Below are 69,362 nucleotides of genomic sequence, written 5' to 3'. Positions count from 1 at the left end.
TACCATATATGGGTGGAGGGTTGTATGTCATTTATTTGGATCGGTAGGCAAGACAATTCAATAGTTTGGGTTCACAACTAATTGAATGTAATTACTATAGTTCATACCAAATACATCAAGCATGGTATGTTTTGTTTTCCAAGTTTTCGAAAACCTGAACAAAAAGTCCTTTTCAGCTCACCACTTATTTGCACAAGACTTACCACATATGTGTAACAGGTGTTGTACCATTATTTTGGGACAAAAGGCAAGGCAATTCATTTGTTTGGATTCATAAGCACTTCAATGTAATTACAATAGACATCTATATTTTTCTATATTTAAAATCTCTATAAAAATTAATTTTTGTACTATATAACTTAAATTTTTTTTTTGTACTTCCTATAAATATTTTTTTATAAATAAATCTAAACTTTTTACATATTCATATTACCTCATTTTTAACTTTACAATAATTTTATTTTTAAATATTTAATTTCATTTTTCTAACTAATTACACATGAAATTTTATTACATACATTTTTTTAATCAAATAAATATTACATCTCTCAAATTTAATTTTACATAAAACACATGTAATATATTATTATCATAATTACCACATATATTTAAATTATCTTATTTAATACTTTTACTCTTCAAATTGTTTACTCCTAACTTATTTATAAAAAGTAAATCGAATATATCTTTTTAGTTTCAAATTCACCTCACAAATAACAAAATTTTAAATTTATAATAAACTACTTACTACTTTTGGTTTTAAAATTTTGATAAGCAAAATGATTTTTAATTTTTTTTTAACTTTTCAAAATTAGGGGGAAAAAAACTCTGCCTAGAATTCGTCTCCCAGAGAGCCGAATTCTGACAAGAGATACGAAAAAATAATAAAATACGAAAAAATAATAAAAGATTACGTTTCATTTTGAAACGAATTTGTACTGTGTACAATAAAATGGTTTATTTGACTAAATAATATTTCAAGATGTATATTGAACTTAAAAAATTTAAAAAGTGGTCCAGTTTAAAAAAAACTCCCATGTTTCAAGAGGTCTATTTAACTTAATAAATTCAAAAAGTGGTCCAGTTTAAAAAATATTCCCATTTTACGGCTATGGTCAATTGATAGGAATAAGCTATCTTATTAGGTTTTATAAGTTAAGATATTTTGATTAAAAAAAATACCAAATTCAATATAATAAATAAATAAATAAATAATAGGATAAAAAGGTTAAAAAAAATATTGTAATAGCAATGCATTATACTATTAATCATATATCACTAATTATAATCACATCCGTGATTAACTGGTATAGTTGTGAGCTTTTTGAGCTGATAATTGGGAAGAAGATGATAATGGAAACTTAGAAAAGAAATGAAGATTGTATTAATTGCTGATGAGTGATGAAGGTAAACCAAAATGTGCTTAATATACTTGAACTGAAGATTACATTAATGAGCAATGAAGCAAGGTTTTGATCATCTATGACAAACACATCTATAGTGATAGGGGCTATTGATTGGATCATTCCCCTCCACAGGAACTTGCTCAGCTCTGCACTTGTACTTGCATCCTTTACATTCATTGTAAGTGCAAGTTGGTGCTGTTGATCCAATCATGGGTCTCCATGATTTCATCATTCTCCATGCCTCATTGCCACCCTATATATATCATTCCACATGTTCAATCCAAGGAAATAATCAAAAAAGAAACCTTTCTTATTCAGTTTGATCATAATTAACCTTTATTCTTTGATCTCTTTGAGGCTGTGAGGACTCCAACAACACCCTAGCTTCTGTTTCACTGACTGCAGCAACAATGGTGAGAAATTTGATGAAACACAGAAAATATTGAGCTTCGATTTCTCCAAAAAGGTTGAATGCCAATGATACCCTTTTGAATTAGCTATAACTAAACAGAAATTCTTGACAATAACATGCAACAGAAAGCATGTTTCAGCATTTTAAGAGAAAAAGACATTACAACAAACAGATAACGGACAAAAACATAGGAAGAGATTGGTGCAGAGAGAGAGTATAATTGAGTATATATAAGCAAGTGGATGGATTAGGAGATGAAGAAGAAGAAGAAGAATGCATTTGCATAATGAGTATGACCTTGTATTTGTTGAGCAGCAAATGTGAAGGCCAAGAGTATGAAGAAGAGTTTAGCTAGTTTAGTGATTTCTTCCATTTTTGTGTTTGTTTGTTGGAAAACTTTGAAGAGGGTGCAAGCATATATGGAGAGATAATGAGAGAGAGAGAGAGAAAAGTGGGGTTAATAGCAATAAATAAAGAAATAGGGTAAAACCTGCAACGTGACAGAGGAAAATGATGAAGAGAAAGCATAACCGACAGATAGACCATAGTGACCAACTCCTGGGGAATTCTAGAGTCAACTACAATTACTATATTGCCCATGGAATAATTACATTTCCCTTTTAACATGTGAAAAATTGAGTTATTATTTTACTCATATAATTATTTTTCTGCACTTTGATTAGATACACTGGGTTAATTTATAGTATATAAATAGGAGTATATTTTATTTCATGCAAATTTATAAGATTAATTTTAGATTTTGAAATTTAAGATGTTATTAGAGGTTTTTGAAATTTAATTTGATTTATTGTAACTTTTATATTATTGAATTTTTGTTGGATTATTTATAATTTCTAGTTTATGTGTCAATATGAGAAATGTATGTTAGAGAAAATCTCACATAATAAACTAATTTATAGTATATAAATAAATATAAAATTATTTTATAAGTTAATTTTCAAGAATTAAATTGTTATAAAAGATGGTGAAAACACCAACCAATTAGTTTCTAAGTGGTGAACGATCATTATCATTAAAAACTATTCACAATATTTTGTAAGTTCCAAAATACAATATTTTTTTAAAATGCTTTATAAAAATTCAAAACTAGCAACCTAGCTCTGAAGATTAAATAACCCAAAATAAGAGAAGCGAGTAAGAGAAGAAAAATGGGTGAAAGTGTGTTGAATAAAGCATAACACGAATGCAGGAAATAAGAGTTTGAGAAACATGGATCCATTTTCCCGTCACTCTTATCAGATTTCTTCTTTTTCTTTTATAATTCTCTCTTTTAGAATATAAATTAGACTTAAAAGTCAGCTCCTTAAGAATTAAAAAAAAATATATTTAATCGATACATATGTAGATAGATAACTTTTTTTTTCTTTGAATTTTAAGTGTTAATTTAATTATATATTTTAATAATAAAGAATACCATAATAAAGAGTGATATGATCTGTATTTAAATCCCTTCTATCACAAAGTTTTCTTTGGAAACAATTCCATTATAGTATAAGTTTACTCTTTATTTTTTAATTAACCTCTGAAGAGTAAATTTTATAAAATCCATGCACAGAAGCATTTGCAAAGAATATTTTGGGATGTAGTCACAATATTCACAAATCATATGGCTTTCAGTGTTATACTTGAATTTTGGTCAACGTGGTGTTGTCATCTAAATCAATAAATTATGAACCTTCCGTTTTCCATAAACCGACACACAATAAGTAACCGCACAAAATACGAGCTACGGAAGATGCTGCTTCTGAATTTTGTTTCTTCCATTTCTAATCATGTTTTCATTTTTTAAATTTATTATAATAACGGTTGTTTTAAGATATAATACTTTTATTTTTGTAATCCATTTTAATTTTGTTATACCAGCACCTAAATGGCAAAGTTTTTGGAAATTCATGTATTAAACTTATAATACTGATATGACCTTTCAAGAAATACATTTTTATTACATATAAATTTAAAACTTAGCTCACATAAGATCCTCTCATTATATGGTGCTATCATTGTTGATAACTTCTGTTTGTTTTAGTTTGTCCAACAACATAGTTTGTCTTCGTTTTAACTATCAAAAAATAGGTTAAGTTAAGAGTTAACCTACGTAAAAGTTGCAAGTTAATACGTCTACTTTTCCTTGCCGACGGGAAATAACCAGTATAAATTAAAAAGTTCTTTGTAATTTTTAAAGATATAATTAATACTTGGGTTGGGTTTTTTATTTAGATTATTTATTATTTATTTATTTATATATCTAATTTTTTATTCAATTGAATTTTTATTTTTCGTTTTTCAAATAGAACTAATGTTGTCTCTTTCAGTTAAATCAACTTATGTGTTAGAGTCTAAGTAATTTTCTATTTCTCGAACTCCTATGATTTTTTATTTTTTTTTCCCCTCTCTGCCTCCCACCACCTTCCACATCCCCTATCCCCTTTCTCCTTTCTCCCTCTCTTCTCCACTGTCCACCTTTCACCACCAATTTTCCCTTTCTTCCTCTCTCTTCTCCACAACTTTTTCTCCCTTTCCCCTTTCTCTCTCCCTTAGGGTTTCAATGATTCATGAGTTAGTTGACATTGCATCAGTTATTACCTATTTGAAATTTGGATTCGTGAGAGATGCACACAAGGTGTTTGAGGAACTGTTTTTGTGGTACTTTGGAGGAAGGAGCAAGATGGAATGGTTCCTTGTAAACGGTAGAGGAAGGTGGTGGAAGGTGGAGGAAGATGGATAAAAGTGGAGGATAAAAACAAAAATGGAACTAGAAAAAGAGTCAGAGAAACTTTCATAGATAAAAGATAACCTAAATTTTGACATGTGTTACTTTATTACCATGTTAAACTGATTTAAAGGAATAGATGACATTGACTCAATTTTCTTTTTAAACAATAAGGACTCAACATGACTTTTAAAAAAATATAGAGATATAAGTAAAGCATTCCATAAGGTGTCGTCATGTGTACATGACTAAGCGTGTGGGACAATCAATCAAATGCCTGACAATGTATGGCCATGGTATGCAACCGATTTCTTTTTTAAATCATTGCAATTCATTCATATTTTGATAACTAGGTTATACTAAAATAGAAAAGTAATGTTTGTGTTGTGAAATTAGTTAGAATTAATAATTCGATGTAGAGCGCTTGACGATAATTGGGAGATTGTTGGACACTGACTTCACAAAGACTAAATTCGATGTAGAGCGCTTGACGATAATTGGACTATGTTGGGCATTGATGTGGAAAGTTTTGCCCTATTCCTTCTTGTTTCCTTAAAGTAGATGTAACTTTGGATGTTTGGGATCATGAAATACAGTCCTTGGAGAGTTTGGAGAGTTGTTAGGGTTTATGGGAACTATTCTTATATTTTCTTCTATCTCCATCTTCTTCCTTTATTTTTTCTTTTGTATTAGGTTTTCCATGACAATTAAGAGCTAAAATCATTTTTTTGGTAGACGTAAATCATTGAACTTTTATGTATCTTGCATTGATGTGATACATATATATATATATATATATATATATATATATATATATATATATATATATATATATATATATATATATAGGTGGGTGGGTGGGTGCCTTTCCATTAAATTTTAGTGTTTCTTCTTTCTTTGCTTAAAACTTTTTGTTGTTTGATCACCCATTATTTGATATGTGATTCATTCGGTGTTGAAAAATATCTTTTCAAATCTAGAACTGGAACAATATAGCTAATGAAGCTTGTATCTAGGAAGAGAACTTGACTCATTAGTTGTCTTAAACCCTAATTTCTAAAGCAAGTTTTTTTGTTGGAAGCTCAAGAAATTAACTCTTAAGAAGAAAACCTAGGCTTATTCTACTAAGGGATTAAAGTTTGAGTAAACTTGTGGGTTACATTAGCATTTTAATGGAGAGCAGTTAAGTGATTAAGTACATAAAAGTGAGGTCAGTGAAATCTAATCCTAAAAATAACATTCCATTTCATTTATAACCTTTTCCACCTTCTAAGCATGATAAACTTCCAAAGTTGCTTTTAATTTTTTTATGCACAGTTTTACTTTGTTGCAATAACACATATTATGGAAATATTCTTAAGTCTAGATAAGTTATTAATTGTAAAGTTGGATAGTATTGCACAAGCCCCTTGAAAAAATGATACTTAGTATTAGTGTTTACTATTTGTACAACTTGGTATACTTGTTAAGGAGTTAACACATTCAAAATTAAAAAAAGGCAGAAATTGTTAGAAGAAAACAAAAAGAAATATTGCATACTAACATATACAATAAACCTTTAATATTGCATCACAAAAGGATCAAAACAAAGTAACCCAATTGCAATCATTTGCAAATGAACAATGCTTGGAGTAAGGAAAGTGAGTCAAAAACACAAAAATAGTGATAGATTTAAAATTTTCAATTAAAAATGAAAAGAAAAACACAAAAAAATGAAAAAATAATGCGAGGATTGGCTACCAAAAAATGTAGGTTTTCACGGAGAGAAAATCATTGAAGGTCTTAGGGCCTTGGGATCTAAGGTTGCTACAACGTGTTAACAATTGGTCTAACAACAATGGCAGAGTGCGAACGGTGGTAAGGCGCAACATCATCAGGGTTTGAATGTTCGAGACACATTGGAATGGAGGAGGGGAACGAAAGTAGTGCACGATTAGGTTAAACACAAATGGAGGATGCACGAATAAAAAAAAAACTTTTTATTACTTATAGTGAAAATGAAACAAATAATGAAACACCGAGAATGAAAGTTGTTCACAATACCACCAACTTTAGAGTAGAATGGAGATGGAAGAAATGAAGAGCAAAACGAGATGGAAGAAAAATTTTTAATAAGAACAAAGAAGACATAAATGAAAAGTCACGTGGAGGGAATGGAATAAGGAGGTATTGGATCATTTGTGTCATATAACTGATTTAATATAAACCTAAAAAATTAAATTAAAAAAAGTGTGTCATAAATATTATATTACATCAGTTACTTTCAATTACTAATGTTATTCATACTAAATTATATTGCTTCTTCTTATAATCAATGTAACAAATCCTCAATATCACAAATTGCCACTACATACCATGTTATATTGATTTTAAAATGAACGGGGTAATATCTTTATGTTAAAGGTCCAATTTGCACTAGTGATATATGTGATGCTATGCAAATTATTGTTTGATTTGTGTATTAAGTATTGACACCCATGTTGTAATAGAGAACTCCTAATTTCATTAATGGTTTCACATAGACTAAGATACGAGGTGGTGAAAAGTTGAGAGGGAGTTCTTACACATCCTGACATGTGTAGACATGCAACATAGGTTGTGATGAACTTACCTTGATAAATTATTTTTGGGTTTATGATGACTGTTTCTCAAAAACTATTTTCCAGCAAGTGTACCGGTATGTAGTAATATCAAAAACTTTCCGTAACCATAGGAATTTAGCAAGTATATTGGTAATTTGATTTTTGGAACTTTGGTTTGTGATAGAGAGTGCACCTAAAAATAGATAGTAGTAATTAGATAGATTTAGTGGATTAGGGGCTATGAATTGATTTCATATCTCATCTTCTTCTACTACACCACTACCATCCTGTTTACTTACTTTACAAATCATTTAATGTCCAAGGAGTACTCTTTCTATATAGATCTAGGTTCATCCCTAATACACTAGAGCCTAAGGACTTTAAACCCTGTGTGATTCCTCAACTCTTGGTAGAATGAATCATTGTTTTAATGTGCAAGACTCGTTGAATGAATCTGTGCAATGTGTAGGATTCTTTCATCCAGCATTCCCTTTGGCTACTTAAATAAATGCTAGTACAAGTATGATTTTGAGTGGACCACAGTTTGAGACAATTTCCCAACTCAATCTAAACCAGTTAAATAGATGAGTGATCAAGTCATCATTACGCATAAATCAAACCACAAACAATTGAATGAAAGCAAAGATAAATACCTAAGAAGTAGAAGTGAATAGAATCATAATTGATTACATCAAATATGCACAAGAGGTAGTTCAAATACTCATAGAATATTACAATGTAATTCCAACAACATCTACACATAAGATTTACACTAAGAGCACCTCCTTCGTGCCTCACAAACCCCATTCTATCCTACTGCTACATTTTTGGGTCTCCATTCAATGCTTTTAATGAGAAAGGTCTTTATTTATAGAAATTTTTGGGCAGTGCTCAGCCTAACTTTTGGAGCTTAACCATGCACCTCCTTAAGTGCTAAGCACATTTTCTTGTGGCTCAATCATGCACCACCTTAAGTGCTAAGCACATTCTCTTGTAGCTCAATCATGCACCGCTTTAAGTTTGAGCACATTCTCTTGTGGCTAAGCCATGCACCAACTTAAGTGTTGAGCACATCCTTGTGGCTCAACCATGCACCGCCTTAAGTGTTGAGCAAAATTTTGTTGTGGCTCAGTTTCAAAAGTCATATTCTAGATCCTTTCTTGACCGTCTTACTGAAGCTCAGCCATGAACTTTAGGGCTCAGCTGCATCATTTTTAATTCTTCGAGAAATTGTTGCAAAATCATAAGAAAAAAAAACCATCAATTTCTTATTTTTCTTCTTTTTAGTACCTTATTCTATAATTATAAGTTAAAATAGGTTGTTTACTTACAAAATATGATCAATGAAAGCATGATAAGTGTTAAGTTTATATGAAAATTTTGCGTATTCTAGACACTTATCAATTTGCTTGTAAATTTAGGTCTTCGTTTAGATTGAATGTTAATCTCTGGTATCACGTACTTAATTGATATCCTCCTTAAATCCATGTGTGATATATATGATTATTGTATGTTTGTATTTGATTGAAATTGAAATGTGTTAACAAAGTTGTTACCTTTATATCATTATCCTATGTTAAAAATTCATTTTCAATAGCTTACTTTTGCATTTGTTTTTGAGTAGTGAGATGCGATGACTTTATTATACACGAGTAGATATATGTACATCTCTGCAGAAGCAATATTTGGATAAGAATAAAAAAATTATTTTGAATTTTGTTTATAACTATTTGTATTTATATATAATTTGTATATTTTTAAATTGTATTACAAAATATTATACATTTTGTTCAAATGCTTTATTAGATTATGTTATATATTTGTTTTGTTTTATGCAATCACTAGTGTATTTTAGAGTTTTTACAGCGCTATATATGCCTCGGTTAATGCGGAACCGCTGCATAAAAGCACGCGGTGGCAGTTTTGTAATTAAATTGAACTTTTATGCCTCGGTTGTCATAATAACCGAGGCATATAGAGCTAAAAAAAATTTGATTCAACGCTTTGACCACTAATTTAATTTATTTATTTTTTTCACTGATGCAATATGCCTCGGTTCTCTCTTAACCGAGGCAGTAGAGACACTTAATTATTTTGACCACTGCGTTGACCCCTAATTTGAATTTTTTATTTTTTTTACTGAAGGAATATGCCTCGGTTCTGTAATAACCGAGGCAGTAGTGGCACTATATGCCTCGGTTCGGCGCCTACCCGAGGCAGTAAGTGTAGAATATGCCTCAGTTTCGAATAACCGAGGCAGTATCCCTTCGTAGGGTTAAAAAACCCCAATTCCTTCATTGTTCTGCGATTTCATCTTCTCCGTTGTTCTGCGAGTTCGTCTTCTCCGGCCAACCTTCAGTTCTCCGACGACCAGCACCACCGTCACGCACAACTCCCATCGTCTGGCACACCTCCGACGCTCCAGCGCAGCTCTGCGCCACCGTCCCGACGCTCCAGCACCGCGGATTCTTCTTCTTCGACCAACCACCACCGCACTGCTCCGCCCTTCTCCGACGACCAGCGCAGCTCTGCGCCACCGTCCCGCACACCTCCGACGTAGAGCTCCCACCATCCCGCACACCTCCGACGTTCCAGGGCATCGTTTCGTCGCAGCACCGCACCGCCGCGGCTTCTTCTTCTTCTTCTTCTTTGACCAACCACCACCGTCGCTGCACCTTTGAGGAGTCGTGCACTGCCACCGGAGCCGCAGCGTGTTTGTTCTTCAAGCAACCATCACCAACGGCTACTGCAATTCTGTTCAGTTTGCCTCCACCGCCACTGCACGCAGCTCGAGGAGGTTCTTCCGGTGCCGTTGCCATTGCCTCCATTCAATCCACCGCTCCTTGGTATGTTTATTTTTACGATTTGGATTATTTTTGGATCCGCTGGATTTAATTTTTTTGGATTGCTTGTATGTTTTTATATTTTCAATCTTGAATTTGAGATTATTAAAAATATGGAAGAAATTTTGGATTGTTTGTACTAGAAGATAATTTGGATCCTAGGAGTTAGTATGTATCAATTTCATGAGAATTTATTTTAAACTTTTGACAGTGTTGACGTAGTATCCCTGTTGTCCGACTGTGGGTACAATTGATTCTCCTCCGTTGCTACTCACGTCTCACACTCTAGGTTCTTAATTTTATTATGAGCTTATAATTGTTTAGTATATTGTTTATTTAGTATGTTTTTTATTTATATTTTAAAGTAAATCAATTTATTTTGTTTGATCTCAAATTGTCGTTGCATGGAGTTAGCCATAGTTTCCCGTTTGAGATTGAATACGAAAATTATTTACTTGTCTCCAAGTATTTTTTTTAAAGAATGTGTATTTTTTTTAAAAGGAGACAATACTAATAATTTAAATGTATTCAATCTTGAATTGTCCGGTTGGACAGTTTAGGAAGATTAATCACTTCTTAATAGTTTATTAGTGCATGTCTATTTTAATATACATATCTCAATATTCATGAATATTTGTCAATTGTGTTTTGTATTGATCTTTGGGTGCATATTTGACTGTGGTTAATAATCACTTTCATTTCGTGTAACCTGAAGACCAATGCGAAATGCTGGCGAAATTTCGTAAAATTTAAGATATGTGTTTTAAAATTAATATGTACCAATAAACTAGAAGAAGTGAATCTTCTTGAATGGGATAGGGTCACACCTTAAATACAAAAGCGAGGTGATCATTCATTTAAAGATTACTGAAATTGTTCACACAATTTCAGTATATAAACGTATGGATCGAGACTGGATTTACTTGCCACGCATCAGTGTTGAGTATGAGAAAGGAGTAGAAGAATTTATACAATTTGCGCAACGTTATGAAGGTAGAAGTGATGATGAAATGAAGTTTAGATGTCCTTGTGTGAATTGTTTGAATGCGAGAAAGTTGAATGCAACTGCAATTAGGGAACATCTTATTTGCGATGGTTTCCTTCCAAGTTATACAATATGGACATGGCATGGCGAATTAATAGACTTTCCAACTGTCTCCCGAACTGAAAATTTTGTGGATTCCATCGTGGAAGATCAACATGAAGAAGACAAATTAGAGGACATGATTCGTGATGTTGGCGCTGAAGCTTTTGCCCAAGCGCACGTGTATGAGACAATCTCTACTGATTCAGAGACTCCGTTGTATGTTGGTTCAACTAAGTTTACAAGGTTGTCAACGGTGTTAAGATTGATGAATTTGAAGGCGACTAATGGGTGGACCGATAAGAGTTTCACAGAATTATTAGTGTTGTTGAATGAAATGCTTCCAGATGGAAATACACTACCCACTCGCAACTATGATGCCAAAAAAATTCTTTGTCCGATGGGTATGGAGTATAAACGGATACATGCATGTCCTAATGATTGCATACTCTATAGGAAAGAATTTGAAGGATTGAAAAAGTGTCCGAAGTGTGGCTTATCACGGTACAAGGAGAAAATCAACAATGAAGATAAAGGTGAGTTAGAAAAGGATGGACACGCTTTGAAAGTAGTATGGTACCTTCCAATCGTACCTAGACTTAAGCGTTTGTTTGCGAATCCAAAAGACGCTAAAAACCTTCGATGGCATGCAGATGAGAGAAGATGTGACGGCCTGCTTCGTCATCCAGCTGATTCAATGCAATGGAAAAATATTGATCACGAGTTCCCCCAATTCGGTGAAGAATGTAGAAATATTCGCTTTGGTTTAGCTACTGATGGAATGAATCCATTTGGTAATTTAAGTACCAACCACAGCTGCTGGCCCGTTATATTATTTATTTACAACTTGTCTCCTGGACTTTGCATGAAGAGAAAGTACATGATGTTGTCTATGATGATATCCGGTCCAAGACAGCCTGGAAATGACATAGATGTTTATCTCAGTCCACTAGTTTAAGACTTGAAGATGTTGTGGGAGGATGGGGTTGAAACATTTGATGCTTTTACTTCTAAGACTTTCATGATGCGTGCAATGTTATTTTGCACAATTAATGATTTTCCAGCTTACGGTAATTTGTCAGGATATAGTGTCAAGGGTCATAAAGCATGTCCTATATGTGAAGAAAACACTGCAGCTCATCAATTGAAATACGGAAGGAAAACAGTATATATGCGCCATCGAAGATTTTTGCAATCGAATCATCCTTATCGAAGGTTAAAAAAATCATTTAATGGACATCAAGAGAATGATGATGCACCAATTCCATTGAATGGCTTTCAAATTCATGAAAAAGTTAATAAAATACATCATGTATTTGGGAAAACCTCTAAGAAATCATCTACAACGAGCCCTTGGAAGAAAAAATCAATATTTTTTGATCTTCCATATTGGTCGAAGTTAGAGGTTAGACACTGCATAGATGTAATGCATGTGGAGAAGAATGTGTGTGATAGCTTGATTGGTACACTACTTAACATTCAAGGAAAGACAAAAGATGGAGTAAATGCTCGGTTGGATATGCTTGAAATGAATATTCGCAAAGACTTGGCACCAAGGGAGGCTGGTAAGCGTACTTATTTGCCTCCCACATGTTACACCATGTCTAGACAAGAAAAGATAAGTTTTTGCCTTTGTCTTAAAAGTGTCAAGGTACCACAAGGATACTCTTCAAATATTAAGAGTTTAGTGTCAATGCAGGATTTGAAGCTTGTTGGCCTGAAGTCTCATGATTGTCACGTCTTAATGCAACAATTGTTACCGGTGGCTATTCGTGGAATTTTGCCAAAAAATGTTTGACAAACTATAACTCGTTTGTGTTCATTTTTCTCTTCAATTTGTAGTAAAGTCATCGATCCTTTAAAGTTAGATGACCTTCAAAGTGAGATTGTTATCATCTTGTGTCAGCTGGAGATGTTTTTCCCTCCATCCTTTTTTGATGTTATGGTACATTTGCTTGTTCATTTGGTAAGAGAAATCAAGTTCTATGGGCCAGTATACTTAAGATGGATGTATCCTATTGAACGCTATATGAAGATTTTGAAAGGGTACGTGAAAAATCAATATCGTCCAGAAGCTTCAATGATTGAAAGGTATATAGCAGAAGAAAGTATTGAGTTTTGTTCAGATTACATGACAAAAGCAAATCCGATAGGAGTTCCTCCTAGATCATGGTTGAACAAGTGTTCTATAAGTAACAACATCCGGGGTGTGAATGTGGTAACCAAATCTCGCGCAGAACTATTGCAAGCACATCTATACATATTGAACAACACTGATGAGGTGATCCCTTACTTATCTGCACACAAAGCCATTGTAAAGAAACAACATCCAAGACAATCAGAGAAATGGCAGTTGATGGAGCATAACAAAACGTTCATGCCTTGGTTTAAATCTGAGGTTTTGAAAGATTCACAATCTTCTGAGACTTTGATGTGGCTAGCAAATGGATTGAAATTTGATGTCGTAACTTCTACATGTTATGAAATTAATAATTGCACATTCTACACAAAGTCTTTGGATGATAAAAGCACAGTACAAAATAGTGGAGTGAGTCTTGAAGCTGAGTCGCTGCAATTTTCCACATATAAAGATCAAAATCCGGTAATTGGGTCAATGACGTACTATGGTGTAATAGAAGAGATATGGGAGGTTGACTATACTGTGTTCACTATTCCACTCTTCAAATGTAAGTGGATTGATAATAAGAGTGGTGTCAAAATTGATGAATCGGGTATGACTCTAGTTGATTTTCGAAAGGTGGGTTATCGAGACGAGCCTTTTATCATGGCACATCAACCATCTCAAGTTTTTTATGTAAAAGATCCTGCAACTGAACATTGGTTTGTTGCTCTTCATGGCAAGAAACAAATTGATGTTAATGAAGAGAATTTGAGTAACCTTCATATTGCTGACACTCATCCATTTAAAACAGCGATAAATTTTGATGAGGCCCCAGTTATTGACGATGTACAAGCAATTCGGGAAGATCACGATGAGGGAATATACATATGACCAATCCATAACTTTATGTATGAATCTGAATTGTTAATATAAATTTACGTGTTTTGTGAAATAATATGTTATTTGTTATTAATCTTTTGTATTTTTTTCTTTTAACAACAGATATATGGCTGACCATCAGACTTCATCATCATCATCGGAGGATGAATTGCCTAAAAAGAGAACCACCAGAGGAGCCACTAGATTGAGGAAGCTCATGTTGAGAAAAGCTAAAGGTAAGAAGACTCATGTCATTATTGACGTCATCACTGGTCAAGCTTCAGGTCGTAATGGAGACCTCTTTAGAAGCTATTTAGGAGTACTGGCACGTGAAAGAATATCCATCCTTACTCCTAGTTTCGATCATGTGTCTGAAGTTCAACGGAACATGATATGGCAGGATCTAACGGTAAATTATGTCACGTAATTTTTTTAATTTATATTTTTATTATATTGGTAAAACACTTATTGATGTTCATTTTCTTTATTGCAGACGACATTTGATATTCCAAATGTGTCGACACTTAAACATAGATGTCTGGCAGTAGTCGCCGAAGATTTTCATGGTTTTAAGACAAAACTAACGTCTAGGTATGTCTATGGATCTAAAAAGAATGAAGATTCACGTGAGCTATACACTTCAATTGATGAAGACACTTGGCGTCAGTTTGTTGAGTCTCGTACATCTGAGTGATGGAAGGTTAGTTTACTTGAATTCAAAAATTTGTTGAAATTGTCTACAAGTTGAACTAATTCATAAAATAAATTATATGTTACAAGAAATAAGGACAAAAGCCCAAGCAATAAGTAAAAAAAATAAAAACCCACACATATTGTCTCGTGGTGGGTATAGAAAGCTTGAAGAAAAGATATTGAAGGAAAAAGAAAAATCTAGGCCCCCACCTTCTGAAGATGATTGTCTTGCGCCTCCTTCACCACCATCTCGTCATCAAAAGTGGAAGTTAGCCCGCCTACGATCATCGGGCACCTACACTTCCGAAACTGCACGAGAAATCTCTGAAAAAATTGTAAGAGTTAACTTTACTAAAACATTAATATCATTTTATACCGAGTTTCTCTTAATTTTCTTGTGTTATATTGTAGGACTCCTTGGTTGAGCAGAGCTCCCAAGGTACTTTCATTCCAGAAGGTCGTCATGATATTCTTGCTACTGCAATTGGACGACCTGAGCACCCCGGACGTGTGCGTGCTGCTGGATCAGGAGTCAGCATTCGTCAATTTTTTGGTGGCTCCTCTAGTCAATCTTCATGGACACATAGTGCTGAGTATGAAGAAAAACTGACTCAACGGTTGACAGAACAAATCACTGAAAGGGTTATGCGTCAATTCGAGCAACATTTTGGTGGTCATGGCAACCCTCCGCAACTAATTCCCCAAGCAGAACCTTTTGTGCCCCCAACAGGTAGAAGCAAAAAGGGGAGTTGCTCGGGTCCAGCTGTACCAGGGGATGATGCAGACAACACTCATCGATGTGAACTATATGTTCTGCATGGTACAGGGAAGACACTATTTGCTCGTGGAACAAAATTTGAGGCAGCCACTATTCTTCATGGTATGGAGCTGGCGGATGATGAGGTTAAGGTCACTGTAGAGGAAGTTATTATACCAGATGCTTTAGTTCCTGTGCCAACAGATGAGGTATATACTGTGGCACAGGCATTTCAGTCTTTCCTCGCCTGGCCTAAAGATTTAGTTGGTTCTATTTCTGACCCTTCGGTATGGATCCCCAAACTCACCTTATAGTACTTTGCATTTTAAGTTTACATGTTATTTATGTTCACAATCAAATTATTTTTTCCATGTACTAATAGCCGCATGAAGTGGAAAGTCCTGAACCTATGAAGATTCCAATATCTTTGGACGATCCTCTTGGTGCATTACACCAGCTTGCTGACATCATTAGTGATAAGCCGATGGTAGTTCCATGGGATTCTGATGTATTTGGGAGAGATAGTGACATCCCAATGTACCTGCATAAGCAAGATGTCTTAGAGCTTGCGTCGGGTACAGAAGAACTGAATATTACCCTTATTCAGTTATGGATGATGTAAGCATCTAAACTATTCATTATGTTTAATTAATTTATATAGTAACTTATATTAAATAAATGTTTTTGTCCAGGTATATATTTAGTGTCAGTAACAATATGGGGTTGAGTGATGTATATGGGTTCATAGACCCCCAACTCACTCATGCAGGCAATAAATTTGATGACATTCAAGCATACGTCACTGAATGCTTTGGACAAGGGAAGAAAATATATTTTGTCCCTTATATTTCTGGGTAAGTGTAGTTTGTTGACTTCTAATTATAATATATTATTTTAAGGTACAACAACGATTTTTTTTTTATTGCAGGCGTCATTGGCAACTAGTTGTAATTTCCATGAAGGACAACATTGCTGTGTGGCTTTGTTCCTTGCACAGGCCTCCTCCTAACCATCTGAGACAAGTTATAGATTGGTAAGAACCTTAATTTTATGAACTTTCTTTCTTATATAATTGTATGTTAACACCTTACCTTTTTCATAGTTCAATCGCTGGACATAGCATGTTGTTAGGGAAATCAACTGCTATGACAAAAAGGCTAGCATGGTTGAGCCTCAAGGTTTGCTATTTTGGTCTATAGTATTATAATTATTCAATTTCTTTTCTTCATCAATTACTTATATATGTGCATTCATTGTAGTGTAATTTACAAACCGGCTCATATGAGTGCGGTTACTATGTAATGCAATGGATATCAACCATTGTACGTGCTCGTATCACAAGTGGTTGGGAAACGGTAATTGTTTCACTATATGAAATACTTATATGCAATTTTGGCTTAGTTTATATACTAATTTAAATTATTCTCTTGTGTGCAGAGATTTGGTACCAGTACATCAATCCCCGTCAAGTCCATCAAATATTTAAGGATAGCTTTGGCAAAGTATATTATTCAAATGTACAATAGTACTTAGTATATTTGTTTATGGAAGCACATGATATTGTAATGAGTGCTACAATATGAATAGTATTTAAGTATTGTAATGAGTCCATCAATTATAATATGATATTGTTTCTGGCTGGGTTTGTATTTCTGGTTCAAAATTTGCAGGTTAAATGTGCTAGATTTGAATGAAATAGGACCAGAATTTAAAAAAGAAAAATAGCTTTATGCCTCGGTTGTAACCAAAACCGAGGCAGAACATCATTCGAATTTTTAATTTTTTTTTTAAATGGCCATATGCCTCGGTTAGACCAGAACCGAGGCAGTAAATGTCACTTTCTGTCGCGGTCAAAACAGACCCGAGGCAGAAAGTATATTAAAATTTTTTTTTTTTGAATTTCTGGTACGCATTAGGCCTCGGTTGGGCGGAAACCGAGGCAGTAAATATTTTATATGCCTCGGGTTGTAACCGAGGCATAAACTACTGGCTTTTTACCTCGGTCGTATATGCAGCGGTTGCGGACCCGAAGCCAAAAGCTGAAAATAACCGCTGTCATTTCCCTTCCCTGCACTAGTGAATATTACAACAGTCAACTTTTAAGTTCATATAAAAAAACTGTGAAACTAATCTAAACAAAATAAAAGATAAGTTGGTGTGATTTAAAATTGATCTTATATAATTTTAACCACAAAACATTAAATGCTAATTATTTAAATATCATCATTACAATGATCTCAACACATACAAAGAAAGTAAGAAAGTCTAAAGATATTAAAACTAATACTTGAAGATTATTTTACAAGTACATGCCAAAAGACATAACTTAACACGCTATTTTGTAGCACACGACTTTCAAACCTAGTAAGTTAAAAGTACACAAAAAACAAAGAAAGAACACACAAAACATGAAAAATTAATTATGAGATACCACGAACTAATGCGTGACAATTACAAAGACAATGTTGATGTCAATTTAATGGATATGACCTAATTGACTCATTTTAACAAAAGATAGGACTTAATTGAACAAAAAAGAAAAGTACCAAATTGAATAATTGAAACTAAGATAAAATGAGAATTTTATTATAAGTTTCTAGAAATCTAAGACAAGTACACTCAAACAAGTACACATAGAAAGACACAAGTGAGCACATAGTTTTGTAGCACACCACTTTTAAATGTGATAAATTAAAAACATACCGATAGAAATAGAATAGAAAAACACCGAGAAAAAAAATTGATTATGAAATATTCAAATTGCACATTAATTATTACAAGTTCTAAATATTAAAAAGAATATAACTAATTGTTGTGGTTAAAATAATCTAAATGAAATTATATTCTTTTAACAGTTTAATGTAAAAGAAAAATAAAAATGCAAATAAAAATTATTCATTTTATATAGTTAGTGATTTTAAAACTGACATTTATAAAATATAATTGATAATAGATATTAAATAAGATTCAAAGTAATATATTATTATTACAAAAAAATCATTAAATCTTATCTGTTTAAAAATAAAAAATAATTAATCACTATAACAATTACTTTATATATCAATATATAAACTAAATTTGTATATAAAACAATATACAAAATTATAATTAGTTTGGATTTATATATAATTTGTATATGTTTAAAATTTATTAAAAAATATTATATATTTTGTTCAAGTCGTTTATTAGATTATGTTATATATTTTGTTTTATTTTATGCAAGTATTACAACGGTCAAGTTTTAAATTCATATAAAAAATTATCTTGTCAGATTGTCAAACTAATCCAAACCAAATAAAAAATAAGTTGGTGAGTTAAAATTATATAAGATAATTTTAATCACAAAATATTAAATGATCTTAACACATACAAAAAGAAGTCAATAAATTTAAAAATATTTACACTAATACTTAAAGATTATCTTACAAGTATGGATAAAAAGACACAAGTTAGCATACTGTTTTGTAGCATACGACTTCTAAACATCGTAGTTAAAAGTACAAAACAAAGTAAAAAACATGAAAAACTAATTATGAGATATTCAAATTTAACACTAATTGTAAAAGATTCAAAATATTATAATAATATAAATAATTATTGCAGTTAAAATAAACAAACGGAAATTATATTTCTTTAACGGTTTGATTTAAGAAAACACAAAAATCTAATTAAAAATTATTCATTTTATAGTGACTGGTTTTATTACTAAAATTTTTCGTATTACATGATTTACTTTATAAAATTAATAATATTACAATATTACCACCTACTAATACAATATTATATATATTTAAAAAATTAACAATAAATAAGATACAAAATAAAATACTATCACATGTCTTCGTGCAATATTTAAAATTTAATATCAAAATGCATTTATCTAATTATTTATATTTTCTTTGTGCAAGTATTTCTTACCAATATAGATTTGCATTTATCAACTTTTAAATTAACATATGATTTTTTATTGTTAAACTAATCCAAATCGAATAAAAAAATAATTTGGTGTAATTTAAAATTGATTATATATATAATTTTAACTTTAAATTATTAAATACTAATTGTTTTAGTACCACCATAAAAATAATCTCAATCCATACAAAAGAGTATAAGAGAAAGTCTACAGATATGTACACTAAAACTTGAACATTCTCCAATCACTTTTAGACTAAAATCCTCGTTTCATCTTAACTGTTAATATCATTGAGAACATGGGAGATTTTTAAAAATTCTCATACGTATTTATTAAATTTAAAGTAAATATCAATGTGCAATTAACCTTTAAAAAACTAAGCAAGATTTTAAATTAATAAAACACGAAACAAAGCATACCAAGTTTTTCTTCTTTTTTTCTAAGATTAACTGCATATTAAAATTATTTTTTTCTCACATAAATACACATAAAAATTACTAAAAACTAAGTGTTTAATTATCTGAATCATTATCCGAGTTAAAAAATAATAATACTAGAATTAAAAGTTTTGAAATTCTATTTGTTACTAAAAATAAAATAAATCAATAGTTATGATACTTAAACAAACCATTGATTCAAATTAAAATGATTTAACACCTACAATGAATGTATACTAAATTCTGCATCATTTATTATTCTTATCATTTTAGTTCCTAAAAATAAAATTAAAAAAAAAACAGCATTTTATTTAGTTTTGAATTCCCTTTTCTTTCTCTAAACTCTTCAAACCATGTGAAGCTTACACATCAATTAAACAAGGTGTCAACTTCATCTAGACATGCATGTTGTTGTCTAAATCATCTTATTGAGAAAAGAAAAAAAAAAAAAAACATCTTCAAACTCAATTCTAGAGACATCTTGTTTATACAATGGACACACATGTTTATGAGTAACACATCACTCACTCTTGTTCCATCACTGAGGCTTCATCGTCAACATATAAGGTGTTTCAGATCAATGTCAATAGGCATGAATGATAGATTTGCACGTCCTGAACAGAAGAAAACAAAGAAATATATATTCAAAAAGTGACAAAAGAAGCTATGTTTCAAGAAAAAAAAGAAAGCAAATTAGTATTTAGAAAATAAAAAATCAAAGACCTTGAATGGATTTGTCTCTGTCTTCTTCCTTGGCTCCATTGTTTGAGACATGTTGGGTTCCACCATTTATCAGTCCTTTGTTGGATGCTTCGTTGTCATTCACATTGGAATCAATGTATGGAATGTTGAGATCAAAATCTAAAGGAAACATTGAAAAGTTTGTATGTACTGAACACTTTAAAAAAATTATATTAAAAACATGATAAATATTTACATGTGTTTTCTTCTTAGGAAGGAAAATTTAATTTTTCAAGAAAAAAAATTTAGTAGCTTTTTTTTATCTTTTATTGATAGTTTTTTTTTTTTTTAACTTGGTTACATATTGCATGTCTTTAATTTTATTTATTTGTAATTTTTTTAAAATTTATGGCGAAAATGTTGTTTAGCAATATCTGATATTTTTTAAGGTTTGTGTGCATCTCTCTTCTTGTATATCCATCTTCTTCCTTTATTATTTTTTTTACTATTGGGAGTATATATATATATATATATATATATATATATATATATATATATATATATATATATATATATATATATATTCCATTAAATTTTAGTATTTCTTGTTTCTTTGCTTATTGTTTTTTTTGGTGTGATTACTCATTACTTGATATGTGATTCATTAGGTGTTGAAAAATATCTTTTGAAATCTAGAACTAGAACAAAATGCCTGTTGAAGCTTGTATCTTGGAATGAAACTTGACTCATTAGTTGTCTTAAACCCTAGTTGCTAAAACATTTTTTTTGGGAGCTCAAGGAATTAACTCTTAATAAGGAAACCTAGGCTCATTCTACTAAGGGATTCATGTTTGAGTAAACTTGTGGGTTGGCATTGGCATTTGAATAGAGAGGAATTAAATGATTAAGTACATGATAGTGAGGTCGATGAAACCTAATATCAACAATAACATTCCATTTCATTTCAAGTTTTCCATCTTCTAAGGTGATAAACTTCCAAAGGTGTTTTTAATTGTTTATGCATAATTTTACTTCTTATACATAACATAAATTTTGGAAATATTCTTTAGTCTATTAATTGTAAAGTTGGTTAGTATTACACAAGTCCCTTGGAAAAATGATATTCATTCTTAATGTTTACTACTTGTACGACTTGATATATTTGTCAAGGAGTTAAGACCTGCAAAATTAAAAACAAAATCAAACATTATAAGAAAACAAAAAAAATATATATTGCACATTAACAAATACAATAAGCCCTTAATTTAACATCACAAAAGGATCAAAATAGAGTCCGCAATTGCAATCACGTGCAAACAAAGAAACAATACTTAGAGTAAGAAAAATGAGTAAAAAATAGGAAAATAGTTGATAGATTAAAAATTTTCATTTAGAAATGAAAAGAACAACAAAAAAATGAAAAAATCATGCATGGATTGGCTACCCAAAAATGTAGGTTTTCCTAGAGAGAAAATCATTGAAGGTCTTAAGGCATAGGGATCTAGGGTTGCTATGATGCGCTAACAATGGGTCCAACAACAATGCCAAAGTGCGAATAATCGCAGGGCACAACATCGTCGAGGGATGAATGGAGGAGACACATTCGAAAGGAGGAGGGTATGAAAGTAGTGTAGTGGGACGATTGAGGCCAAACACGAACAGAGGATGCACAAACAAAAATACCTTTCTATTACCCATAGTGAAAGTGAAATAAATAATGAAACACCAAGAACGGTAATGGTTCGTAGTAGCACCAGCTTCAAAGAAGAATGGAGATGGAAGAAATGAAGATCACAACATAGATTGAAGAAAACTTTGCAATGAGAACAAAGATAACATAAATGATGGGTCACACAGATGAAATGGAATGAGGAGTTATTAGATCAGTTGTGTCATATAACCGATTTAATATCAACCTAAAAATATTAAATTAGAAATGTGTCATAGATATTATATTACATTGGTTACTTTCAATAACTAGTGTTATTCATAGAAAATTATGTTGGTTTTTTTTATAATCGATGTAATATGTGCCTCAATATTACAAAATTGCCATTGTATACCATTTTATGTCAATTTCAAAATAAACGGGATAATATCTTGATGTTAAAAGTTCAATTTGCATTAGTGATATATGTACTGATATGTGAATTATTGTTTGATTTGTGTATTAAGTATTGACAACTATGTTGTAACAAAGATATTCTAACTTCACTGATGGTTCCACATAAGATATGAGGTGGTGAGAAGCTGAATGGGAGTTCTTACACATCGTGACATGTGTAGATATACAACATGAGTTGTGATGAACTTATCGTGATAAATTATTTTTGGGTTCGCTTATAAATTTAGGTTTTGGATTGGATCAAATGGTAATATCTTATACCATATACTTAATAAGAATCTTCCTTAAATCTATATGTGGTACATATGACTATTGTATATTTGTATTTGATTTAAATTGAAATGTTTATGGATTGCTAATGAAGTTGTTACCTTTATATCGTTATCTTATATTAAAAATTTATTTTCAATAACTTACCTTTGGATTTGTTCTTGGTTTATGACATGCGATGATTTTACTGTATATGAGTAGATATATGTACATATGTAGGAGCAACAACCGAATGAGAATAAAAATTTTATTTTGACTTTTCTTTATAAATATTTGTATTTTTGTATAATTTGTTTATGTTTAAATTGTATTTCAAAATATTCTATATTTTGTTCAAATACTTTATTAGATTATGTTACAAGCGTCAACTTTTAAATTCACATAAAAAATTATCTTTTTACACCGTCAAACTAATTCAAATCAAATAAAAAATAAGTTAATGTAATTTAAAATTTAGTTTTGTTTAATTAAGTTTTATAATTTCTTTTACAAAATTCAATTAGATATTTTTGTCAGGTAGATGTTAATACGGTCTTTATATATATACAAATGTCACTTTGTGTGTTTTTTTCAAATTTTTGTTTAAATTTCTTTTTTGCCATGTGTCAAGTGCTTACCAATGTTACATGAAAAGGTTAATGACATGTGTCAGTGTCACAAATTAAAGTTAGTTCCACATGATAGTATTTTGAATTTAGTTCAGTTCTTATATTTGAAATTTTGATTCAATTGAGTTCTATTTTTTTTTTTAAATAGATCAAATTTGTCCCCTTTAGAATGTAGGGATAGACCTTTTATGTGACGTGAGGGGCTATGGCCCCCGATACTTTTAAAATTTTTAAAATTTATATATTGAATTTTTATTTATTTTATTTTGAAATTATATGTAGTATTTATGGAAAACTAATGGAAATAAAATTAAGTATTTTTTACTTTCTTTTATGATGTTAATAAATAAAATATAAAATCAAATATTATAAAGAATAAAAATATTTATTAAGATTCTTTTTTCACATTGTCTTTTGAGTCTTTTAGATATTATACTTATCTTTGAGTCTCACATGTTTTCTATCTTTTTATTTTTGAAGAAAAAAAAAAGTTAAACACAAACTCATTATTTTACTCTCATATTTTATGTTCTCTTCCATTCTTAAAGAAAAAAAAAAACTCTTTTTTGTCTCACTTGATAGTCAAATATTAGTTTAATAATTAACATTTTTTTTTCATCTCATGAGCCTTTATATTTTCATTTTTTATCAATATAGAGGAAAAAGTAACATTGTAAGGCCCACTTAATTTCTGCCCTAAATGTTTAAGGGCCTAACCTATTCTATTGGGCCTAAGGCCAACCCATAGGGTGCCCAAAACCCTTTTCCAGACCTATACCTCTCATTCTGCCCCCATTTCGCAAGACAACCCTTTTCTCCTTACACACTCTTCTGATCTTTTCAGAGCTCTGCTAGGGTTTGAGCCAGTTTCCTCTACGGGCCGGAAGCCTTCTTCAAGTAAGTCGAACATCCCTTTTCTTCCTTTTTCGTCGTGTGTGCACCTGTATAGTATAAGGTTTATCCTTATAACCCCATTGTCATCCTTGTATGCATTTTTCAGCTCCTTTATCAGTTCTTAGAGCTGTAGCGCTCTTTCTTGAGGCACTGTTGCTTTTGCTAGCGTATTCCAAGTAAGGAAAGCTAGGGTTTTTCGTATTCTCTGTATATCTGCCTATTCTCGGCTTTGCCTCGTGTTTATATGACTTGTGTGCTATTGTGGTTGCATGGAATACCTTGAAATGTTGTTTTGTATGTGATGTTTGTTTGATGCATGTTGGAACAGTGGCAAGAACTGGTATTTTCGTCTAAGCGAGTTCATCTCGCCTAGGCAAGAATAGTAGAACCTTACCCCAGTTTCTGTTCGAGCTCTCGCTTAGGCGGAGAGCTTTCATTTTGAGCAATGAGTCATCTCGCTCAGGCGAGAGGGTCTTGCCTAAGCGAGAACTCGTGAAACGTGCAGGGCTATCTGTTGGCAGTCTCGCCTCAGCGAGAGCCTGTAGCTCAAGCGAAAGACCCCTTTCGTCTGAGCGAGGGCCCATGGCTTGAGCAAGACTGGTGTAGGAACTTGCTCTATGGCTATTCTCTTCCATATTTTCGGTTGTTGGTTGTATGATTGATTAGATTACCCTATTTAAACCATTAAGTATATGAATATGCATGTGTTATCTGATTGTATAGGACTGAAATTGATGAGCTTGGTATGAATAAGTGCATGAATCATGATTGGTTGATTGGTTGATTTGTTGATTGGTTGGATATTGGCATGAGATTGGTATGCTTGATAAATCTATGGGTGGTTGGTGAGACATAGCTATGGTATGAAAATTTACGTAATTCCATGAAACTCTTGGTGAGACTTCATGGTGGTGTTGGATGTGATGGACGTAATTCCATGAATCTCTTGGTGAGATCTCATGGTGGTGTCGTATGTGATGGACATAATTCCATGAACCTCTTGGTAAGGTTTCATGATGGTGTCGTAGTGTATATAATTAGGTAAGGATTCAAGTAAGGATTGCATCGAAACTCTAAAGAGTCAATTAGTCTCACGTAGAGCGGACTGTCTCAAGTGGTGAGAGTAGTAGGAGGCTCTAGTCTTTGGCAGGATAATGGCCTTAGATGCTTGAAGGCTAACATTGTGCGTGGTAAGGTGAAACCCATTGGCAATGGCTCTGTAGAGTAGTAGAGGTCACCACAAGTGCAAGCATCCAATGAATCTGACCGATTATATGTATACAGATAAATTGAGTCTTAGAGTATTGTTGTTTGCTATCACATGCTTGATTGATTGATGTGTTCTTGACTTTTAAATTTTATGCTTAATTGTATGATAAAACCTTTTTACTCTAACTTACCCTTCTTGCTTGTGTCTGTCTTCTTGTGTGGTTTTTCCTTTTTGCAATGATCATCAATTCTTTGGTGTGAGCAGATATGAAAACCCCTGGTGGTCGTAGTGACAATGGAGATGCTGCAGCCTAGATGGTCATGGGTTGATGTTGGACTCATGTTTTGAAAGACCTTTGTTATATTGTAATCTCTTGCTATGAGCAAGCTTTTGGTCATCCGTTGAAACTTTTATATTTTGTTCTAGCATTGTGCATGGCTCTGTTTTCTCGTTGGTAGATTTGGATGACTGTAAAATCCTTATACTTTAAGTCTCATGCCCTTTGGATATTATAATTTATGTGATGTTTTATTTAATTAGATTTATCTATTAAATGGGACATTACAAACATACTATGTGTTTTTTCATAATCAATTTTCAATTGTGCTTTATTATATCATAGAGGGTTTTTTTTAGTAATTATGTCTTTGAATTTTTGATTAGATTATGACAAACTATTTTTGAGTTATATTTTTTTTAAAAAAAGGTATATGGATGAAGAATGAAAGAATAAATTATATTTTAAAAGTAATAAAAGGGAAGTTGCCCATGAAGGTGAAAACAAAATAAATTCAAATTTTTTACATAATCTTAAACATCATACTAATAATCAAATTATTTAATTACAAGAGTCATTTCTTAAGGTTCAAAACATTACAAGTGATGAATTTGATATTAATTATTTTGAACGTGGTAGAAGAAAACGTCCTCACTATGAGAATACAACTTTATAAATGTTGAGTATATTATTTTAGCTCCCCCAACATTCTTAAGCAAGATCTGCCATTGCTAGAATGAGATCAAATTAGTAATTAAGTCTAATTACAACTTATATATACATGTTAAAATATTATTTTAGAATTTATATATCAAATCGCTTCACCTAAACATTGAAATTTATTTTATTTGTTAATTTAAATTTAAAAAAAAAATACCTATTTTAAACTTATAATGTTTTCAAAATATTAAAAATGTATAGTGAAACATGTAATTTTAAATTTTAATATTTTAAATAATTTCAATTTGTATTTTCCTTTGTCTAAAAAACTGTATTTAAAATAATTTAAAGAACTGCCCTTGTTTAAAAAATTGTATTTGAAATAATTTTAAAAAACTGTATTTTCCTTTGTTTAAAAAACTGTATTTCAAATATTAAAATTAAAAAAAAGTGTTACTTTACATTAACATTTGTAATAATAAAAAAATTATAAATTTAAAATAATTTTTTTTTCTATTGAAAATAAAAATATAAAAAATAAAATTAATTTTAATATTTATGTGAAGTGATTTGATTTATAATTCTAAAAAAATTAACACGTATATATAAGTTGTATGTAGACTTAATAACTAATTTGATTCCATTTTGGAGATGGACAACATTATTTCATTTTAAAAAAAAATATTAGAGTCAATTGAGTCAAAATTTCAAGTATAAGGACTCAATTGAATTCAAGGCACTACCACCTGGAACTAACATTGACACGTGACAGATATTAACTTTGACACGTGTCACCACCAACACTATCATGTGGCACAAACGTGGTGACATAGCATGGCAAGGACCTAACATGTGACAAAAGAAAAACTTAAAAACACAATCGAAAAAATAATGTCAATTTGACAGAAATGACCTGATTGACTCGCTTTAACAACAAAATGGAGTTAATTGAATAAAAATGGACCAAATTGAATGATTAAAACAAAAGTTAGGACAAAATGATAATTTTAGCCAAAATTTTATAAGTTTCTAGAAATCGCGAATAGGTACACGCAGAAAGACACAATGAAGCACACAGTTTTCTAGCATACAGCTTTTAAATGTGGTAAGTTAAAAGCACACAAAAACACGAGAAATTGATTATGAGATTTTCAAATCGAACATTAATCATAAAAATTTATAAATATTAAAAGAATTTAAATAAATGTTGTGGTTAAAATAATCTAACGGAAATTATATTCTTTCAACGGTTTAATGTAAAAGAAAAAACAAAAATGTTAATGAAAACTATTCATTTTATAGTTAGTGGTTTTAAAACTATGACTTTTATAAAATATAATTGATAATAGATATTAAATAAGATTCAAATTAAAATACTATTATTACAAGAAAATCATTAAATATCATCCAATTTTAAAGACAAAAAATAGTTAACCAATGGTTAATTTAGATATCAATTTATAAACTAAAAATTATTGGTATATAAAGTAGTCTCTATCATGAATACAAAATTATAATTAGTTTGTAAAGTAGAGTCTCAATTAATACGTAACATTAGTTAGCAAAATTTTAATTACTAAAAAATTAGTGTCTAAAATTAGTCTCTAAATTTTAATAATAATAATTCCATAATAAACTTTTAATAAAACAAAGTATGTTACAAATCCTTTATGAAAAACTATTCATACATTATACATTAGTAATTCTATAATATTAATTAGTATAAGCAAAAAGAGAAACTATCTTTTAAGTTTTTTTTTTCATCTTTAAAGAATGTCAGTTTTGTTTCAAGTGTTTTTGGTGGAATGAGTTTTTTCTCTTGTTAATTATTAATTAGATCTTACAATGAACCTATAATTTAACTTGATATGTCTAACACATATTCATGATCAATATTTTAAAATATTTGACTGATACTTATCAATGAAATTATAATCTATATAACAATACAATAGTATTACTTTTGTGATGAAAATAATTTATAATATTTTATGTTATTTAGTATATATGTATTTAATTTGGATTCACACTATAACAATTATATATTTATCATGTTTTTAAAAATTATTGTATATTTGTCAATATACATATATTATGTATCATATTCTATTATTTACAAAATAAAAATATCACTGCATCGGATACGACACGTATCCATGTATCGTATTCCTACATCATATATTATATCACATGTTAATTAATAAAATGAATAAGTAGTTGACTTATTTTAATGAAGTATTAATATATTTTGTTTTCAATACAATAAAATAAACTATGCAATAAGTTTAATATTATTGATTTTTGTTTGAAATCGGTTAACGGTTAATATAATTGAAAACATGTGAGATTTTTAAAAATTGTCATATATATTTATTAAATTTAAAGTAAATATTAATGTGCAATTAACCTTTAAAAACTAATCAAGATTTTAAATTTACACTACTAAAAATTCTTATATTACATGAGAATCTTCTCGCAAATTTGTTAAAAAAGTTTGCAAGAAAATATTTTTTCTACTATTTTTTTTAAAAATTTTAATTGACATGTTATTCTTTCGTGGGTAATTATTTCTTACAAAATTATAAAATTCGTAAGTATTTCCTACAAAATTTGTTGCGAAAAGTGTTTTATACAAACTATTTTTGCAAAAAAATTGGTATCAATTTTCTACAATTTTTTTTCATAACAAAATCTATAAGTATTTCTTAAAAACAAATTCATAACAAAATTGGCAGAAAATATAAATTTTTTTAGTAGTGTTATAAAATACGAAACAAAAGCATAACATGTTTTTTTAAGATTAACTGCATATTAAAATTATTTTTCCTCAAATAAATAAACATAAAAATAACTAAAAACTAACTGTTTAATTATCTGAATCATTATCCGAGTTAAAAAAATAGAATTAAAAGTTTTGAAATTTTATTTGTTACTAAAAATAAAATAAATCAATAGTTATGAACCTTAAACAACCATTTATTCAAATTAAAATGATTTAACACTTACAATGAATGTATAGTAAATTCTGCATCATTTATTATTCTTATCATTTTGGTTCCTAAAAATAAGATTAAAAAAAAATAGCATTTTATTTTGTTTTCAATTCCATTTTCTTTCTCTAAACTCTTCAAACCATGTGAAGCTCACACATCAATTAAACAAGGTGTCAACCTCATCTAGACATGCATGTTGTTGTCTACATCATCTTATTGAAAAAAAAAAAACATCTTCAAACTGAATTCTAGAGACATCATACAATGGACACACATTCATGTTTCTGAGTAACACATCACTCAGTGTTTTTATAGTCCATCATCGAGGCTTCAATGTCAGCATACGAGGTGTTCAAATCAATGTCTATAGGCATGGATGATAGTTTTGCACGTCCTGAACAGATAAAACAAAGAAATATATATTCAAAAAGTGACAAATATCCTGCATATATAGAACCCATGTTCAAGAAAAAAGAAACCAAATTAGTATTGAGAAAATAAAAAATCAAATACCTTGAATGAATTTGTCTCTATCTTCTCCATTGCCTCCATTGTTTGAGACATGTTGGGTTCCACCATTTATCTTGTTGGATGCTTCGTTCTCATTAACATTGGGATCAATGTATGGAATGTTGAGATCAAAATCTAAAGGAAACATTGAAAAGTTTATATGTACTACACCTAAAAAAAATATATTAAAAACAAGATAAATGCATAATGTGATTTCTTCTTAGGAAGGAAAATTTATTTTTTCAAGTAAAAAAATTTAATAGTTTTCTTGATCTTTTATTGGGATAACTTTTTAATTTTGTTATATTATGAATGTCTTTAATTTGATTTTTTTTTAATGTAAGTTTTTTTTTTTTGGTTAAATTTATCATGAAAATGTTGTTATAATTATCGGAATGACTCAAAGAGTTTGAGAGTTTAAAACAAATTTAAAAATGAAGTTTGAAGTAAATTCAAGGATTTTTAGACCTAAAATAGTTAGTGATATTTATTGAAGGCCTAAAAAATTTTTGTTGGAGACCTAAATCATGGACTTTAATATATGATATTTGTTGTTAATGGCTTATGTTACCTGTTCCTTTTGTTAACAAATTTTCTTTCTTTCCTCCATGGTTTGAATCATGTTGGGTTGCAAGAAATCCTTCGTTGGAATCCACCATGGATGCTTCCTTGTAAGGAATGTTGAGATCAATATCCAAAGGAAAGGTTGGAAATTTTGCATGCACTAACATAGGTATACAAAAATGAGACATTAAAAAAGTGTTTGAAAATGGCACATAATAAAAAAAAAGAAACAAAACTTAAAAGTTACAGCACCTTGATTGTTTGAACCCTGTTGTGTTTCATGGTTAGGAAGTGGTTTGTTACCGTCAATGAGTGGTGTTAGAGTGTGCAGAGGGTGAGAATTTTCACAGGGAGCATTCAAATCAATATCCAGAAGCATCTTCAACAGGTTCAAGTGTGATTGATGATTAGATAGATGTTCAATATGAATGAAGTGAAGGCAAAAAAATCAGTGGAGAAAGGGGAAAGAAAAAGATTAAATTTAACTTGAGTTTTGTTGGTATCTGCCATCACCAACTTCTAGAAAACTTTTAGAGGCATTTTCTTCATATATGTCAGTTAAAGGAAGATAGGGGGAAAAAATGTTAATAGTAAATGAAGAAAGAGAAAAAAACATTAAAGTTTTTATTGCATGTTTATGGTGGCAAGGGATTAATATATTGAAAATGGTTTTATCAGAATATTTTGAACTATATCTTGAATGCACATTACAGTTACATGATCCAGATAGAATTATAAGTGTTTTTTTAAAAGATGACAACTATTTATTTTTATTATTTAAACTGTTATATTAAAAATAATTTTTTTATTAATCGAGTTTTATTTTATAATTCTTTTTTTTAATTTTTTATTGTTTTTCTTTTTGAATTTTTGACTTTAACCTTCAGCCGTTTAAAGATTAGGGATTTTAGAGAAATTATTAAGTGTTATATATATACAACCGGTAGAGTTCAAAACATAGTAAATTCACTTTTTATTCTTCTTTTGAGTTATTTTAGTGTTTTGAGTTGCATGTGCTTCAAAATAACTCAAAGTGAATCTTTATTTCTTTGTAGTTATGAGGATGTGTTCAAATATTTAATCAAGATTTTCTATGTGTAGATATAACATCTTGTGAGAACTAAAGTTGTTAGGAACAATCTTTAAGTTAGGAGTTATTCTACTCCAGAAAAGGAAAACTAGTAAGTTTGGTATGTGTAACATCCCTGGCGCACCACGCCCAGAGCATGTCAGGTTACTACAGCCCGATGCACCCCAACCCCTCACCCTTCTCCGTCCATTCATACTGGGTGGGTTGTTGCCAGTGGGAATCGAACCCCTAACTCGACCCACCTAGCCACCACCACGGGATAATTGTGCAACCTGTAACAATCTCTCCCTTAACAATTGTCCACAATAATCAAACTCGTGACCTTGGCTCTGATACCAATTGTTGGATCGAGTGCTTGCCACTAGATCAAAAGTTATAGCTATTAGTTAGGGCACAACGTTTTTTACTTAAGAGTATAACAGCCCAAGAGCCATAAATTCGATTGTGACTCAGCCCACTTGGCCTTTGTCATAGGACAATTGATGCCACCTGCAACAGTAACTAAGCGAGCCTAAGCCTCACTAGACGAATTTAAAGGAAATTAACTCTAGGGCTTGATTCGTTTAAGCAACTCCAACCCTTGCTAGATGAAAATGATTTTTGAAAATTCCAGAGAACTATAGTTGACTTCGTTGTTGGGAAAATTTAAAGGAAATTAGCTCTAGGGCTTGATTCACTTGGCAACTCCACCCTTCGCTAGACAAATATTTTGAAATGAAAAATAGTGGGTTCATAAGGGAATGAGTCATTGCAAAAATCAAGACTTCCTTGGGAAAGTATACCTCTAGGGGTGTCTCGCTAGGCGAGGAAAGAATTCATTGAAAGAGACTGAGTTTGAATGAAGGACAAACTCAAAGCAAACCATGTAAGGGTTAGGAGACAATAAGAGTAATAAGGAATGAAATGAGTCTTCTGTGATTTTAAATGTGAGTTTGAGTATAGTCAAGGTCGTTTTATGTCTTAAATATACTAAGTTTTAATTGTTCTATCATGTGTGTGAATGATATGTATGGATATAGTTATTCCTAAGGAGATCTATCATATTGGATAATGTTAGTGTATGTATTTGAGTATAGATTTCAACGTGAGATTAACTCTACTAAACAATAAGACTCAAATAAAGAAGGATGTTTAGGTGAAGAGAGTTAAAGAAAGTTCCTTAGTCTAGGGAGGCGATATGAGAGATTATCGTATCTTGTAGATGGTATGAGAATTTACCTTGTTATACAAGTTATGACAAGTGCAAGACTTCATATGAATTTAACACTTTTACATAAGTCTTTCAAAAATAAAGTCTTTTCGTACATGTTTAGTAGAAGTTATGACATGTGCAAGACTTTATATGAATTTAACACATTTACATTCGACTTTTGAAAATAAAGTCTTCAATACATGTTTGTATTATGAATGCTTAGATTGAGATTGTTATTGTTGTATTGATGAATGTTCTAACATATGATGCATAAATACATTTCACTAACTTACCTTTTTTTTTCTATTAGTTGTTGTTTCTCTTCTCTTATGATCGCATAATATGTGTGAGTAATGGATAATGGAGGATAATGATGCACAACAATAGGAGTATTGTAATTTTGGGGAGTAGAGAGTGGTTACTTATTAATTTAATTAATAGTAGTATTCTTCTGATTTAGTTGTTACAAAAAACATCAAAAAATTATGAAATCCAAATTTGGGATTACGTAATATTTTAATAGATTTTAGTGTTTGAGATTTTGATGCTAAGTTCAATTATATAAAGCTTAACTAATAATAGCCTTTCATTCTTCAAAGTATATGTGAAAAATAAAAATTAGTATTTCAAAGCAATAATCTTCTAGTTTAATATATTGTGTCATATTAACTCTTAGATGTTAAATCAAATTGACACTACAACAAAAATTACTTTATACAACGACATAAAATTGTGATCTAAATTATAAAAATTGTGGTCTAAAGATTAGACAACAGTTTTTTAGGCGTGATATAAGTGAGTAGCTATAGGTAATAAAAAACAGTTTTTAGTACGACAATACTTTCAAAACCGTTGCTTAATATCCTTACAATAAACAATAGTTTTTTATGTTGATTTTAGACCTCACCTATATTTTTGAACCGCAATTTTACTGGTTTGCCCACATAGTTTAAAACAACAATTATATAATCATGAACTTTCTTGATATTTATACAGTATTTATAAAAATATTGTTTATTATATGTTTAAGTCACATTTATTTAACTGTTGTCTAATTTAGTGTGGTCCAAACTATAAAATGTTGTAGTGTGAGAATAAAATAGGGACAAAATGTGTGATGTTAATAAACTAATTTTGTGGTAAAGATGAATTTTATAATATGTTAATTTTTAATTTCAAAGTACAGTAAATAATTAGAATGCGGCATATATTTTTAAATATTTGAAAGATTATTTAGCTTCTTATTCATGATGAATGATTTTTCTTTATTTTTAAATAAGTATAGAGAGTAATTTAATAAGCATATCTTTTAAATAATTTTTTTGAAATTAAATAATCTTAATATTTTGTATGAATGTATAATTTGAATTTGATGATAAGTAGAGGTAGGCTCTTTAAATTTAATGATAATTAAATATAATACTATTTGGATCTTAACGAGATATATTTTGTGCATTTATATTTCTATGTTGAAATACTATTAATAAATTTTATTTGTAGTTTTTAAATTATTTACTTTAATAAAAGTAAATTGAGTTCGGCGTATATATAATTTTAATTATTTACTTTCAGCTAATATGTCTTTTATATTTGTTAGTAAACATTCCTTTATTTGATTTTAAATACTTTGAATTCTATATTATGGAGCTTAAAAATGGAAATATGAAGGGCTAGATTTGAGGTCTTTTTGCTGCTTTTTATTATTTTTGAAGTTAAGTGATGAATTTTATTATATAGACTAATTCAAATTTAATTTTTTTCTTTTATTTCAATTTTTACAATTGGAATTAGACCTAAGTACAACTCATGTTGAGGTTCATACTTGTAGTTGATATATATATATATATATATATATATATATATATATATATATATATATATATATATATATATATATATATATATATATATATATATATATATATATATATATATATATATATATATATATATATATATATATATAAAAGTTTGTCATCTCTTGAAATGTTTACTGGTTTACTTGAACAATGGGAGAAATGTGTATGGACTAATGTCCCACAAAATGTCTTTCATAAATCAAACAATCACTCTATCTTTCATGGAATAAAATGGCACCTCACTCATCTAATATATCTCAGTTGCGTTTTTCAATAAAAACTCTTTTTCTCTGCGAAAATCTATTTCAAATTTTTTAAAAGATGAATAATATTACATATTAAATCTTTCGGTTATTAAATTGTATAAGTAATATATAAAATTTGTTCCACAGAAGGTGAATGATTAAGTCTAGAGGAAATCATTTCAAGGAAATGAGAAGAGTTTGCAAGGAGGACATACATATTAAAGAATCTTCACAAGGAATATCGATAAAGAAAAAGACAAACATTATATATAGTAAGTTTAATTACTCACATGATACTCACTTTGGTACAGGTGTGTCAATCTGGTATCTGCTTTTGAAAAAGTGCTTCAATTAGGTCCTTTTCAGACGGAGTTGACTACGTCATTAGTCAACGTGTCACGTGTCAGTCTGTGGTTTTTTTGATTTTTTTAAAAAAAATTTGAATTTTTTGAAAAAATAAAAATAAAAATGCCACATGTTAGGTTCCTGTGTGTGACACGTGGCATTGTCAGTGCCACGTGTCAGTGTCACTATCAGATGTCATTATGTTGATTTCGATTTAGTCCCTATATATGTCTTTTTGTTTCAATTTGGTACTCACTTATGTGTATTGATTCAATTTTGTCCCAATTTTTTTAATAAGAAAATTACTTTTGTAATCCATTATTTTAAGATTAAAACTAATTAAGTATAAATATTTTTGCAAAATTAAGTACTAATATTTATATTGTTTTACTAATATTTTTTAGACTAAATTTATTATTTGTATAAAATGTTTTACTAATATTTTTTTTATTAAAAATGACTTTTTAACATATTACTTTATTAATTACTTTTTTATTAAGTACTCATGTTTTTTTAATTATTATTTTTTCTCAAAATAGAACAAAATTGTCTCTTATTAATTTTAAACCAAAATTTCTATTTGTCTGAATGTTATACTAATATTTTTTATTAAAAATGACTTAATAAAATAAATTTTACCACTAAATTTTAATATAAATATCAAATACTTAATTTTTGTAAAAATTTTATACTTAATTACTTTTAATTTTATAAAAAATGAATTTTAATTGTTAAAAAAAATTAGGTCAAGATTGAATCAGATACACATAAGTAGGTACTAAATTGAAACAAAAAGACATATATGGGGACTAAATCAAAATCAACACAATGACATCTAATAGTGACCCTAACACGTGGCATTGCAATGCCATGTGGCACTGACAATGCCACGTGTCACACACAGGGACCTGACACCTGGCATTTTTATTTTTTTTTTTCAAAAAAAAAAACCACATACTAACATGTGGCACGTTGACTAACGACGTTAGTCAACTCCGTCTGAAGAGACCTAATTGAAGCACTTTTTCAAAAGTTGGGATACAATTGACACTTTTTTAAAAGCAGGTACCAAATTAACACACTTGTACCAAGGTGGGTACCATCCGAGTAATTAAACCTATATAGTAAACCTTTAAATAAACACTAAAGAAGGTTGAAGACCATATTAAAGAGCATAATATATAAAACTTTTTGTAAGAAATGAGAAATTGTGTTTCTGTTAGAAAGTTCTAGAAATTTCTAGCCTATTCTAGAACAAAGTGGTTAAATGTTATAAACTAATTTCAATAGTTAATTCATGCACTTAACTATCTCAATAATGCAAGAGATAAGGAGGTACATTTTTCTTCCATTCTTTGAATTGGATTTCTCCATACGTAAATATGCATTCGATATTTTTATTTAATTAATTATAACAATTAAGTAAACATAACACTATAAAAAAATCCTTGAATAATTATCAATTTTAGTGATAAAAAATAGTTAGTCATTATGATAAAAAATTTAGATACTAAATTGTATTGTATATGGGCGAGGTAACCCCCAAGAGTACATAGGTTGGAGGGCTAGTGGGACTACACAACTAAAGTACCCCTTAAAGTACACGGCCAATAGAGTACATGTCGGCCCTGTAGAATGACATGTGCTCGAACCATAACAATACTCCAAGTCAATATAATCACTACTCAGAGAGGGTAAATCTGAGGTTGATTAACTCATTCTAATTAACAAGTAATTAGGTCAATTGAACTAAAGCTCAGCTAGGTAAGGCCCATGACCATAGTATAAAAGGCACATTTTACAAGTACATGATTACATTTACTTTGTCATTGATACCTTGATACCTCGTATTGATTTGGCATCGAAGTGTCTTTTGCAGACACAACCCTCCTCTTCCGTTCGTGACCAGAAGACAAGTTTCCTTTGAAGCCAAGTTCGTAGACATTTAGAGTTGTTTAGGAGACTTTGTAGGATATAATTCAACCTTGTAAGAACAATTGACATCCATCGTGGGGCCGACATATATTTTGTAAAGAAGAAGCTATGACAGTTTGAAAAGTTTAAAGACTTGAGAGTGGTGTCCACCAAGCGCAAAGTTGTGGAAGCGAGAGAAGTTGAACCCTCCATTAAGTCGACCACTATACTAGAAGCCTAAGTGAAGATCAACAAGATTTTGCCTATTATAGGAAGTGAAACGCTGAGGAAATGTAAGCCTTGAAGGAAGAGAATGTGAGGCTGATGACAAGGCTTGAGGTTGACAAGCAATTCAAGGGAAAAGGAGTCAAGGACACTGTGCATGCAGGGTTGAGAACCTTGTCCAAGGGAATGGCCGCTCACGAGACAAAAGAAGATAGCAAATACAACCCAACCCCAAGGAATAAAGGGCTAACCAATAAGAGCACAAATGACCATAAAAAGAGTAATTTCATTACGATTCACTAAGTTTGTACAAAAATGGCCATAATATATTAAGTAGATACACAAACTACAAAATAAAAAATAAACCATCACTACTCCTCTGCAACATCCTCAACATTCACCACCTCCTCATCAACGATGTGGTCGACAGTAGGAGAAGGGCTTAACCTAGTCGTCTCCTCGTCAGCATGATCGTCATCATCGTTCTTCACTGCACGCTTCGTGGCCTTTGTGGCCACTATCTCTTCAACATCGAGCATGCGACCTTTATACACATCGAGATTGATGCTAAAACGACAATCAATAGTTGACATCTCCTTGTAGAAGAACTTGACCTACCACAACGCCTTTTGGAAACCATTTACATGTTCAGAGATCACATACTGACAAAGGGTAGAGATCTCGACCTCAACCTTTTTCAGAACCGCTTCCTTTTGATTGGTGCTCTCCTTAGCCCTCTTCAATAAACTCCAGGCAGCGAGCCCTCCAAACCTTAAGTATTCTTACCTCTTTCTCCATTTTTTTTTCTCCGCCATCCACTCAGTTTTGTCAGCTTCAGATTTCTTTTTAACAACAGCTAGTTCCTTTTTCTTCTTCTCCTCATCTGCCAGCTCACTCTACCACAAACAAGCTACCCTCCAACTCATGATCATTGACCGTGTCTGAAACTCCAGTATAGCCTTTATGGTGACACTTGGGTCCATCACATCCACCATTTCCACCTCTTGCTTAGTCAAATTGAGGTCTAGATTTTTCCTCATCTTAAGGCTGGGTCCGTTAAGACCACTAAGTTATGAAGTACTAGAACAAAAACTTGGTGTGTCGTCCTTCGCCGAAAACATCATTTTCTTTATATACTTGTTTAGAAGGAGTAGGCCTTTTCAAAGTACTCTCAAGACGATAAGTCTCCATAACGGCCTTTGTCAAGTTAGGCACATTGACATGCCTCTCTCCTTAGCGACCTCAGCCATATGCTTCCGTAACTTTGCAAACACGTCCTCATCTGCATCGACCTTGGCAGAGTGTTAAGCCATATAGTTTGCAAAAACAAATCTTTTTCAAATTAGCCAAATCACAAAAGGTATGGAAAAAGGTAAACGAATCGCTTATATCCTTATCCAGATTAGGAGAAAGATAACAATGCATTATCTTCTGGGTCAAGATCTTCTTAGAAAGTTGTTCCAACACTTCCACTATTTGCCTATTCTCTACAGACAACAAGCTCTTGGAGATTTCCTTGAACCTATAAGGCTCGATTGTCTAGTAGAATGAAAACTTTGGCTTACCATCATCATCATAAAAGTATAACCTACTGGCCTCGGTCATTAAAACCTTGAAAGACCTATCCTTAAATCTCTTAAAATGCTGGGAGTACCCGTAAAAAAGGCACGAGTTCAACCTCCCCACCTAGGACAACCACTTAACCAACCCTTTTGGGCAGGTAACATAAAAATAAAGAAAACTCTCTGGAGTGAGAGACAAGTATAAAGCTTAGCAAATAAGTCGAAATTATTGTAAACTACCACAATTATTCAAATGAAGTTATGTATGAGCAACATTCAAAAGACGAAGGAGACCCATGGTGAACTCGCCGAACGACAACTGGACATGTAACTGTACAAAAAAGGCCATATACACGTAAAAGAACTCATATTTATCCCCTTCATAACCATGGCATACACTATCTATAACACTCACTCTCCTAAGGGACGCTATATCCTGGCTTACTCCCCAATAAAAGACATATATATTATTGGGCCAAGTAGTCAACAATCTCGACCAGGTCAGAAGTCGAACCTCTTCATGAACCCATTTGTACCCAACTCTTTTGGGAAGGGAACTCTCAACGTGCTCCTCAAGAGGATCTTCATTACGCTCCCCGGTGACTTCCATAGTCATCCCCAATAACATAGACAAAGAATCCCCGGACGTTTCTAAATATCAGTCAGTACATGGTCCCTTACCAGCACTTGCATTATATCCATTTATGGACATACCTATTAGTACTCGAACTTCCTGTATTTCTTGTAAGAATTCTGGAGAGGAAAGAAGTAGCAGCAGAAAGATTCAAAAACTTGGTCAAAATAATATGAAGCAAAGCACCATTTATAGGATAAATTGCAACACTTCAATGCCTTACCCCAGCCCATACTAACAGTCACTGACCTTCAGCAAAAAAGCCCAAGTATCACGACTCTTTAACTCCCAAAAGCTACCTCGATTTCAATGACGCTCTGATTGCCTACCCACATCCCATCTGTCAAAGACTCTACACCTTCCCAAACACATTAAACCTCTTTGTCACTTACACTTCTCGAGGTTGAGAGGCTACTATACTCGTACATCCATACGACCAAAGAAATACAAATTTTCTTTGCAAAAAACACCATAAGCCAAACACCATAAATCGAGAAATCAGCATCCAAACGTCCATGGTCATTACCTCACAGTCTCCAACATATAAGTATGTTAAGACTGAGGGACTATTATACTGTACAAGGTGGGGTACCCCGAGAATACACAACCTGGGAGACTAGGGAGACTACATTAGGTAAAGTACCCTTTAAAGTACACGACCAACCGAGTACATATAGGTCGTATAGGACGACATGTACTCAAACCATAATGAAAAAAAAATGTACATTGATTTAATTAATATTGTACTCTTAATTTAATTAATATTGAAAAAAAAAATTAAATATGACAAGAAAGAGAGAAAATATAAAAATATGTACATTAAACTAAGAAAACTTAAAAAATAACTTAAAAAAATAGTATGTAATTTATTTAAATTTATATTAAAATAGAAATATTAATTATCTTTGTTCAATATAGTGAGAACTACATATAAAATTAATATTCCTTGTGTAGAAAATAAACATAGGATCAATGGTAGATCTTATAAGGGATTGGAGGGGACCATTTTCCCACACACCCTAAATTTTTTGAAATTTTTTAAATTAGTATATTTGTATATTTAATTTTTTTTTTAAATTTTAAACTATATGTATTGTATATATTGAAAATTGATAGAAATTAAATTAGATATTTTTTATTTCTTTTATAACATAACATTTAATGTTAATAAATAATAAATCATAAAATAAAGTATAATAAAGAATAAAAATATTTATTAAGATATTATTTTATTTTCTGTTTTACTATCTTCTGAGTTGGTTACATATTACTCTCACATATTTTCTTTTTTATTTATGAAAAAAAAAATTAAGTTAGATACCAAATCATTATTTTTATTTTACTTTTTACTTTGAGTGAAAAAAAATTAAACAATTATAATTTTCTTCAACTAATTTAGGAAAAGAAATGAAGAAACTAATTTTCTTCGAGACATGCAAGTCTTTGATAAATGGAGAAGGATGTATATTGGTAAATGTATACATTAACTATTAAATAAGAAAATAAAACTTTTCTTTTTGAAACATTAAAATTTGAAATATTTAAATTTGTGTCTATATATTTATCATTTACAAAATTCAATATTACATTAATTAGTATTACAAATGCCTGTGTACATATTTTTTAACTGCACATAATAATATTATATATATATATATATATATATTAAATTAATATATAAAATAAATTTATATTTATTAAAAATAAAGTAAAATAAATAAAATAAAGAATAAAAAAATAATTATTAATAAATAAAAAAATTAATTATTAAAATAGTTTTATAAAAAAAATATGTAAGAATTATAATAATTAGTATTATTATTGAAATATTTTTTTAAAAAATGACGGTTAATCTTTATAAAATAAATAAAGAATTATATTATAAAGATAAATTAAAAATAAATAATTATAAAAAAAACACTTTATATATAATTATAAAAAAATAACTTTATATATATAATTATAATTTTTTTTGTATTTTTAATTAACTTAAACATACAATTGTGGTATTAAATAAAAAAAGTAAAAAAAAAAAATATTATACAACTACTTTTTATTTCTGCAAAATCAACTTTAAAAAGTTGAAGGGAATTAATAATTTATAATAGTTATTGAATACGCATGTAACGTCTTCAAAGAGGAAACATCAGTTATATACATATTAAAACTAATTAATTAATGCTTATTAATATTTTTGATGCCGCATTAAAAGAAAATATTAAAGGAAAAAAAGTAAAGCATATTAAATGAACCAAAATATTAAAGTAAAAAAAATAAATCATATTAAATGAAGCAAAAATATTAAAGGAAAAAAATGGAGCATTAAATGGTAAGATTAATGAATTATCATTTTTTAAAGTATTCTCTTTTAATTATATATGCATAACATTTAATTTTTAGAACATAGACCATTTTTATATTAAGTATTTCTAAAAATGAAAAAAAAAAAATATATATATATATAGAACAATCTAGAGTTAAACTTAATTTATAACAAAGTCTCATAATTTAAATCTACGAAATAAAAACTTATTTTGTTTTAATTATTTTTCTCTCAGGTTTTTGTGTTCTTAAGTTAAGAAGTGATTTTGGATAAGTTGTGTGAACAAATCTGAATCGTTATATATGTTACAAAAAATTAAAAGTAAGATACATGTACATCTAAATTAAGAAAACAGTTTTCTAACATAAATTATGAAAAAAAAAATTACAACTATAAATACCAAATAAATAATTAAACATTAAACCAAATAAATAATTAAATATCAAACAACTTCATGCAGTTTGAAATATTTCTGTATAAAAATTTTAAATTCAAAATAAAATAAGATATAAATAGAATGATCTTATTATCTTCGGTTTACATTAAAAATAATATAATCGTATCTTATTTAAACCTATTGATAATTTATTAATGTTGAATTTTTTATATATTTCTTAAAAAGATTAAAAAAAATAATTTACCTAAAAAGGAGAAAGAAAAAAGGGTCCACCCCACGGGTTTCGCTCTCTCTTTTTGTACGAAATTGAGAAAACAAAAAATCTCCACCAATTCCCGAAAATGACACTGCTGCAACATCCACCTCAATTGTTTCAATACTCTTTCCAAGAAAAACAAAACCTTTCCACACTCATTTTCTTGTCTTCTGCTTCTTATATAATGAGGTGCTAGCTGTTTTCATTTCTTCATTCTCATTTCTCTCTCTCTCACTCTGTTTTCATCAATCATCGTTTTCATTCTCTCTGCTCTGAAAACATGACTGGGGTTTCTGAAGAAGCACCTGTTTCTCTTGATCAGCTTAAGCAGATTATGAGTGACTTTGCAAAGGAGAGGAATTGGGAGCAGTTTCATAGCCCAAGGAACCTCCTTTTGGCTTTGGTATGCTTCTCTTCTCATCTCTTTCACAACCCAGAAACAAAAAAATGTGCTTTCTTTCTGCTTCTCATTTCACCTTGCATGAACACTGTTTCTTTCTGCTGCTATTTCTCTACCAACCCATGTCAATTTTTGTGTTATTTTTCAAGAAGCCCATGTCAAAATTCTTACTTTTTTTAATTTTGTTGAGGATTTTATGTGTGTGAGTCAAATTTGTGTTGTTTTGTTGTTTATCATGGGTGTTTTGAGTTTTGACCTTGCAGACATTGGAATTTTCTTGAAGTTGGTTCCTTTCAATGGGTTTTTCTTCATCATGGGTGTTTGAACATTGATTTAGCTGAGGTTGTTTGTTATATAGCTTCATTTAAGCATTTGGGAACTTTGATTTTTTTTTTTCTTTAAAGTTGGTTCCTTTTCTCTCTGTGTTCTTTGTCATGGGTGTCTGAATATCACCCACCAAAGAATGTTTGTGATCATAATTTAAGCATTTGGAAAAATTGTTTTAAAAAACAAAAATGGTTGCTTGTAATCTCATTTGTTCTTCGGCATGGGTGTTTGCATTTTGAACCACTGATTCTTTTTTTTTTTTTTTCTTAAAGTTGGTTTCTTTTAATCTCTTTTTATTCTTCATCTTGGGTGTTTGCATGTTGACCATGTTTGTGATCTTTATTTATGCATTTGAATTTGAAAACATTGTATTTTCATCAAGTTTGCACCTTTTAATCTCATTGTCAATTTTTTTTTTTTGTCCATTTATGCGTAGGATCCATATATTCCAGGTTAAAAGATTTATTAAATTAGTTGTGGACATGGAAAATTGTTTCTTTTCTACACAGTAGGAAGATGATGTTAAAATTTCATCAGAATATAAAATATTTTCTTTCCTCTTTTTAAAAATTTTATTTTATATTTGCAAAAGTTGGTAAAATTACACTTTGCAAGTTGTTATCACACTGATAACATATAAGATGAAACCCACACAATATATTCCATGCCATTCTTTACAAATGGTACATTAGCGTGTCAAAAAGAATAATGGAATATTAGGGAAAAAAGAAGAAAAAAAATGAATAATATTAGGAAAAAAAAATGAATAATAAGGTTCTTTTCTAATACTTAAATAAAATTCTGGGATCTCCTGTATATTGAAGCTGTAATTTGGTCTCTTTATTTCGAGACATTTCAATTTTTATTTTATAAAATATGTAATTTTAGTTAATCCCATCATTTTTTTCATATTTAATTCTTGTAATTGAATTAACTAAATCATTGCTATGGTATTTTACAATTCAATCAAGAAAATGAAATATATACAAATTAAAATTGTGGATTTTTTTAAAAATAAAATGAATAAATATTTCAAATTTAAAAAATGAAATTATGGATGCAATATAATTGTTGGAAGTCATAAATTATCTATTAGGTAATTTTATAAGATACAAGTGAAATACAAATTTTATAAATCGATTAAGTAATTTGAATTAGGTTTAAAGTTTATTTTAGTAAAATTTTTTAAATAATTTATATATGTTGTTAATTATCCATTTTTATTTTCACACACGATAAGTGAGAATTGTGCATTGGAATAAGACAATTTCATAAAATATAAATAAAATATAAATGAGGTGTGAATCTCATTTTATAAGTCAATTTTGTGAAATTGAATTAGATTTAAAATTTAATCAACAAAGATCAAATTTGATTTTTAAGTTCAAATTTCAAACATTCTTTCTCGAATTGCAGTGCTTTTCCTTTCTCAAAAAAGGGTAAGTTCAGTTGTATCTTATTTGATGACTTTGCAATGATTCCCCAGGTGGGTGAAGTGGGAGAGTTGTCTGAGATATTTCAGTGGAAAGGGGAGGTTCCAAAGGGTCTTCCAGATTGGAAAGAAGAAGAAAAAGTTCATCTTGGAGAAGAACTTTCTGATGTGTTGCTTTATCTTGTGAGGCTCTCAGACATGTGTGGTGTTGATCTTGGAAAAGCTGCTTTGAGAAAGGTTGAACTGAATGCCATAAAATACCCTAAAAAGCTTTCTGAAAAACCCCCTTCAATCACCACCAAAGAAGACGCAGATTTAGAAGGTGTTTGATGAAATTGCTGCATTGTGATATTGAAGTTGGTGTTTTTGGAGGAACAGTGTGAAAGTAGTTTTGGTATATGTTCTTCTATAAAGGGTGGATGGAGGCTATTATTGTTGGATTGGTTTGGTACTACTAGTTTATTCTCTTACCTTTCGCATATTGAATATTGAACTGTGTTTTTTTCTTTTCAACATGTTTGAAGAGTTTTCATTTTATGGTTTTAGTTTATATTGAAATTACCTTAGAATAAAAATTATAAAGAGAAATATTTATAAATCGAATAAATGCTTATTTTATTTTTATTGTTTATAAAAGTTTCGTAAAATATTCCTTTTATTGAACATCATCTAAAATGTCTTTTATGCGATAAATATAATATTAGGGATGGTTAGAAAGGTATTTTATATGATACAAGTATGTAAAGTGTTTAATATTATTATTATTATATGATAAATGAAATTTTACAGCAAATTATAGTATCATGTTCGCGAATGCAAAGATAAAATAAGTATATATAGTTTAAGAACGAAATAAAATGTAAGGATAGAAAAATGTATATGTTTCTAAAAGTAATTTCAAGATGAAATTTTAATTCAATCCTTATAAAATAATTTATACTTAGGTCATTTAGAATTGTGTTACAGTTTTATGAAATAGTACAAAAGGGGGGCAAAGGTGAAATGATATTGTATTTAATTAATCAATGAGATGAGAATATGTATAAATATTGTTAGAAAGAACAATTTCATCAATCTTTAGTCAGAATTTCAACTTGATCAATATATTAATTTGTAGTAGGAACTCAAGTATTTGAAATCTGAAATATATATTTTTATACTGTTTATTATACGTGACTATTATTGAACTAAGAAAATTTCAAATTTTAATGGCACATATCATGTATCTTTTGATTAAATTTGTTAACGGGACAAGAACGAGTTTTATTATCTCATCAAGAAATTTATATTTATTTTTATGTTCAAATTTAATGAGTATCAAATCTTTGTTTTATCTTCATCCTCATTATACTTGTACTTATACTCGTATTCATTTTTTTATTTTTTCAATATTAATTAATTAATTTTTATAAAATAAAAAAAGTATGCTAAAGAACATAATATTATCAATTATTCAATATTAGGAGGGGTTATTTCTTTAATATCAAATATTTAAAAAAAGTTATAATTGTACACATTTCACATTACAATACCAAATAAATTTTCAAGAGAATTAAAATATTTATTAAATTTGCAAATATTAATGAAACCTAGTTGATAAAATTTAAAAATAGTTTTTGAAAAATACAAAAGGAAAACAAATATTCAAATTAAAATTTATTTTAAAAGTTTGTTTACTTCAATTTTTTTTTAAATTCTAATGAATCTCTTATTTATACATTAATAAAAGTTATAACACATCACTTCATCAAAATCTTAAACAAAGTATAAGCATAAGATTATATACATAACTCTTGTAATAATCTTAAACAAAGCATAAGCATAAAATGTATAACATAATTTAAGAAATGGTCTATACACATAAAATATTTTAAATATTGCTTAAACAAAACAAAATATAATATAATATTATATATATATAATATAATATAATCATAACATAACATTATAAATATAAGAATAAGTTATTAAAAATAAATTTTAACATGATAGAATGATATGAAAGGAAAAAAAAACTTATTCATCAAATGATATTTTATTTTGAGGTATACTTTTCGAGACATCCAATTTAAAATTTTAATCTACAAGCGAATAAAAGAATTATGAATTAGAGTAACTTCCTTGCTACTCAAGTTCACACATCTATGTATGTTTCAGTTGTTTTTTACCACATAATATTTTAATCTATGACTTAGATCATCGGTAAAGTAAGATGTACTTTATTTCGATATAGTGTCAATATTTAATGGACAATTCAAACCATGATTCACACGTCATCTATATGTATGATCCCAACTTCATACAAGTTTAATGAATCTTAATAAGCATTGTCATACAATATAAAAACATTCAAATAAAATCACAAATCAATCAAATATAAAATTGATATTCACTTTGCGCTTACAAAAACATACATATTCAATAAGTTAAAAGAGACATTTTTTTTCACTTGAACGAATTGTGGACAAAAATTAGATTGATTTGTAATGTTGTTTTCACCTAAAACAAAAATCCTTCATTTGAGCGAAAATAGGATAAAAAAGTTATTTTCAATTCACTTTTCGCTTAAGCAAATAATTTTCACTTGAGTAAACATAGAACATAGAGTGAAATATGAGTCTTTATTTTATTTTTGCTTAAGTGAAATCCTCCGCTTGGGTGAAAATATAAAAAACAAAATAGTATCAAGAATAGAATCAATCCAAATTTCAAAGGTAATTTTCAAAAGCATTTTAATAATACAACTTCTAAAAAATTTAAATGATTGATCCAAAACACAATTTGCTAAGCATTATCCTTTTCTCATTTCCAATCAATTTTTGTACTTTAAGTCAAATTATGTTTATTTACACTCACATCAAATTCCTAAATTATCATAAGGAAATATATAGAAATTTACTCTACCTATCTAAACCATATTCAAAACTCAATTCAAGGAAACTCTCAACTTATCATGCATAGTCTAGTCACTAGATCAACACACCAAACAAAAGTTCTAGCATTCAAATAGTTTCTCAACCAACCACAATCTTTTGCATAAAATTCAGGATATTATGACCATCACTTTCACATCTAAATCATCTATTATAAAGTTCTATAGAAAACATTAATAACTTCCCTTACCTACAATACTTATCCTTAAAGCAAAAACATCTAAGCATTACAGCTAGAGTAAAGTATCTAAGCAAAACAAAACTTCAGTATGTTATAAAAAAAAGTTGAAATAATCACTTTTTTTTAATTAACCCCATCAAGATTAATGAAAAAATCATAAAGAAAAAAAAAATAGAATAAATAGAAACTTACTCTGTTTGAAAATAGGCTTCCAAAATCATTCCAAAATATGTCATTATTTTTCGTTTAATATATTACTCTGTTTTTAATAAATTGTAATTTTGTTTAGGAAAAGAAAATGATTAGTTATCTTTGTTATCTTATAATCAATTTATTTTTTATTTTCTTCTTTTATCTATGTGACTTCTCATTACTTATTTCACTCCTCCTTACCTCTTCTTGTTTTCTTCTATTCTAAAGTTCTTCTTTCGAGTGTTTTGGCTGATTTCATTCTTTAAATTTCATGATGCCTATGTGCATCAATCTTTTTATCCTCGTTTCTAGATAGTATGTTTTTTTTTTTTTTGTATTTTTGTTGTTTTTATTCTATTTTATGAATTTGTATTAGGATTAAAATTATGCTTCTTTTTCTTGATTTTTTTTAGGTACTTTTCGATTTATAAGGTTTAGAGAGTTTTTCTGCATATATTTTTATGAGGAATTCAAATTTTTACTTGGATTGAATTACAGAACTATTAACTAGATTAGGATTTAGCATTTTGGTGGATAATGAAGATGAAAACTCTAATAAAATAAACAATGAATTAGAATTGGAGAAAAGTGTAAATTTAAATGACATTAATTGTAACAATTTAATAGATAATTTTACATTAAAAAAACTTGAAAAATATATTTCAAATAAAATACTTCATTCTTAAGTTGCTCAAGGGTTTGGAGCATTCTGCACAAGCTAAGCGCCATTGGGTGCCATCTGAAAAATGGATTCCATAGAGTTTAAGGGACTGTGGCATTGGGTACCAATCAACCACTATTAAGCGCATAATGGGGGTCGTTGGGCAAGAACAAAATTGCTGAGTAAAAACATAAGACTTAAAGTCTAGAAAGCATTAAGGTAGCCACTATTGGGCATCTTATATGTGGCGTTGGGCGTGCCTATGATCACTGGTTGCTAGAGGAACAATGTTGAGCACTACTTGGAACTTTGGTTCCAGGGAGCTCTATTTCATTTTTGTTAGGTGAGAAGGGGGTCTCACTAGGCGAAAGTTTGAGAAATATGATGTTTAAGATATGTTTTAATTTGATTAAAAGTATTTAGAATGAGATATGTATCTTTAGTGTGGATGTTGTGAGTGTATTGACTCCTAAGGAGGGAGTACTACATGGATGTGATGTTAGGTTGTGTATTGAGAGGGATTTTGAAGAGGCTATCTTGACTTTGCTAGTATCATATTCATGTAGAGGATGATATCTATTTGTAAGAGTTAGAGATGTTCCTATAATCTAGAGCTTCAATATGAAAAAGGACTAGACCTCACAAATATAAGGAATTTACCCTATTCATACTCGAGAGAGATTGGTGTTCCAATGTCAATCTATGGTTATAACTCCTAAGAGAAAAGAGTGAGTTAACATGTGTAGAGTCTCTGAGTTTGCTTCATACATTGGTCTTTTCGAAAGTAGAGACAAATGCTTATGTTATGATTGAGCCATTAGGGTTGTGTTGAAATGATTAAGCCTTGTATCATGATAGACACTTGATTCTTTATATGAACTATTAAATTTGAGTTGAACATGAATTGTTTTCATAGTATTGCAAATCTTCACTAACTTACCTTTTGCTTTTTGTGGTGTTGTGGTATCCATCTACGATGATTGTAAATGGTGCTTGAACAAATGATCTTACAGATGATGATTCCTACATATGATGATAATAAGGAGCACTAATGAGACTATGAAGCTTTTTTATTTTATAGTGAAAATGCAAATAGAATGTATATTTTAAATTAGGTACTTTTGTATGATTTTGTATGATGTAGCACTTCTTGTACATACTAAGGATTATTTTGGAAAACTTTTACATACAATATATTTGTATGTTTGATGTATGCACTATCTATATAATGATGAAGTTAGTGGTAACTTATTTGCTAATCATGGTGGTTACAATTAAAAATATTAAAACAATATTTTAATAAAAATAAAGAACTAAAATAATAAACTAAATATATTAAACGACAAATAATGACATATTTTGGAATGATTTTTTTTGGGTTGTACTTGACAAAAATGTACTAATTAAAAATAAAAAATATATGAGATCAATGATAAAAACTAATGTTTTGAATATATTTTTTTCAATCGTGTGAGGCATCACTGTATAATCACTATTATTTATTTATTGTTTCAAATAATTATAAGCAATATTATCTTTAACAAAAATAATGATAATCATAAATAAATAAAAATAGTTAACTTTCACAATATTTAGAATAATCTAAAAACATGAATGGCGATAATTGTTTGAAATCTACTTTTATTAAACAATTAGACAATTTTACATAAATAGTAGCGATAATTATTGAATTTCAAGTTAAGCTAAAATAATATTTATGGAATAATTTTACGAAACGTTATTTTAATTTAATCAATTAACTTGTAAAATTTCAAAACTTAATTATCAAAGGACATTACATTTCATATTTCAAAATTTAGAAGAAAAAAATGTATTTACTAAATATCATAATGGATTATACTTAAATAACTGATTTTGTATTACAATCAATTATGCTTGATGCTTAAATAGAATTTAAATTAATTAACTTTTCAACTTTGCAGTGACTTCTCCTTATCTTATTTCTTCTCCGCTGTAAACCTAGACAATCTATGTACGATATATTAAAATACTCACAGATTTAACCATAGTCATAAATTTGAGTAAAATTATATAAACTTAAATGTAATTCTTGTTGTTTTTTATTATTATTTTAAAAAAATTAAATAATTACTTCGTAATTAATTATCTTTTAAATTTTAATTCACATTCATTATTATCAAATTACCATAAATATATTTTAATAATTTATTACATCATCTAATTAATTTAATTATTTTATATTCCCACCAAAGAATCTTATATTTCACTTTCTTTTCCTTAGATTGTTTTTCTTTTCTTTTCTTATTTTTGTTTTTCACTATCTTCCAAACAAAGCATAACCCTTTGCAGGGATTTTGGTTTTTGCACATGTTTCAATGTTCAATTGTAGTGACATATAGATTTGTAATTTGCTTCATCCTTATTTGCTTCGACACATCAATTAGTTCTGAGCATTGTGTATTATGTGACGTCGTTTTCACTGTTCTGTTTGGATCAGCAGGATTTAGGAGGGGTTCATATGTCTCAATACATCTCTCATCAATTGAATTTTCACAGTTTAAATAATTAAACTAACTGGTTAATTCAGAAATCATAATTCTGATTTATAAATTTTGTAAACTAATAGATTACAAATATCACTTATACATTGTTAAGTAAAATTATTATTTTGTTTTACTTTTCATATATTTATATTAAAATCGCTTATAACCAATTTAAAAGAATGAGCTGAGCTGAGTTTCCATATCTAGAAAATCAAGATCACTTACATTATTTAAAAAAAAAGTTATAAATATAAATAAATTTTGTTATTCTTTTTTTTTTCTGGCACAAAGTATGTCTATCTGTGTTATTGTATTCTATTTCTACAATTTATTTGATATTGAAAATAAAAATAGTTTCATTGTAGAAGCTTGCTATATACATGAAGACTTGACAAAACATTATGTGACACACAATTATACGTTCATAAAGTCCTATTTTATTTCATTCTTTAAATCTTCTGGTACTTAAGAAATATTATAGTAAAAATATGATAAAAAACGAATATGTAAATTCTTAAGGCGTGTTAAAACACTGTTCTTAATGATTTATCTGTAGTGTATGTGCAAATTCTACCGGATATAATAGAAATATCCCGGATATATCCCAAGAATAACAAAAACTAGTAAGATAAGCTCTTTAAAAGAGTATGAATAACCTAAGAAAATATATAGAAGAAAGATATAAATGAAGAAGAGAGCAAAAGAATCCTAGAGAGAAAGAGATGTGAGTTGAATTGCTGCTTTTTTTGGAGAGCACCAGACCACCTTTTCATGGTGTGAATGAGGGATGGTGATGGATTAAAATCTCATGGATCATGATGAATATCTTGTAACACCTCAATTCATATTTGTTGTAATACCTAAATCGAAATTTTTGTATCAGTAATGACCAAAACAAAAACTACTCTAGATATAATGGCCAATTGCAACTACATTGCAATAAACAAATTTTACAACAAGGAAAACTTCTACGCAATTTAGTCCCTCAACTTTTGAAATATGTGAATTTAGTCCTTTAAACTAAATTTTGTTAAGTTTATTTGATCTTTCAAGCACATTTTTCAGCTGAAAATGAGTCAAATACTATAAACAACTCAAATGCTATCATGAAACGCACTCGAAACATCAAATAAACTTAACAACATTTGGTTAAAAGGACTCAATACACACATTTCTAAAGTTGAGGGACTAAATTAGACTAAAATTTCGAGAAGGGACTATTTCCAATTTTCACTAAAAGTTAAGGGACTAAAAGCATATTTAACCCTTACAACAATATCATCTTCAAATAACTTGTAATAACTTGTAATTGAGAATACTAAAATTTTCTATCCTTCACACTTGTGTGAGGTTATTCTCAAGATGACTTATATTTTATATCCATTTTGATGCATGTGAAATCTTGTAACTAACAACACTTTATTGTTGCACACGTTAGAGAGGTTTTGTGTATTTAGCCTAAAAAGTGTTGTGTACTCATTATTAAACTTTGGTGGAGTTTAGTGGATCACTCGAAAATAGAAGTGCTCAATATGATGTTAGGGCTAGAAATATAATATATCATCTACACTAACTCTTGATGAATTTTATAGAATTTCAGTTTGTACAAATGTCTAGGAAATGTGGGAGATTTTAAGAGTAACCCATGAAGGAACAAATGATGTGAAACAAGCAAAGAAAAATTCTCTCATCCATGAGTACAAGATGTGACGACAAAAAAAAAATCTATTATTTATTTTTTATTATTATTATTTTCTACAATATACTTAAAAAATTTAGAGGCAAAATTATGCAATGATATCTAATTATACTTAAAATACTCATATATATATATATATATATATATATATATATATATATATATATATATACACACACAATATTGTATGCATCTTATATCCACACTGTTTAGTACTTCTTATATTTCCTACACTAGAAGAGGAAGAAGTGTTATTTATTTACAGTTTCCCCTTATATACGGGTTTTCAATCAGGTGGAGGGGAAAGGTTATGGATAAGATTCACTTGGACTATTGGGGGTAAATAGAAGGTCACTCTGATTTGTCATTCGATGACAATTGGTGTGTTTGGAGCATAGAGAAAAGTAATAGTAGACTTTCTCGTTCCCTGAAATGTTACAGAATTATTCACTACATTGGTTTGTCATGCATTCCCTGGAAAACAGCCACATTGTTGACAAAGAAGGGATCAGGCATGTTGGGATCAGCCATCTATGATAAGGTTATAATTTTTTTTCACACACAATCATAAAATAGGGAAGGAAGTGAGACAAATATCACATAAAAAAAATACAGCATATCATAATAAGATAAAATAAAATGAAAATTCTCCCAAATCCATAAAATTGGATTTTATTATACTTTATAAAGATATTGATTAATTTTGTAGTGACTAGTCAAGATAAATGAGCTCATGGCCAACAAAGTAACTCAAGAACATCTCATCTGGAGTAATACTAACTCGTTTAAATCTCTAAGGTCATACCTCCAACTATAATAATCAAATCTTTATTTATCATAAATTTTATTTCAATATTAAACCATATAATTATATAAATAAATAAATAAGTAGATAGAATCAATGAATAATTAAAATAAATATAAATAAATAAAAAGGACCAGTATGTAATTAGAGATAAATATAAATAAGTAAATGAGAGTAAATATAAATTGAGTAAATAGGACCAGTGCACAACTGGAGATAAATATAAATAAATAAATAAATAGGAACGAGAACTAAATATAAATTAGAATGAGGTTAGGAACACCTCACTTATAGAGATAAAAATAATTATGAACAGATAAAAATAATTAAAGTAAAAAATAAAATGATAGATGTCTCCTCCCCTTACCTGAGTTATTATGAAAGATATATCCCAAAAATTTGTAGTTACTTTGTGAACGTTTTAGCCTTCTTCTTCTTCTTCTTCTTTTTTTCTTCATTGTTAATTTCACACTCACAAACTCCTCTTTTTTTTTGGTTAAATTACTCTTTTGGTCCCTCTATTGGTCATGAAATTTCATTTTGGTCCCCAAGTTTTTCGTTGTCTTCATTTGGTCCTCATTTTTTTAAAAATGACTCAATTTGGTCCTCACCGTTAACTTTGACCAGACGGTGTTAAGTCAATGCCACGTGTCAATTTATGTTTTTTTTTGAATTTTTTATTTTTTTTTAATTTAAAAAAAAATTATTTTTTTTTATTTTTGACACGTGTCACTTCACAATTGTGCCACGTGTCAAAGTGACTCAATTTAGTCCCTATATTTGTTTTTAGTTTCAATTTAGTCCCAATTTTTGTAAAAATGAAGCAATATTGTCCTCCTTAAATTGAGACTCAATTTAATCTTTGTATACAACTTATGATGATATTCTTAATAAAATTGACGTTTTTATTAAATATTTGTAAAAATATTTTTAAATAAGTTTTTTTTTAGTTTTATTATTAAACAAAGTTAAAACCCAAACTTAATTTCAAAAGTTAACAATTTTATCATCATATTTAAAAGCATCAAGTGTTGATAGTCAATTACTTATTATTTGTTATTTTGTTATTCACGTTACTCGATTCTTCAGGGTCAGTTTTTATTTTTCGTGTATACATGCCATGATATGTGGCTTTTCTGTTTTGCTTCATTACATGTAAAAGGCTATAAAAACCACCTGCTACTGCTCATTTTAAACAACAAGACTTATCCATTCCTCTTCAATTCACGTTTTCTCCTTAAGTTCTTACAGCTGGTATCAGAGCTCCGTAAGGGGCCTGATATAGAGTGAAAATTGTGCGTGAGTTTACAGATAAAATGTCAGAAAAGTTCGTGCAACCAGCTAATCCAAGATTTGATGGTCATTATGATCATTGGTTTATGATGATGGAAAACTTTCTGAGAAGTAAAGAGTTATGGAGTCTTGTAGATGAAGGGATCCCACCGCTGGCAATTGGAATCGCACCAACCAGTGAGGCATAGAGAAAAAGCGTGGAGGAAGCCAAGCTCAAGGATTTGAAGGTTAAGAATTTCTTATTCCAAGCAATTGATAAAGAAATTCTGGAGACAATTCTTGACAAAAGGACTTCGAAGGCGATCTGGGTTTCAATGCGGTAGAAGTACCAAGGTTCCACCAAAGTAAAAAGGGCACAACTTCAAGCCCTGAGAAGAGAGTTTGAGCTACTGGGTATGAAAGAAGGTGAGAAGGTGTACACCTTTTTGGGAAGAACCCTTGGTGTAGTGAACAAGATGAAATCGAATGGTGAAAACATAGAGCAAAGTACGGTGGTCAGTAAGATACTTAGATCATTGACTTCTAAATACAATTACGTTGTATGTGCGATAGAGGAGTCAAACGATTTGAGCACATTAACCCTTGATGAACTCCATGGAAGTCTTCTTGTTCATGAACAAAGGATGCAAGAACATCAAGTGGAGGAACACGTATTGAAAGTTGCTCATGATGACAGTTATGGACAAGGAAAAGGAGGACGCACCTTCTCCAGAAATGGCAGAGGTGGCAGAGGAAGAGGACGTGGAAGACGGTCCCTAAACAAAGAAACTATTGAATGCTTCAAGTGTCACAAGCTTGGACATTTTCAATATGAATGTCCAGAATGAGAGAAAAGGAAAACTACGTAGAGATGGAAGAAGAAGAAGAACTCGTGTTGATGTCACACATGGATCTGCACCAAACTAGGCATGAGGAAGTTTGGTTCTTGGATTCAGGATGTAGCAACCACATGACAGGAAACAAAGGTTGGTTTTCTAGTCTAGAAGAAGGTTTCTGCCAAACTGTGAAATTGGGAAATGACATGACAATGAAAGTAGTAGCAAAAGGAAGTGTAAGAATGCAGGTTGGTGGGGTTACTCAAATAATTTCCAATGTTTACTTTGTTCCTGAGATTAAGAATAATCTTCTTAGCTTAGGACAACTTCAAGAAAGAGGATTGACAATCTTGATTCAGAATGGAACATGTAAAGTATTTCACTCTGGGAAGGGTTTAATCATGCAAACTAATATGAGTAGAAATAGAATGTTTTATGTATTAGCTATTGCAGCACCAAGGAAGACGATGTGTCTACAAACAAACATAGAGATAGAGAAGGAAGCTCACTTCACTACAAGAAACAATATTTTTAACGGAGGTTTATTTTTATATTACCCAGGGTTAAAACCTCTACTAAGTTCTTTACCCGAGGTTTCGATTTCTCCCGCTAAACCATCCCTGGAGAATGTGTTAGCCGGGGTTTTTACGAACCCCAGGAAGCACCAATCAATAACAGAGGTTTTTTATCCTCTTGTATTTAACATAGGTTTTAAAACCTCAGTTAAGTTTTATGGGTTTAAAACCCCCAGTTAATTACCATGAATTTTGAAACCTCCGTAAAATATCGTGGATTTTGAAACCTCCATAAAATACAATGGGTTTTAGAACCTCCATAAAATAACATAGGTTTCAGAACCCCCATAAAATACCATGGGTTTCAAAACTCCCTAAAATACCCTGGCTTCAAAACCTCCGTAAAATACTATAGGTTTCAAAACCTCCGTAAAGTACCATAGATTTTTAAATTATTATTATTATATTTTTTCACTCATTTATCATTTATGTATTCATATATATTTTTTCAATCACAATTATTTACATTTATTCTATTTTTTTAATCTATATTTAATGAAATTATACCTAAATAGATATAAACTCATCAAATTGACAAATTATTTATAGATGACTAAATGTATATCAAAGTATAACAAATATATGAATTCAAATTCAAATTCAAGTACAATATTAGTCAGAAAAAATCGTAAAAAACACAAACATTATAAAACACTCGATCTATCAACAAAAAATATACTACATTTCTTACTTCTACTTATAGAAAACAATCCAAAGCAACAAAACAACATTTACAACCTTGTCATGACAATCCAAAGCAAACAACATCATATTGCTACACATGACAATCCAAATCAATAACCTGATTTTGCAATTCTGAATAAGAAGGACAAGATGAGGATGTCCCAAAATGAAAATTCCTAGTATATCCAAACACACGAGAAGGGCAAGGTCCCAATCCCATTCCTCGGACACGACCACAATGTTCTTTACTTCCTAGAACATGAGCTAGTGAATCTTCAATTAATATATCTTGTAATAAATTTCACCTTAGGAAAGTTAGCAAGTTTAGCTGGGTTTGACTTTCCCATAACCAAAGTATAGGCCTTCTTGCCAGCTCTAGTTATGAGCTCCTTCATTTGATTGATTATGTGAAGATAACCAGCTCCATCTGTATGTAATATGTTGAATTAAATCCCACTTTTATTGAAAAAAAAACAAGAATATAAAATATTTACTCTCATAGGAGATAGTTTCCGTATTTCTTATAGCTACCTAAACCATGATTAAGACTGTGAACCATTCACATATGCATTCTGTAATCATAGACAATAATCAAATGATGTCTCCCATAATAATGTTCCTCAAGTCAGAAAATTATTCTTCTCATCACATTCAAGGCTAGTAACATTAAGGATTCACTCTTGAAATCCTTTCTTACTAGACAACAATATTCAAATAAAATGTTTTCTTTTTTGGATGTTTGCAATATTGTAATGTTTCGCAAGGAATGTTACAATATAATTCTGTATATGCACATGCCACTTTAGTAATTATCAGGCACACAAAAAATGAATAAAAATTTGACAACACAACATACCAACACCAAGAGTTCCAACTAAAATCCCAACAATATTAGCATCCTTAGCTCTCTCCACAAGGTAATATCTGCATAGTCATCAATCTAGATTAGTAAATTTGAAGATATAAGATGGTTTACACAAGACAGAGTAGTGCGTTTATATTGGGATACATACCTACGTTTAAGAATCCTCCTTTGTTGAAACAAGTCTGTCACCATTTGATTTTCATTTGCATCATATCTGACTAAAACAACAGAAATCATAATAATTATAATCATGATTCAGAAAGAAACCTAAAGTAGAAAATAAGTTGAGAAGTTTTTTCATTTCATATACATGTTATACAGGTATAAAGAAAAATTAAAACAGATTAATAATTTCCGGGAGATTAGCTTCCCAAAATATACCCTTTTGTTAGAGATGCCGTACAACACATGACATGTTTACCAACTACTTTCCTCGTGCCATTTCATGATAGAAATACATTGTAAAGGATAACATAAATTAAAAGGAGAAATTGACATCAATGTTGGCAAAACTAAGGTCTTAATTAAGTTCAGGTGGGGATGGTAGGAACCATACAAAATTATAGTTAACATAAGCATATGTTTAATCACATCATTGAACTATAATTCAAAATTCATAAGCTCAAAATCCAATACCACTCATAATTGGCCAGATAACTTTTTCATTAGAAATATAAAGGGCAAGATCGTGAACCTTTATCATAAGATCTTTCAAAAATAAGTTTTCTATTATCATAAGACAAATTTCAACAGTATGTGAATACATTGTTCCAGCTGAACTTTTAGTATAATACAAGTGTGAAGAATAACAAAGTCGCATGCAAGATAGAAACATTATACTTGTAACTATCTTTTATTTGTAGCAATGCTTTCCTATAAAAATTGAAAATCCAAAAGCTATTTTTACCAAATTAATATAAATTTAAACAATTTATTGTAGTCGTAATTATATTGTATAAAATAGTAAACATCTAAAAGAAAACTACCGAAACAAATGAAGTGTTTAACAAAAGTGTCATTGGGAATGTGAAAATTTTATTTCGAAATATCCATTCTAAAATGAAAGGAGATTAGTACTAAAAAGCTAAATGTATAGAATATATGTACATCGTATTTTTGTACAAGATTGCAAAGATAATTTTAGAAATGTAGTAACAACACTTAATGTGATCAGACCCCTATTGTTCAGGGACATAATCAGATCCCTATTATTCAGAGATATAATCAGATCCCTGTTATTTAGGGGTATTCACATTATACACCGTAATTATAATTTGCTAAATATGGAATAATAAAATACGATTGTTGACATCTCCTTATAAGCTCAATTAATAAAATTTATGCACAGCCCAAGAGATGTTCATTTGCGGGCAACTCAATAGAATTTTACAATATCTCTAAGAATTCCCATACAGCTAGCTAACCATTTATGAAACATCGACAACTAATAAAAAACACCAATTGTTATGCACTAAAGCACAAGGGAAACTCACCTTTGCAAGCTAGTTGTTAAAAGCGAAGAAAAATCACATAAACACCCCCCTGAGCATGTCATACAACTTAAATGTAGGAATTAGGCACCCATAATACCCAAGTCCCAACCAGTGTTTAATATGTCTTAGGAATATTATTTAATTTAATTATTTCCATGTAAATTTTATTTATATAAACTAAAACATGTTGCTTATTCAAAAAACTTCTTATTTCTCATTTTTCAGAGACAAACATAAAATCGTATTCACGTCCAATATTTGCTCACAAAAATCACACTAAGTACAACAACTAAAGGTGTTACTGATTTCCTAAGTGACTCAAGAAGATATTCTAAATCAAACTCCTATAAAATATAAGACTTTGACTCTTTTACAGTGAGACATTAAGGGTGTAACATCGCTTTATTTTAAGTGTAAGTTTAAGTTTACTTAGTAGAAATTAAAGGTGGAAACACTCTTTTTTTCTAACTTTACTGTAGTTAAATCCAAACTATAAACTCCAATGCATTTAAGACCCTAAAATTACTTCATATTTTAAAAACATAATTAAGTGTTTGACAAGAAATCAAGAAATTATAATTGAAAGAGGAAGATCTGAAAAATTTATAGCAACTAAGTATAGAACAGAAGATTGAAAAATGAATTAAAAAAAATAGAAAGATATTGTAAACATAATTCTTACCCTGAAAAGAGCCCTTTCTCCTACCAGAGAATAATGAATGACACCACCTACTCTGAAAGTTTTTTCCTCACCTTCAACTGTAAAATACATGTGTTGGTTGACATCCTGGATAGCAACAATTGCCCCTACACACAATCATTGCTAATTACAATTGAAATTTCACAAAATACTAAAAACAGATAACATATAGCAGGAGCTGGAGTACCATCAGGAATCATTGCTTCCAAACAATTGTCAACTTCATGGCTATAAGACCAATCATTTTTCTCCAATTTTTTTATTGTATTCTGACTGGCTACCTCAGAGTGAGGAGGACATTGACATAATTGTCTGGCATATTGTCATAACAAAACATAAGTTAGAACAAATGTAACATTAGTCTCAGTACATGTAGCAATGAAAAAAGGCAGCCAAATTTGATTGAAAAACAAAGCAGCAGGGACAAATATTGACTGAATATTTAATAAATAAAGAATACTATGAAAGTTCACCTGAATTTCAGATATAGAAAGTGTAATATCAAAACCAAAAAGGGAACCAGTGCCAAACCAACACCGAGACAAAAGCATAACACCATTATCTGGCCTCTCTAGCGTCAGGAAAGCTCTTAAGTTTTTCAAAATATGGTTCTGATGACTAATAACCTGAATAGGAAGAGTGTTTTTTGAACTACTTGCATCACTAATTGAGTTCAATTTAGCAAAATTCTGAAATCCTGAAAGAGGATTTCCTGAAGCATGCTGAGGTGACAAATCTTTTGATGTGACAGAAGAAAAATGTGGAATTGCTGCTTCATCTTCCACTCTCCTCTAAATAGTTTGAGATAGAATTGATAAACGAGAAAGGTCAATTGTTAATTTCATCCCAGAAATTTCCAATTCAAAATTCATATGGATGTCAACCTCTACTACAATTTCTTGAATACAACCTGCAACAATGAATTGTATTATATTTGGGAAAGAAAATACAGTTACACAACAAAACTAGAGAAGAGGTTATGTACCAGATTCATTTTCATGTGCTAAAACAAAAGCAAACTGAGACAAAGAAAAGTCACATGCTTCTGGCAATCTACTTGCAGCTTGTTGAGAAGTGCTATTAGCTCCGCGATCAATAACATCATCTGAAGTATAGTTCTCTCTGACATTATGTTCCCACTTGGTGCCTTTTTTAGGTAGCTTTGCATCAGAAGTGAGATTGCCAATACAACAAATATATGAAGAATAACTATCAATAGCCATTGGCAAAGATGTTGTTTCAAGAAAAAAGAATCCACCCTGCTCAATAACATTAAAATTTTAGTATGACAAGTTGTATACCTTAAATCCTGACAAAGAAAATAGCTTCATCTGTAAAAAAGATAAAGTTCCTGAGATTCAGTTTATAACAGAAAGCACAAATAAAAGATGCAGGAACATGCCTGCGAGATTACATTTCCCTTTCTAGATCCTTAAATAATTACCTGAATCTCCCAGGATATCATATGAAATTCTCCACCAATGGAATTAATCACAATTCACAAAGCTATAAAGAATTGCACATTCAGGAAAACCATATTTATGTACAGGTTTTGGATGACAAACATGTACTGAGTAAACATGTTGAACATCACAAATCCAACAGATTTCTCCAATTCTATTTCAGAAAACACCACAATCCATGTTGAACATCTGAATTCTGAAATCCGAGGATAATGAAGCGAATAAACGACGTGGCAACGTCTAAGGAAAAGGAGAAGAAGGAAATCAAAGGAGTGAGGTTGAGAGAAGAAAAGACGTGTTACCATAGAAAGATGAGAAACCGTGAAAGTGAAGCAGAACCCTAGAAACCAGAGGCGGTGAGCTACGACGGTGAGGCGACTTCGTCGGTTGCGACACTTCTCTTTCGTTGAGTGCCTGATTAGGGTTTAGGAAGATGAAGAAGAAAGAATGAAAACAACTAGTGGGAGGGAGAGAACGAAAAAAAAAACACGAGGGAAAAATAGAATAAATTCTATATATTTGTTGGGGTTTTGAATAACCTACGTTATTTTGATGGGGTTTTCAATAAAACTATGTTATTTTCATGGGGTTTTAAATAAACCTTTAGAATTTAACAAAGGTTCTTAAAACATTTTGTATTTAAAATTTTTACCAAGGTTGTATTAACCTCCACTAAATATCCTTTGTTAAAAGTAATATTTTTTGTAGTGCTTGTGGCATTGCCGATTTGAGCACCTTAATCACAAGGGACTCAACACACTTTCAAACAACCACTTGGTATCGGGCTTACCAAATCTGAAGCTACCAAAGAAGATTTGCACCACTTGTTTGATTGGAAAACAACATAGAAGATCAATCCCAAAAAGGAGCACATGGAGAGCCTCAAAGAAACTACAACTAGTGCATGCTGACATATGTGGTCCTCTCAAACCTTCCTCAAACAACAACAAAAGGTATATCTTAACCTTCATAGATGACCTTTCACGTAAAGCTTGGGTTTATTTTTTACATGAGAAATCTGAAGCACTCCAAACCTTCAAGAACTACAAAATTAGCGTTGAAAAAGAAGTTGACGGGCACATTGCTTGCTTGAGAATGGATAGAGGTGGTGAATTCACTTCACATGAGTTTGAAGAATTCTACAAAATCCACGGCATCAGAAGGCAATTAATAGCTGCTTATACCCCGCAGCAAAACGGAGTTGCTGAGAGGAAAAATAGAACGATCATGAATGGTGTGAGGGCTGTATTAAATGAAAGGCAAGTGCCGAAGGTATTTTGGCCAGAGGCCGTGAAATGGTGTGTGCATGTCCAAAATCACAATCCAACTTCAGCGGTAGAAAATACAACTCTTAAAGAAGCATGGAGCAATGTGAGGCCTATAGTAGCATATTTTCGAGTCTTTGGTTGTGTGGTTCATGCTCATATACCAGATCAAAGAAGAACCAAGCTTGAAGATAAGAGTAAGATATGTATTTTCTTTGGAATTAGTGATGAATCAAAAGCCTATAGATTATTTGACCCTGTTTCCAAGAAAATAATTGTAAGCAGAGATGTGGTGTTCGAAGAAGCAAGAAGCTGGGATTGGGGCAGAACCGATGAAGAAAGGTTGGTTGATGTGTTAATATGTGAAGATGAAGGAGACATTCTTGAAGGAGAAGAAGAAGTTGCATAAGAAGTTGAGCAAGAAGAAAATGAAGATAGTGATAGTGGCTCAAGATCACCCACAAGTGAGGACAGCGACACTGATCAAGAAAGTTCAGATCAAGGGAGGCCCACAAGAGTTAGAAGAGAGCCAATATGGATGACAGATTATGTGACAGGGGCTGATTTGGCTGATTTAGCTATAGAATAAGAAAATCTCATGATGTTCATAACTGAAAATGATCCATTCTCTTTCGAAGAAGCACGAACAAGTATAAAATGGCAAGAGGCAATGAAAGTTGAGATGAAGGCTATAGAGAAGAACAACACATGAGAGCTGACAGACCTACCAAAAGGTGTCAAACCAATTGGAGTCAAGTGGGTTTTTAAAACCAAGCTTAACGAACATGGAGAAGTAGAGAAGCACAAAGCAATATTGGTGACAAAAGGATATGCACAACGATTCAGAGTAGACTACACAGAAGTGTTTGCACCAGTAGCTAAACTTGATACGGTATGTCTAATTCTTGCACTTGCAACTCAACATGAGTGGGAAATATTCCAACTTGATGTAAAAAATGTGTTCCTTCATGGAGAACTTGAAGAAGAAGTTTTTATTGAACAACCAGAAGGATTTATCGTAAAGGGAAATGAAGACAAGGTGTACAGATTGAAAAAAGGCATTATATGGCCTTAAACAGGCACCAAGGGCGTGGTATAGCAAGATAGAAGCATATTTTATGCGTGAAGGATTTGAAAAATGTTCTAGCGAGCACACACTATTTACGAAGAAAGAAGGAGGTAACATACTTATCGTTAGTCTTTATGTAGATGATCTCATCTTTACATGAGATAATAGAAATATGTGTGATAAATTCAAAAGCTCAATGATGAGAGAATTTGATATGTCTGACTTGGGAAGGATGAAATATTTTATGGGAATTGAGGTTATACAAAATGAAGCGGGAATTTTTATCTGCCAAAGAAGATATGCTCGAGAAGTCCTTAAAAGATTTGGCATGGAAAACAGCAACTCTGTGAAGAATCCCATTGTTCCTGGAACAAGGTTATCAAAAGATGAGACAGGAGATGAAGTAGATGCCACCATGTTTAAACAAGCAGTTGGAAGTCTTATGTATCTCACAGCCACTCGACCAGATTTGATGTATGGAGTAAGCCTAATTAGTAGATTCATGGGAAATCCAAAGTCATCTCATTGGCTCGCAACAAAAAGGATTTTAAGGTATATAAAAGACACCATTGATTTTGCTATACTATACAAAAAAGATAGCAAAAATGCAGGTCTTGTATCTTATACAGATAGCAATTATGCTGGAGATTGGGATGATCGGAAGAGCACTTCAGGTTTTGTTTTTATTATGGGATCTGGAGCAATTTCATGGATTTCGAAAAAAACAACCTGTAGTGAGTCTCTCAACCACAGAAGCTGAATATATTGCTGCTGCACTTTGTGCTTGTCATTGTGTTTGGCTTCGGAGAATCTTGGAACAACTTGGAGCTGCATAAAGAGGAAGTTCGGAGATTCATTGTGACAACAACTCTACAATTCAGTTGTCCAAAAATTTTGTTTTCCATGGACGATGCAAGCATATTGGAGTAAGATTTCATTTTCTCAGGGACTTGGTAAATGATGGAATTGTGAAACTGAGGTTTTGTAGCTCTGAAGAACAGATTGTTGACATAATGACAAAGCCTCTCAAATTGGAGAAATTTGTGAAATTCCGTAGAATGCTCGGAGAATTAACGTGGCTGAAGTTTAAGCTCAATGCCAAATCAGATGCATTAGCTTAAGGGAGGGATTGATAGTCAATTAGTTATTATTTGTTATTTTGTTATTCACGTTCTTAATAAACCCGATTCTTCAGGGTCAGTTTTTATTTTCCGTGTATACGTGCCATGATATGTGGCTTTTCTGTTTTGCTTCATTACGTGTAAAAGGCTATAAAAGCCACCTGCTACTGCTCATTTTGAATAACAAGACTTATTCATTCCTCTTCAATTCACGTTTTCTCCTTAAGTTCATACAAGTGTATCATATTATACAAACCTAGTAAAAATTAAAAATCAAATAACTTGTCACACATAAGTTTAGGAACTAAATTTCAAGTTCAAAACAAAATCAAAGTCTAATGTTTTGTGTAGAACTTAAAGTTAATTTAAAATATTTATAGAAATATTTAATAAAAACATTAATTTTAGTAACAATATCACCATAAAATTTATAAAAAAGTAAATTTAGTAACAATTTAAGGAAAGACAATATTGCTTCATTTTTACAAAAATTGGGACTAAATTGAAACTAAAAACAAATATAGGGACCAAATTGAGTCACTTTGACATGTGACTCAACTGTGAAGTGACACGTGTCAAAAATTAAAAAAACCAGAAATTGACACGTGGTGTTGACTTTAACAACGTTTGGTCAAAGTTAACGGTGAGGATCAAATTGAGTCATTTTTAAGAAAATGATGATCAAATTGAGACAACGAAAAACTTGAAGACCATAATGAAATTTCATGATAAATAGAGAGACCAAAAGAGTAATTTAACCTTTTTTTTTTATCTTATTGTCTCTGTTTTCCTTTCACATTCACCACCCCCATTTATACTACATGTATAATCATTACATTCAATTCATTCGGTTAGAAAACATTGTTCATTTTGTCTTCTTTAAATTTCTCTCGTTAGTTTTGTTTCTTATGGATTAAGCTCTCCATTTTTTTTTTCTTTTCTAACCGGTAATTGCATTAAAGCTCAAATGACATTTATTATCATTTTATCTAATTCAATTACGTGGAGCATGGAGTAGAAAATTATGGTGAGGATTTTTCTCTTTTTCTCTTTTTTTTCATTATATATCAATATGTCAGTTTACCTATTATTATATACATATATACAAGTTTATCCGTAATTAATAAACATTTTATATAAATATATATACATATTTACATAAACTTAACTTATATATTTTATTATATATATATATATATATATATATATATATATATATATATATATATTATAATTTAGTTTTATTTCTAGTTGATAAAAATTAAAAAAAAAATAAGATTTTTCTTAATGTCTTTACAAAAATCTATCATTGAAAAATGAAATAATTTTACACGTTGAAAGTATATTTTGATATTTTAACATATTGAATCCATCGGTTGTTATATCCTAATTATTGCATAACTTTAACATTAGATTTTTATTTTCAGAAACCTATGATTTGTTAATTGACAAAGAAACTTTGGTTACATACATTAAAAAAAATGGAAAATAAAGAAAACAATCTTCTCAACGACAGAAACGTAAATCAACATTTTAGTAACAAATTTACCCATACAGTGCATGTCGTAGACTTCTATTTATTGTGTACAGTTCTTGTTCACTACACTTACCAACATCGTCTAATCAATCATTACTAATGAGAAATTGATGTCACAGGAATTTATAAGTAGTTGAGTAAGTCTTTTTAAATATAAGTTGTAGTGTCTTTTATTTCATTTCAAAATTTCTTTTATTATTATTATTATTTTTGGATGTTATACGAGATGTTTCAGATGCTACAAGGAGAAACAATATATGATATGCAAAATCGTTTCACTCATAGCCAATCATCTCTCCAGTTTAGGTAAAGATTTTGATATTGATGAACTTCATATAAAAATATTGAAATCTTTGAATAGGTCTTGGCAACCAAAGGTCATCACAATAATGGAGTCGCAAAATCTTGTGAATATGTCAATGGTTGCTCTCTTTGGGAAGTTGAGAGAGCATGAGTTAGAATTCGGGAGACTAAATGAAGAAAAGGACGTAAGGAAAAAAAAGAATATGACCTTTAAATATGAAATTTTCAAAGGAAAAATCAAGAAGAAGATGATGACTATGACTTTGAGGACATGGACTTAATGATGAAATTTACAAAGTTTATGAAGAGCAAATGACAACATAAAAAGCATAAAAAGAAGAATCAAGGTTCTTCTTCAAAATTCCATTGTTATGGTTGTGGAGATTTGGTGTAAGACCCGTGGAATTTAATTAATTAAATAAATAATTAATTAATAAATGCGGATGGGAGAATTAATTATGACATTAAATTATGAAGAGTATGACGTGGAAAAGTGCTAGCTCATGTGGTTGAGAGTACTTTGGTTGTGTGAGAAAACTTGGGTTTGAGTCCTATGTAATGCCATTTTGTGTTATTATTCATTATTATTTTAATATATGATAATCATGCTGTGAAATAATATGTTAATTGGATGATGATTGTTAACAAGAAATATGAATTGGCTTGGTGGTTTAACATTGATTTGGCATTTGGCAAGGGGGTGGGTTCAAACCTTGGAGAACTCGAATTAAACTTTATTTTTGTTAGTTTTGGCTTTGGGCTTGAATATGAAGGGGTAGAGCAAACCCTAAGTGAGTGGGCAGCCAAAGGAGACTGGAAAGGCCGTAAGTGAGATTAATTGGACATTATATCCTATTCAATGCTATTTTCGTTTTGGGATTAATCACCTAGCTTTAGGTACACTTTAAAAGGCAAAATTAGGTTAATAGTTAAGGTTTGGCAAGCTGGAAAATACACCAGAGAAAGAGCACGAAAATCTGAGAGCTTGTGAGGTTTGAGTGGGACTTTTGGGACTGAATTGTGAGAAGGCTAAGGAGACGATTGGCATAGGGAGAAATTCTAACCATCAAGCTTTAAGCGAAGGAAAACCAGGTTAAGGGAGTTGTACCGAATTTGTATGATGTTGGTCATATTTGCTGAGTGTACTGAATTTATGTGATGAATTTCGTGTTGAATATGACATGAAATTGGGGGTTTGTGTAGTTTGGTGCTGTTAATTGAGACCCTTACCTAATTACACGTATATGAATGGGATTCCATGTTGATTATGTTGTTACTGTGCAAACTCGGGTTGTGGGATGCATACTTTGTCAAATTCATGCTCTAATATTTGATACAGTGCTTCCAATTGATTGATGTAGTGGGTATGCGATTTGATGCTTGTTTTTGGTTGCTGTCTGTTGCGTTATAGAGCTTGGGTCTGCAACTCTCGCTCAGGCGAGCCTAGGCGAGAGTAACAAATACTCAAATCGTGTTATTGCTCGAGCATCTCGCTCAGGCAGAGTAACTTGGTTTTAGGCAACATACCATCTCGCTTAGGCGAGTAGGTCTTGCCTAAGCGAGAACCCGTGGGTGTGATGAATGGGTTGGTTGTATGTCTCGCGCAAGCGGGATTAACTGTTCTGAGCGAAAGTGAGTCTCGCCCAGGCGAGAGCCTCTCGCCATAGCGAGAGATCGAGGACTGATAGGGTACGTTGTGGGGGTTCGCCGCCTAGGCGAGGTATCTTAACTATGAGTGAAAGGTGTTTTCGCCCAAGGGCTCGCTCAGGCGAGACTTCGTGTGCTTGCTGTTACTGTTGTACTAAGAGTCTCTTAGGCTAGAGAGTATAGTTTAAGTGAGATGGCTGGGATGTTGAACTAAGGCTTTTAGCCTAACCCAAAGAGAAGTGCAAGGTTATGCTTTAGGTAAAACTGGTAATGTCGTATCAGATTTGTGGTGTGGGATTCTAAATACGTTGTCGATAATGTGTTTAGGAAATCTTAATGGTGGTTCACAGGCGTTGGGCGCTTGGCGGTACGTGTCCCCCGTCAGGCGGTTTGGGGAAGTTGCTGGTGCCTAGCGGTACGTGTCCCCTGCTAGGCGATTTGGCTGCTGTAAGTCCTATTGTTGGACTTTTTAGGCGTGATCTACAAGGCTTTTGGAGATGCTTCAAAGGTAAGATTGCTAGGTTCCTTGAGTAGAGCTCGGAACGTATCCCTTGAGTTGAGCTCGGGATAGGGGATAAGCACGTACATTCCTCGAGTTGAGCTCGGAATGGCATCCCTCGAGTTGAGCTCGGGATGGCAGATGAACACGAGGGACCCTTGAGTTGACCTCAGGTTGGCGAGTGT

At 30.5% G+C, this 69,362-nt stretch overlaps 5 protein-coding genes and 2 pseudogenes across 16 annotated transcripts; 4 read left to right on the top strand and 3 right to left on the bottom strand.

The window, feature by feature from the left end:
* Positions 1-1,361: 1,361 nt before the first annotated feature.
* On the bottom strand, positions 1,362-2,333 carry LOC114167560 (uncharacterized). The gene is made up of 3 exons (XM_028052658.2): positions 2,116-2,333; positions 1,741-1,805; positions 1,362-1,659 (listed from the first exon to the last, which is right to left on the bottom strand). Exons 1-3 carry the CDS (start codon positions 2,189-2,191, stop codon positions 1,477-1,479), a joined length of 324 nt encoding a protein of 107 aa, XP_027908459.1. The 5' UTR covers positions 2,192-2,333; the 3' UTR covers positions 1,362-1,476.
* Positions 2,334-10,876: 8,543 nt separating this feature from the next.
* LOC146882015 (uncharacterized) lies at positions 10,877-14,071 on the top strand (annotated as a pseudogene).
* Positions 14,072-14,186: 115 nt separating this feature from the next.
* Positions 14,187-17,042, top strand: LOC146882014 (uncharacterized). The gene is made up of 10 exons (XM_085668146.1): positions 14,187-14,468; positions 14,553-14,739; positions 14,840-15,087; positions 15,164-15,796; positions 15,892-16,127; positions 16,202-16,363; positions 16,438-16,542; positions 16,612-16,687; positions 16,769-16,864; positions 16,947-17,042. The coding sequence occupies exons 1-10, from the start codon at positions 14,187-14,189 to the stop codon at positions 17,040-17,042; spliced, it is 2,121 nt and encodes a 706-aa protein (XP_085524272.1).
* Positions 17,043-29,715: 12,673 nt separating this feature from the next.
* LOC146882013 (uncharacterized) lies at positions 29,716-30,801 on the bottom strand. The gene is made up of 3 exons (XM_085667939.1): positions 30,659-30,801; positions 30,091-30,222; positions 29,716-29,971 (listed from the first exon to the last, which is right to left on the bottom strand). The coding sequence occupies exons 1-3, from the start codon at positions 30,744-30,746 to the stop codon at positions 29,874-29,876; spliced, it is 318 nt and encodes a 105-aa protein (XP_085524065.1). The 5' UTR covers positions 30,747-30,801; the 3' UTR covers positions 29,716-29,873.
* Positions 30,802-42,895: 12,094 nt separating this feature from the next.
* Positions 42,896-45,361, top strand: LOC114166575 (uncharacterized). Its single transcript, XM_028051323.2, has 2 exons — positions 42,896-43,096; positions 44,907-45,361. The coding sequence occupies exons 1-2, from the start codon at positions 42,974-42,976 to the stop codon at positions 45,180-45,182; spliced, it is 399 nt and encodes a 132-aa protein (XP_027907124.1). The 5' UTR covers positions 42,896-42,973; the 3' UTR covers positions 45,183-45,361.
* Positions 45,362-55,227: 9,866 nt separating this feature from the next.
* Positions 55,228-56,329, top strand: LOC146882012 (uncharacterized; annotated as a pseudogene).
* Positions 56,330-57,157: 828 nt separating this feature from the next.
* On the bottom strand, positions 57,158-62,217 carry LOC114189798 (uncharacterized). 12 transcript variants are annotated; one of them, XM_085667970.1, is made up of 10 exons: positions 62,039-62,217; positions 61,718-61,932; positions 61,575-61,604; positions 61,259-61,433; positions 60,747-61,183; positions 60,461-60,585; positions 60,256-60,380; positions 58,229-58,298; positions 58,072-58,139; positions 57,158-57,642 (listed from the first exon to the last, which is right to left on the bottom strand). In XM_085667970.1, the coding sequence occupies exons 5-8, from the start codon at positions 60,830-60,832 to the stop codon at positions 58,266-58,268; spliced, it is 369 nt and encodes a 122-aa protein (XP_085524096.1). In that variant the 5' UTR covers positions 60,833-61,183; positions 61,259-61,433; positions 61,575-61,604; positions 61,718-61,932; positions 62,039-62,217; the 3' UTR covers positions 57,158-57,642; positions 58,072-58,139; positions 58,229-58,265. The 12 variants fall into 12 exon arrangements, 10 of the variants coding, with proteins under 10 accessions (XP_085524096.1, XP_085524097.1, XP_085524094.1 ...); XM_085667971.1 differs by having other exon boundaries at positions 61,259-61,420; XM_085667968.1 differs by having other exon boundaries at positions 61,259-61,604.
* Between the last annotated feature and the right edge of the window lie 7,145 nt (positions 62,218-69,362).

Source organism: Vigna unguiculata, chromosome 10 (genome assembly GCF_037176805.1).
Source record: "Vigna unguiculata cultivar grain cowpea cultivar isolate G323 ecotype 2 chromosome 10, ASM3717680v1, whole genome shotgun sequence".
Lineage (NCBI taxonomy): Eukaryota > Viridiplantae > Streptophyta > Magnoliopsida > Fabales > Fabaceae > Vigna > Vigna unguiculata.
The sequence above is the reverse complement of the archived record's forward strand: the minus strand, read 5'-3'. Positions and strand labels throughout refer to the sequence as shown.

Bases quoted from the DNA above. Each gene is read 5' to 3' on its own strand.
- LOC114167560 (XM_028052658.2), bottom strand. From the start codon at position 2,191: ATGGAAGAAATCACTAAACTAGCTAAACTCTTCTTCATACTCTTGGCC. The intron at 1,806-2,115 runs GTCATACTCATT...TTGTTGCTGCAG, and splicing joins TGCTGCTCAACAAATACAAG to TCAGTGAAACAGAAGCTAGG. The intron at 1,660-1,740 runs GTTAATTATGAT...TGATATATATAG, and splicing joins AAAGAGATCAAAGAATAAAG to GGTGGCAATGAGGCATGGAG.
- LOC146882014 (XM_085668146.1), top strand. From the start codon at position 14,187: ATGGCTGACCATCAGACTTCATCATCATCATCGGAGGATGAATTGCCT. The intron at 15,088-15,163 runs GTAAGAGTTAAC...GTTATATTGTAG, and splicing joins GAGAAATCTCTGAAAAAATT to GACTCCTTGGTTGAGCAGAG. The intron at 16,128-16,201 runs GTAAGCATCTAA...GTTTTTGTCCAG, and splicing joins CTTATTCAGTTATGGATGAT to GTATATATTTAGTGTCAGTA.
- LOC146882013 (XM_085667939.1), bottom strand. From the start codon at position 30,746: ATGGTGGATTCCAACGAAGGATTTCTTGCAACCCAACATGATTCAAAC. The intron at 30,223-30,658 runs GTAACATAAGCC...TGTTTCCTTTAG, and splicing joins TTTGTTAACAAAAGGAACAG to ATTTTGATCTCAACATTCCA. The intron at 29,972-30,090 runs GTATTTGATTTT...TTATCTGTTCAG, and splicing joins TAGAGACAAATTCATTCAAG to GACGTGCAAAACTATCATCC.
- LOC114166575 (XM_028051323.2), top strand. From the start codon at position 42,974: ATGACTGGGGTTTCTGAAGAAGCACCTGTTTCTCTTGATCAGCTTAAG. The intron at 43,097-44,906 runs GTATGCTTCTCT...ATGATTCCCCAG, and splicing joins GGAACCTCCTTTTGGCTTTG to GTGGGTGAAGTGGGAGAGTT.
- LOC114189798 (XM_085667968.1), bottom strand. From the start codon at position 60,832: ATGGTGTTATGCTTTTGTCTCGGTGTTGGTTTGGCACTGGTTCCCTTT. The intron at 60,586-60,746 runs GTGAACTTTCAT...ACAATATGCCAG, and splicing joins TTTCTATATCTGAAATTCAG to ACAATTATGTCAATGTCCTC. The intron at 58,299-60,255 runs GTAAGAATTATG...CTGTTGTTTTAG, and splicing joins GAGAAAGGGCTCTTTTCAGG to TCAGATATGATGCAAATGAA.